The sequence below is a fragment of the Impatiens glandulifera genome, chromosome 6 (assembly GCF_907164915.1).
Source record: "Impatiens glandulifera chromosome 6, dImpGla2.1, whole genome shotgun sequence".
Taxonomy (NCBI): domain Eukaryota; kingdom Viridiplantae; phylum Streptophyta; class Magnoliopsida; order Ericales; family Balsaminaceae; genus Impatiens; species Impatiens glandulifera.
The window spans coordinates 50,025,412-50,097,500 of record NC_061867.1 but is presented as its reverse complement, the minus strand read 5'-3'; the positions used below and the strand labels follow the sequence as shown (position 1 = coordinate 50,097,500).

At 29.6% G+C, this 72,089-nt stretch overlaps 4 protein-coding genes across 4 annotated transcripts; 1 reads left to right on the top strand and 3 right to left on the bottom strand.

The window, feature by feature from the left end:
* The first annotated feature begins 20,187 nt into the window (after nt 1-20,187).
* Nucleotides 20,188-20,586, top strand: LOC124943783 (secreted RxLR effector protein 161-like). Its single transcript, XM_047484254.1, has one exon. The coding sequence runs from the start codon at nt 20,188-20,190 to the stop codon at nt 20,584-20,586; it is 399 nt and encodes a 132-aa protein (XP_047340210.1).
* Nucleotides 20,587-32,267: 11,681 nt separating this feature from the next.
* On the bottom strand, nt 32,268-33,444 carry LOC124942029 (protein SRC2 homolog). Its single transcript, XM_047482434.1, has 2 exons — nt 33,021-33,444; nt 32,268-32,945 (listed from the first exon to the last, which is right to left on the bottom strand). The coding sequence occupies exons 1-2, from the start codon at nt 33,363-33,365 to the stop codon at nt 32,475-32,477; spliced, it is 816 nt and encodes a 271-aa protein (XP_047338390.1). The 5' UTR covers nt 33,366-33,444; the 3' UTR covers nt 32,268-32,474.
* An 8,399-nt stretch (nt 33,445-41,843) lies between these two features.
* Nucleotides 41,844-46,288, bottom strand: LOC124941669 (PWWP domain-containing protein 1-like). Its single transcript, XM_047482012.1, has 3 exons — nt 46,146-46,288; nt 44,961-46,051; nt 41,844-43,837 (listed from the first exon to the last, which is right to left on the bottom strand). Exons 2-3 carry the CDS (start codon nt 46,045-46,047, stop codon nt 42,162-42,164), a joined length of 2,763 nt encoding a protein of 920 aa, XP_047337968.1. The 5' UTR covers nt 46,048-46,051; nt 46,146-46,288; the 3' UTR covers nt 41,844-42,161.
* Nucleotides 46,289-58,824: 12,536 nt separating this feature from the next.
* Nucleotides 58,825-64,618, bottom strand: LOC124942334 (protein indeterminate-domain 12-like). The gene is made up of 4 exons (XM_047482815.1): nt 64,121-64,618; nt 61,513-61,915; nt 60,205-60,716; nt 58,825-59,448 (listed from the first exon to the last, which is right to left on the bottom strand). Exons 1-4 carry the CDS (start codon nt 64,326-64,328, stop codon nt 59,066-59,068), a joined length of 1,506 nt encoding a protein of 501 aa, XP_047338771.1. The 5' UTR covers nt 64,329-64,618; the 3' UTR covers nt 58,825-59,065.
* Between the last annotated feature and the right edge of the window lie 7,471 nt (nt 64,619-72,089).

Genomic DNA, 72,089 nt, shown 5'->3' with positions numbered 1-72,089 from the left:
CAAGAACTATATAATCTTAAAATAATTTAAAATAAAATAAAGTTCTAAGAAATTGAAATATTACTCTATTTGTTTTGTTTCCCGAGAAGACGAAGTCCCAACTCCGGCATCAATATTTAAATGACAATATTTCCTCCGTCGAGGTACCAACTGTGATTCCGAGGGTGGAATGTCATTCTGTGATTCAGAATGTGGAAGGCAGCCAAGGCGAAGAGATAGATCAATATTATTTTTCGACATTGAAATGAAGAGGAGAGAAAAACAATAGAAAATAGATCACTTGAGAAATAATTAAATAGTTAAGCAAAAAAGAAGATATTGTTGTTTACCTATTTATAAAAAAAAATATGAAATTATTTGAAAAGGTAAAACGTGTTTTACTCCTATAAACATGAAACTGTAAAAAATATACACGTCTTATAAATTTAAAATTTAAATTTTGAAAATATAAATGTTAGGATTGAATCCAAAATCAAGCAAAATAGTTTGAACAGGTATATTACATATTTTTTTATAATAAAGATAACACTTTAATAATAACTGAATCTACTAAAACTTTAATAATTTAATTTATTATTTTTAAATATTTCATTAATATTTAAACTTATAAAATAATTATCTGTAATGTATCTTTAATTATTTTTTATTGCGCCCAAAATACTCAAACGTCTTTTTATAGTGATCCGGGATATGATGAGAATTTTTTTAAATTAGTTATTTTTTTAATTTTCATATATAATAATGTAATTTATAATTGAAATGTTATATATAAAATAACATATATAGATAAATTTAAAACTCTGCTAAGGTGGGATATTTCAATTAGCAACAAATTATATTATTTCTGTAATAATTATTTAAATATATATTTTTAAATTATCATAAATTATTTATTTATAAATTTAAAAAGTTCAAAAAATATTATAAATATTTTATTTTATAAATTTAATAAATTAAAGAATTATTTAATAATAATAAATTATATTATAAAAAATATTAAATTTTTTTATTGGTATTAAAATTATGAGGAGATATACTAGGGAAAATGAGTTGTTAGAGATAATTTTTTTAACCAATTAAATTATGGGTAAAGTCTAATATATATTGCGGCCACGTCTAATATATATTTTAAATATTTATTATGTTAAAGAATTTGAATGGTTGTCGGAATTAAAGCATTGATATTTTATTTGAATATATAATTGCATTTAATTTAGAATTGTTAGTTTAAAATATTACTTTGCATTATTGATTCCGTAAAGAAAGGTTTTCAAGAATTGATGGAATGGGGTACCAACGTTTTAACTCATGTAAAATCAAATCCACTATTTTGAAAAAGGAATGTGAATATTAAATAATAACAAACAAATCTCCTATATACTTATAAAATTATCTAAAAGTACGTTTAAATGTACTATAAAAATTATTTCATTATCTGATTTTTAAATTTTTTTAATATATTTATTAATTAAATATTCATTTTATTTTTATTTTTTTTATTAATTAATTAATTAATTAATTTCTCTCTCTTATTATTTATTTATTAATTAATTAATTTATCTCTTTTAATTTTTATTTATTTTTTTTTAATATAAACAAAAATAAAATTAATAATTTTTAATTTTTTTTTATTCAAAATTATAATAATAGTAAACAAAATCATTGAGTTACTATTTTATATATATAATCTTGATTATTACTCTTTTAGGTGCGATTGAATTTAATTATTTTTGGTGTTAAAGAGTTTTTGTTGTCAAATAATTTAAATAATGATATAGGAAGAACCCAAAATATATAGTCGAAATAAATAAAATTAAAACAATCAAATACTAAAAATACTAATGTATGAGAATATTTGATATAGGAAGAACCCAAAATATATAGTCAAAATAAATAAAATTAAAACAATCAAATACTAAAAATACTAATGTATGAGAATATGTGATATAGGAAGAACCCAAAATATATAGTCGAAATAAATAAAATTAATACAATCAAATACTAAAAATACGAGAATATGAGATGGAAGGAAGAAAAATAGATAAATAAAGAAAAATTAATTAATAAATAAAAAGTTATAAAATTATTTTTTATAATAATATTTATTTTTAATATATTATAAGAAACATTATTTATATAATTTTATCACAGATTCCTCAAAATATTTTGATAAAGGATAAGGGGTCTTCCGATAGAAAAATCTGTGAAAAGGGAGATAGAAAAATCTGTGAAAAGGGAGAAGGAGACAAAGTAATGAGGAGAGAGACAAAAGGGGAAGAAGACAAAGTAGTGAGGAGAGAGACGCTAAGGACAAAATTGTAACGCAAAGGAGAAGATCGAATGACAAGATCGTCTCGCGACGGCACCATTGAAGTAATGGAATTATAGATTGACCGATCGACGACACCATTGAAGTAATGCAATTATAGATTAACCAGAATATTTTTTATCGCGTTACGATCCTGCCTTTCGCGTTAAGTGACGGGAGTAATTTCGTCAGAATATTTTGAAGTGACCACCAACCCAATTAATTTTATACCAGTACATTTAAGGACATTTTTATGGTTATTTCGTCAAATTTCCCCCTCAAAACCAATACTATGATAATGTCTTTTAAATAATTTTACATAAGAAAATATTCACAAAATCAGAAACTCATCAACATTTTTATTTAATTCAAACTTTCTTTCAAATCAACTTGATATAATAGTGAAAGGAAAAGAAGCTTATTTAGATGTATAAACTTATACAAATAGTTAATATCTTAGTTAATGAATTGAGTAATATGAATAAAAAATAGATATAATAATATTAGATAGTATATTTTTGAATTTCAAAATATGTTGGATCTCTTATCCTACCTTCGGAGTATATGTGTTATCGTGAATTCAAAGCTTCTTAACCATTAAAAAAGTGTATCCATATTGATTAATTGTCTCATCATTAAAAAAAAATTGAAAAAAAGTCTACACATATGGATTGGTTGTCTCATCTGTTATAAGATGATATTTTATTTGTTGCTTCAAATCTTACCATTAACTCATTGAGGATTAGAAGTGGGCCAAAGCTACAAACAATGGAGTTCCCTTTTTTTTAAACCATTTTTAAGGAAGCTTAATTTTTTGTTTTTGGTAAATTCTAGATTTTGAATTATATATTATTTAAATTATTGTGATTTTAGTTAGATACTTTCACTCCAAACTCAAGAAATACTCATTTTCTTACTTTGTTGTGAATGTGTCAAGTTAATATATTGAAAAGAAGAGTAGTAAAACAGCATTTCACCCTATACTCATTTAGAGAATTTGGTGCCAATGCAAATTAAAATTTTTGTGTTCTTAAAATAATAAATATTTTTTAAAAAAAATTTAATAATATAAAATGAGATATAAATGGTTAATATATTATAATACTGAAATAGAGATAAAAAAGGAGATAGAAAAAAGTTATATATATTATGTAATATATATTTAATATTAAAAGAAAAAAAATTAATAATATAATATATAATTAATAATACTATTAAATATTTAAAAAATGGGCAATATAAAGTGGGTCTTATGCAACTGCATAATAAATTACCGTCACTCAAGTTCCAATGAACAAAAACCAGTTCTATCAATATCAACAAACTAGAGAAGGAAACATTTTGTTATATATGAGAATCTAATCTTAGCCCAATTTATTGGCAGTGACAAAATCGTTGTCAATTTCTTTCTTGTGTTTCCTCTTGATTATCTCTCAAATCCTGTAAATTTGTGTAAATTTGTTGGATTTCCTCCGATATCTCTTCATATCTTCTTCTTCACATTTCTATGGTATGATGCTTCTCCCGTCCATCAATTTGTCTAAAATGAAATGAAAAAACAATGTGAACAACTATATACATAAGAGATCTCAAGATGGATATCACAATATTGCATTTAAATAAATAAAAAATGAAATTTATTTTGTTAAGAAGAACTATATCATCTTATCTATAAGATAATTGATTTACAATGAAAAAAACATAATAATAAAAAGCAAATATCTCAATAAAAACGAAATAAAAATTCTTATGATATGAATTAAGTTTCTTGATATATCTCAATAACTATATAATCTTAAAATAATTTTAAAAAAGAAAAATAAATATGCTCAAAAATAAAAAATTATTCAATTCTTCCCTTCGGCAAATGAAAATTCTGGCATTCATCAAACTGTAGTATGGGCATTGGCCATCAAACTGTAGTATGGGCGGCCATCAAAACAGACCAAAGACCTCTTCTAGCCATTTAACAGATCGTGCTTACCCACCTGTCATAAATGAGGTTTATTATTGTTGGAATTTTTAAATTAATTCTATAAATTCTATTAATGAATGGAAATTAGAATATGGGTAATAAAATTAAATCAATTTCATGTGAAATTCAAATGTGAATTATAGGATGAAATTTGATCCAAATGTTTGAATTAATTAATTTAAATTAATTAATCAAAATGCCTTGATGACCAATTAACAAAATGTTGTTAATTTGTAGTGTGACTTACATGAGTTTGTTATTATTATTAATTGTTATGATAATTTAATATTATTAATAACAGATTAAAAAACCATGTAACGTGAGTATTGCAAAATAAATGTCTTCATTAATTTTGGCAAACAATTATCCTTCATTAAGAAGAAATATTAAGGCAAATGAAGAGGCAAGCAATGTCAACCGTTGGATCAATTGATGATTTAATTAACAGTTTATTATTTCAACAATCTAAATAGACATTCTATCCCACACCATTCGATGAACAAAAAAAAAAAACCACATCACTTCTTCATTTTCATTCTTTCTCACTCTAGAATTCCAAAAGTTTTCTTCTTGTTTGTGAGTGTTCTTCGAGTTCTGTGTTCGATTTTTCCGTTGAAACCCGGTGATAGTTCAGGTACTTTATCAAGCTCGTTGTGTAGTGATTTCGGTGCTGAATCACTACTAGATTCGTTGTACCCTGGGAGACAGCCATCTGTGATAAGCTCTAGCACATGGGGAGACGGTGGAACTGTTTTAAGGGAAATGTGCTAAGCACATGCCTCGAATCAACAATTTATCTGGTGATTTCGTTCTTTGTAACATTGTATTTATTTCATCTATTTGTAACACAATTTATATATATATTTCTGTTATTTCAAGACAAGATTTCTAACAATCTTAAAACAAGTTCTTTGTGCTAAGCTATTTAAGAGCTTGCACCATCGAATATATTTTTTGTCTTTGATGTTTCAGAAATACGAGTCGCGGTGTTGCGGAAGAGATGATGTTCATTTCAAAAAAAATGAAAAAGATTCATCTTAAGGAATCAACAAATAAAGATAAGTCTTTATTACATATAAATATGTTTGATTATTAACACATATGTTCTTATGCTGTTAAAGCTTAGTTTTATAAGCTAATATATTTTGATAGGAAAATTTTCTCAAGAAACATTAATTTGTATATTCATTATACAAATGTTATATAGAAAATAAATTAGAACACAATAATTTAATTTGTTCTAGTCTTATTTAAAGATTTGTTTGGTTATTAAAATTATTAATAATAATGAATGAAAATAAGAAAGTAACTAATATGTTAACTTTCAATTTTTATAAAATTTATGGTGTTAAAATTAATTATAATTGAAACATATGGTTTCAGTTTTAAAATAATTAATTATAATATATACCTTCTTTTTAATTAAACAATATAATTAATAAGAATATGGTAGGATGATTTAATAAATAAAGAGAGATGATATCTTTATTTATACATTGTTTTATATATTACATTTTATTATGGTAATAAGTTATGGTTTTAAATGGGTATATATTTTTTGACAGAGTTTAAGTCAAAAAGAAGAGAAAATTAAGTTTCTCTAAAAAGAAGACAAAAGGTCATAAAAGCGGTACAACAATGAAATGGCGCATTGGTGCAGTGGTTCAAAGTTCAGACGCAATGGTGCGTGATGGAAGGGAGGTCTCCTGTATATATATCAACTGATAAGATGATTTCTTTTGTAGAAATCAGACGTGATAAAATGACATTAGTCATTTACGTTGATTTCTTTTATAGAAATCGGACGTGATAAAATGACACTAGTCATTTACGGTGGAACCATTCAAATTTCTTGTATAGAAATTATTAGATGAATGGAGCCAATGATTTCTTTCATAGAAATCTGATGTGTTATAAAATGACACTAGTCATTTATGTTGAAACCATTCCAATTTCTTTTGTAGAAATTATGAGTTGAATGGGGGTAGTCAATGATTTTTTTTTTTATAGAAATCAGATTTGTTAAAATGACTTTAGTCATTGATATTAAAACCATTTCAATTTCTTGTGTATAAATTATGAGTTGAATGTGTAGTCAATGATTTCTTGGTAGAAATCAGACTCGTTAAAATGACTCTATCCATTAATGTTGGAGATGAATGAGGTAGTTAATGATTTCTTTATAGAAATCAGACTTGAGTCATTGATGTGAAAATCATTATAATTTCTTGTGTAAAAATTATTAAATGAAATGAAATGGGGCACTATAGAAATTATGTGATTCATAATGACAGAAAATGAAGGTCATATGTATAATGAGATTAAATAAGTTATTTGTTTTAGAACTTATTCTAATCATGCATTTAAAGAGACATGACTATGTTAGTCGAAATTTTCTTCGCAAAAATTGTCTCGGTGAGAACAATCTACTAAGATTTATTTTGAGCATGCATAGTCGCTTCACGCCGATTATTGTTCAAAACATGGCAATGTAAGTGCTTCGATTAATATATGAAATATATTTGATTATGTGCTAATTGATTATTTATATATATCATGCATATTAGCTAATAATATGATGATTCATGTTCTTTCATAATAAGTATGATTATCTAGAAATTTATATATATATAAATTAAGATTTATTTTCTATCTATTTTTATTTTAATAGATAATTTTGAAATTTGTCACATGTGTTCTTTGATTGACAAAGATTTGTTATAGAATATTAAAGGTCACCTAATTAATTAAGAAATGAATAATTGATGACATGAATATTTATTTATATAATTAGTTAGTTTTATATTTGATTAAAGATAAATGATCAACATTCTAATTAAGTGTAATAATTAATATTTTTATTTATCATGTATTTTTAATGATAAATGAAGTTGTATATATATTTATTTAATAATATATATGACATATTATTTATCTGATTACGTTTCTATGTTATTGACTATATATATTATAGTTGTTTTGTCATTGTGGTGACTAAAATAAAAGAAGCAATAATATATAATATCATATATATATGGATATATTAATTTTGGTTTAATATAATATATTTGATATACATTGTTCAATTGCATCATTAAGACTTACTTAATTTGATAATCTTGAAATCAAACAATTACAAGGAGAGTCTTGTTTGATTTGAGAATAATGTGGCAAACGTGCCGATATTCCGGGATGCAAACGTGCAACCGGAAATAAATGTTTAAGCGACTTCGGTCAAAGATGCTTGAAATATTATGATTTATTTTGTATAAATCATGTGATATGGTGAATATTTATTTGATTAAACATTCTAATTTCTTTTATAGAAATTAAGTGTTGAAATAAATATTTTAATTGATTAAATATTTTAATTTCTTATGTAGAGATTATGTGAAGAATGATTTATATATGAATAAACATTTTAATCTCTTGTATAGAAATTATATTTTATTCAATTAAATATTTATGATATAGTTATCTTATTATGATAAGTATAACAAAAGAAATTTGTAAAAGAATTGTGTGACAATTTCTTGATTAGAAAATCATTGATTTAAATCATATAAGTGTGTGATTTAAAAAATGGTACCAACACGAATGTGGGGGCAAATATTTCTATTGATTATAACACAAAAATAATTGTGTATATTATGATAAATAAAAAGATAATTTATTGTTAGAGAAATATGTTCTCTATAAAAGATAAAGTTGCGCAACTTTACAAAAAAGAAAGAAAATAACAAGAAAATGTCTTGTTTATATTTGCTGAGTTGGTGTTCAAATCGATATTTTAGATTTGAGGATTTTGAAATCAAGAAACGTGTCATATTTTGACATTATTTTCATAAAACTTTGAAGAACCAATGTCTTCAAAAGGATTTTATGAAATAAATGAAAAGGAAAGTTTATAAAGTCTTGATATGACTTATAACAAATTTTATAATAATGATATGAAAATTTGATCATATTTTTATTAAAAAGTGGATGTGACAATTATATATATCATGAAGACAATGAAAATTACTTCATTACGTGTCTTTTGTATGATATTTTTATCGTTGAAAATTACGATAAAAATGATTAAATCCATAAAGGATATGAATTGCACTGAACGAAATATCATGTTGTTATCAAATGATATATTGATATTATTAAATGAAAGACTTTACGTCTTAAAGTGAATATGTTTACACTTAGAAGTGCAATCTACGTAGGGAAATCTTCTAAGTTATTTATGATGGATAGATTAAACGTTATAATCTATATTTTTGACTTATGTCGAAAAATAAAATATTTTTATGTAAAATATATAATCGTTTACACGAAGGCAGAATAGTTCAAAGACATTTTGTCTAGTAGTTAGCCAAGTAAACAATATTTTCATAAAATTTTAAATGATAAGCATGTACGAATGACTATGCTTCTTATTAGAAGATGTTCCAAGGTTAACTAAGAATGTACCAACATAAATTTCTAATTATTATGATAGTAATTAGAAATTGGACAAGCTTAGAGTCAGTGACAAGTCTAGACATACACGTCTTAGACATAATGTCATTATACTATACTCTCTAATGGAGTTATCAAATTTGACTATGTAAGTCAAAGATAACATTGTGGATCCACTAATCAGATTATTGAATAGAGAGATAGTTTGGAGTCTTTTGAGACATTAGCCTACTATAAGTTGGTATGAAGGAAAACCCAACCTATGCAGACTGGAGATCCCAAGAACTAGGTTCAATAGGACAACCTAATTGTACTAACTTGGAAAGTTATTGTTGATGATTAATCCTATAACAAAACAATATATATTTTGACAAGGATAAGTATATTGCTTTTAATGATTCTTTGTGAGCAAAGAGATCACCTATGTGAGGGAGAAGTGGGGCCGCTTCGAAAGAATTGCATGGCTCAATTCTAGACCCTCTCACAGAACCAGGCGCGTGTTCCATGGCCAAAACGGACACAACTATGAGAGCTTGACATGTATCAGGGAGAATTCTATGTGAAAGTGTGTAATCGTTTACACAAATGACAGAATAGTTCAAGGACATCGAGTCTACTAATCGGCTAGTAAAGTTATATACTTTCATAAGGGAAGGTTCAAAGGGTTACACCTACCTATCCTATGTAGAATTCAACTGTTGAACCTTTCACCGGGTTAATCTTTCAATTTCCATTAATGTGGGGGATTGTTGGAATTTTTAAACTAATTCTATAAATTCTATTAATGAATGAAAATTAGAATATGGGTAATAAAATTAAATCAATTTCATGTGAAATTCAAATGTGAATTATAGGATGAAATTTGATCCAAATGTTTGAATTAATTAATTTAAATTAATTAATCAAAATGCCTTGATGACCAATTAACAAAATGTTGTTAATTTGTAGTGTGACTTACATGAGTTTGTTATTATTATTAATTGTTATGATAATTTAATATTATTAATAACAGATTAAAAAACCATGTAACGTGAGTATTGCAAAATAAATGTCTTCATTAATTTTGGCAAACAATTATCCTTCATTAAGAAGAAATATTAAGGCAAATGAAGAGGCAAACAATGCCAACCGTTGGATCAATTGATGATTTAATTAACAGTTTATTATTTCAACAATCTAAATAGGCATTCTATCCCACACCATTCGATGAACAAAAAAAAAAAACCACATCACTTCTTCATTTTCATTCTTTCTCACTCTAGAATTCCAAAAGTTTTCTTCTTGTTTGTGAGTGTTCTTCGAGTTCTGTGTTCGATTTTTCCGTTGAAACCCGGTGATAGTTCAGGTACTTTATCAAGCTCGTTGTGTAGTGATTTCGGTGCTGAATCACTACTAGATTCGTTGTACCCTGGGAGACAGCCATCTGTGATAAGCTCTAGCACATGGGGAGACGGTGGAACTGTTTTAAGGGAAATGTGCTAAGCACATGCCTCGAATCAACAATTTATTCGGTGATATTGTTTTTCATATATTTTATTTATTTCATCTATTTGTAACACAATTTATATATATATTTCTGTTATTTCAAGACAAGATTTCTAACAATTATCATATATAGTAGAATAGCTAGATTATGCACGGCTATAACCATCAATGTTGCATCCAGGGGGAAAACAGAAAACCACCATTGGTTACTAAAAACCTCGGACAAAACCTTTGCTACGTACCTACCTGCCCGATAAATCTTTGTAAAAAGTAGCAATAGCGTCTAAACATGAAGGAAAATGATATAAATCCAATGTTCAAATGATCGATCACTCTGGTTCTTCCTCGTCTTCTTCGCTCTGATTATCTCTCTCATTCTGTAAAACTGCTTTCTATGATTTGAAATAAAAAATATATCAAGAATTATATCATGTTACATATAAAAAAAATGAAATAAAATTTCTTATATATATCTTAAAATAATTTAAAAAAGATAAATAAATGTGCTTAAGAATTTAAAATTTACCTGTGTTTCGTATCCCAAGGGAAAGAAATCCGAACTTATCTTCATCTTAGGCACCACAACCTGAAGATGATTTTTCTTTCATCAAAATATAATAGGCCATCAAAACGGCAATGTCCTGCATTAAACTATCATCAAATTTATAATCCGCATAATGACTACTCAAGGCATATAAGTGCCGAGTTGGTCATTAAGTGGGTTATAAATATGAGGATAGCTCAATTGAGAAAACTCTAACTAATTAGATGAAGCTATATTAAGAGTATATATATATACATTTTTTTTTAGATCTAGACACATTTGATTAAAATTTAAATTTTTGAAAATAGAACGGTTAGATTAACCCAAAAATCAAGCAAAAAAAAATAGCTAGTTTGAACGATTATACCGCATCTTATTTTTTTTTTAATAAAAATAATAAAATTTGAAATATAACTTTGATATTTTAATTTATTATCTTTAGAGTTAATATTTAAACTCAATTATAAAATAAATCTGCTCAAAATACTCAAGTTCTGGTTAATTTATATATATATATATAATTCTAATTTTATAATTTTAATGTTATAGATAAAATAAAATATATATATATATATAATATATATATATATATATCATTAAATTTAAAACTGACTGAGCAACAAATTATATTTTTAAATAACAATTATTTAATATATACTTTCAATATTATAATTTAAATGATTTATTTTATAGTGATTTAGTAAATTATATATATTAAACCTTTTAATTGTTATTAAAAATATATATTTTAAATAGTTATTATTTTAAAGAATAAGAATTATTTGAATTATATATATTTAAATTGCATTTAATTTAACATAATTACTTTAAAATAATACTTTTCTTTGACCCGGTAAAGGTTTCGAATTGGTTGGACACCAACCGTTCAACTCATTTAAAATCAAATCCACTATTTTTATTTATTTATTTATTTATTTATATATTTTAAAAGGAACGTGAATATTATATATAGCAGTATTTATATATTTTATTATTATTTTGCTAAAATTTCTCTGTTTAGTTTTAGTTGATTTTTGTGTAGATATTAATTTTAGCTTAAGTCTAGATTATTAATTTAACCGTTTTATTCAAACTTCTCTCTTACTTACTATACAATGTTTTTTACTTAAATATTTTTTTCTATTTCGTTTAGATTATTCTATTTTATTTAAATATGTTATTATTAGCTTGGTTTTATTTAAATATATTGTTACTAGTTCAATTAAGTTAAGGAGAGCTATAGAGAGAATGGGTAAATTAAATTTCGTTTTGTTTGTTTTTGTATAGTTGCATATTTGTTTATTGTTTTTGAGAAAAATAAATAAACAAATTTATTGTTGATGAGGTTGGTTGTTTTATTTGTTTCATTTCGAGATAGTGTGTTTTTTAGATAAAAATAATTAAAAGTGGGATTTCAATGATTATGTATAAAAAATTCTTCTATGATACACTAAAAAAAATAAAATTCTGGCGACGCTTAAAAAGTCTTCTACCAACTTTAAAAGCGTCTCCAAAAATATCTCTGACAATTATTCTTGTGTCCCTAAAAATAGGGGACGTAAGTGTCTCCAAAAATACTACTGACACTTGACACTTATTTTTGTGTTCCTAAAAATAGGGGACGCAAGTTATAACCAAGGTTTTGAAAACCGTTTCGGTTATCGACTCGGTTTTCTGGGCGAACTCCGGTTTAACCGGTTCTACCGGTTCAACCACTGGTTGGACCGAATTTTAAATTCATTAAATTTAAGTTATTTTTGTCGGTGGGTCCACCAGAATTCCAAAGGTGCAGCGATTTCATCAAGAAGAAGAGGTAGATCTAGTTAAGAGAAGACGAGCTTCAGTTCATCTCTTCACCGTTCTTCACGATTCAGGTACATTCTCCTCCAACTGTAACTTCATATCGTATTGGAGACGTCGGTTCTGAACACCGGCGTCGATCAATGGATTATACAAATCTGAAGGTTACGGTCTGATTCATAGCTTGTTCTTGATGTTCTAAGTTTAGTTAGGATTGAAATAGGTTTAGGCAATCGATTAGTTTTCAGTTTGAAGTCTGTATCTGTTGAGATCTTCGAATCTAGTCACTGTCGACGGAGTCGCTGAACAGATTCTTGGTTGATTGCTGAAGAACTCGTCCTCAGTTGCGTAAGTTGAAACACAACTCCAATAGATGAAGAACGTCTGGTGTTAGCGATCCGATCATTTTCTTTGAAACAAATCGATAGTTACAGTCTGTAACTATTGTTAGTTTTCATTCAAATCTTCTTTCGATCCCCTTTGGGTTCCATTATAGCAGCTGAGAGATAAAGAAGAAATGTCAGAGTTTTACTATTGACCTTTCGGACTGGATATCTCCGGTTCGTTTTTTCGGTTGAACCGTCCGGTTGGACCGGATTTTGACCGGTTCGAAAGGTGACCGCAATTAAGTCAAAAACCGGACCGTCCCCTCAACCGTTTCACGGTCGGACCGGTTGAACCGGCGGTCCGACCGCGTATTTTAAAACCTTGGTTATAACAACGCTTTAAGCGAGGCTAAAAGTCTATTTAATTTTAATAATTCTTTATATTATAATATTGATTTTTTTTTTACAATTTTATCTGAATATTTTTTTTAAAATATTAAATAATTATTAAAAAAAATTATTTTATATTAATTATTGACATTTTTAAGTATAATAAAATTAACATAAATTCAGTCAACACAATTATCTCATAAAACCATATCATAGTCAAAAGATTCAAAAAAATCTCAAATGAACAAAATAATTTTGAACAAAGCTGAAATAAAAAACTATAAATGGATGATTTTCATCTACTTAATCTTTTTATTAGGCCTCACTGCAATGCAATTATGTAAAAGAATATTCTTTTTAAGATACGAAATAAAAAAAGGTACATTGATATGAATTAAATATAGACAAAATTTGGAAAAAAAACTTGGTTGCTATTTTCACATTTCTTCTTCTTGACAAAACTCGAGAATGAATACTTCAATCAGCCATCAATACCATTCAAAGGAAAAATCAAATACAAATGATTAATTTTCATTTTATAGTACTATAACTCAAATAAAAAAGTATAAAACTTTCATATAAACAGATCAACCATATAATACAAAATATCTAATACAAGAAGATAAGAAAAAGAATTAGAAGATCCGCACATTTAATATTATACTTAGAGTTCTAAATGATTAATTTTCCTTTTACAGTACTATTACTCAAACAAAAAAGTATAAAACTTTCATATAAACAGATAAACCATATAAGAATAAACACTTAATACAAGAAAATGAGAAGAAAAATCACAAAATCCATGCTTAAGTACTGCCAATGATAAATATTGTAATAAACAAAACAAAAAGACATAAAAAGGTAAAAAAAAAAAAAATACCTTAAGTAGATTCATTTTCACATAAACTGGAAGATGACAACTTGATGATAAATACTTCAGTCAACCATCAATACCATCAAAAGAGAAAACCAAATACAAATGATTTATTTTCTTTTTACAGTACTATAACTCAAACAAAAAAAATATAGAACTGTCATATAAGTAGATTAACCATATAAGAAGAAACATCTAATACAAGAAGATAAGAAGAATAATCACAAGATCCGCACATTTAATATTATACTTAGAGTTCTAACAATGTACTACCAATGATGGATATTGCAATAATCAAAACAAAAAGTCATAAAAAAAGGGTAGAAAAATACCTTAAGTAGATTCATTCTCGCATAAAGTGGAAGATGTCTCAACAACTCCCTTGTCAACCAACAAAGATTCCAACTTGTTTATTTGTGCTTGCATCTTCTTTTGGTTAGCAACCATCCTCTTCAATTCTTGTTTTATATCATTAATCTCATCAACCTTTGTTTTACCATCCAAAGAAAAGTCAATGGTCTTTAAAGATTTTGGATACGCTTGAAGACCCAATCCTCTGACACGTCTATATGTATCGGGACCAATCACTTGTGAGTATATATCACTATGAAAAGTTCTTATGTCTTGTCCCTCAGAAGGTGTTTGAGTTAAATTGTTTTTAATTGATTCTTAAATGTATTAAATTTAACGTTAATAAATTTAAGGTGTGATCTTTTGATTGTAGTATGATGGTCTCTATAAATCAATATTTATGATATTAGTAGTTATAAAATATGTTATCTTTAGAAAAAGATATACTTAGGCCTTGTTCGGATTGGGGTTTTTTTAAAAATCTAGAGGGAGAAAAAAATAATGATTGATGATGATTTTGAGGAAGTGATGATTATTTTAGGTAAAAAGACTTAAAGGGTATTGATATATGTGAATAAATTAAAAAATAATAATTTAAAATAGAGGGTATTTTAGTATTTTGGTTAATGAAATGAGTGATGTGATTGTTGAGAAGTGATTGATTGGAAAATTGGTTTTGGTTGGGTTTTTTTAAGAACCCAAAGAGAACAAGGCCTTACCTTCGAAATTCTTCAATTATACCACAATTGAATAGAACATATCAATGAGCTTGTATATACGTCAATTCATCCAATGTAATCACTTGTATCGCTCCAAGAATTAGGGCACAGTTATTTCCTTACTACAAAAAAGAAATCAAAATTGTTTTACAGTTTTAACAAAATGACCAATTTCAGGTAGATAAACTTTCAAGAGAAAATTCATCTGCACCACTTCACATTTAGCCTTCTTAAAAGACAACTTAGCACAATAACAGGATCTAAAGTTATACATTAGAAGTATGTGGTTTAACAAGAAGGATGCAACTAAAGGTAAAATTTACATCTTACTTGGTCCACCTGAATCAAAAACGAAAGATAATTCTGCACAAATCATACACAACTATTGGATCATTCTATATGATATTCCTTTTACGCATATTGATACGTAAATGATCTCAAATCGTAATATCAGTATAGCATTCATGTAGATCGACAAATTCATACAAAAAACACATGTCTATGGAAAAAAAGAGAAGTGAGAAAACCTGGATAACAAGAGCAAAGAGAGCGCAATACAATATAGATTCATAGAGAGGCATTTAACTCTTCTTAGAAGCAATCCAGTCAGTCTCTTCTCTTTGAGTCCACTGAGATTCCTATCAACAATGGCGAGATTCACATATAATAGCAGTAGAAAGCATAGCAAAAAGAATTCACTTGAAAGGAACATGCGCCTATTCACACATTTTCTAATAAAAATAAGTGGTGATAGTCATTTAGATTTTAGACAATCTCAGAGAAATGAACTTGACTTGAGCCATTTTCCTATAGTGCTAGAGAAAAGAATATGCTTGAATGATTGACAGGGAAACAAAAATAAAAAGAAGGATTGATTTGAGTTTCTTATCATGCTAGTGTTCAATAAGATTTTTTTCGTTTTCAAATATGGTAGTTTCTGATAGTAAGGTTGGAGCTTGATTTGTCAACTTCAAAATGTGGGTTTTAAGGCCGAAGAATATTAGTATACATATTTCTCTCAGGTACTGATTGCATATAGTATCTTCTTGAAATACCAGAACACTATATATATTTTTTTCATGGTTAAGTTAAAATGTAGGGAAGACTGTAGCCATTGTTCCAACTTAGTGTAGGTGTCTGTTCATCATCCGTTTGCTTTAGGAAAGAGTAATAAAAAAATACGAGCTCACGATTTGCATAATTTCTTTGTGTCCAATTTACTAATTTTAGATATAAAGTAAAAGAATCATCATAAAAATACGCAATTCTTAAAGTGTATAAACAACTTGTTATGCATATATTTATTTTTTAACAAACGTGAGACAAGATATGACGAATATGAGAAACTGTTAGAAATTAAAGTAATAATAATAATAATAATTAATGAGTCTTTTTATTGTTCAAGAGCCTCTTGGATTGTCCAAGTCTCTTGGTCTTATCTAGTAAATGAGACACTCATGTCTCTTAGTTTAATGTCTAAGTTATAGTTTAATTTATATAAGTTTTGTAATTGTGTTCTTAGTTTAACAAGTTCAGTAGACAAATTTTCATTCAAAGTTGTTTTCATTCTCTAATGTTTTATTCACTTTCTAATAAATTTCTTCATGGTTCGATCATCGAAGTCCTGATTGTGACTTCGTTACTTGGTATCAGAGCTTTGGTAACATTGGTGAAGAAAGTATCAGTGTTATTCGATATGGAAAGTGGTGGTCGTGTAGCTGGACTCGGTTTGAAGTTTTTAAACAAGTCAAACTATCGGGTATGGAAAACATGTATGGAATCGTACTTGGTCGGGGAAGATTTATGGGACATCGTTGTAGACGATGATGATGTAGCTCCTGAGGATGCTGCTAAAAATGCGGAAGCATCAAAGAAGCGGAAGAGACTCAACGCGGAGGCAGAATTTGTGTTGAAGAGGTCAATCTCCTTCAATCTGTTTGAGCACATCATTGGTTGTGGATCTGCTCGTGAGATCTGGGAAACGCTTGATCTTTTTTTCAACAAGAAGAACGAGGCTCGTCTAGATGCTTGAAAACGAGTTGGCAGCCCAAAGAAAATCAGATCTGTCTCGGAGTTCTTTCTTAAGGTAAAGAACATATGCTTAGAAATTTCTTTATTGAACCTAGATGAGAAAATCTCAGAGATTCGAACAAAGAGGCATATTGTTCGAGGACTTCGACTTAAATATACACCATTCATCACCTCAATTCAAGGTTGGGCTCAACAACCTTCACTTGAGAAGTTTGAAAATCTCTTGTCATCTCAAGAGTCGTTGGTCGCATAAATAGCTGGAATGAGTATAAAGAAGGAGTCGAACAATGTGTTGTTCGTGAAGAAATCGAGCTGGAAAAATGAAAAGTCAAAGAAGGAAGAAACAGGTCAGGATTCTTCAAATATTCCTAAAAAGTCACTTAAGTGTTTTAGGTGCGGCATGACTGGACACTTCAAGAGAGATTGTCGAGTAAATTTGAATGGAAATTTCGCCAGTTCAAATATCAGAGAAAATTCTAATCAATGTATTGAGGAGGACTGGAATAAGGCTTTACATGTCGATGTGACGACTTCGAAGGAAAAGAAAACAGAGGTTTCTCATGGTAAACATGATATCGATCAAAGGTGGATCGTCGACTCAGGGTGTAGACATCACGTTACTGGAAATGATTTTGTGTTCTTATCGAGTCGAGTTCATAATGGGGGCAGTGACATTGTCACGACAGATAACTCGATTCACGAAGTTAAAAAGGAAGGATCGGTTGTCATTGAAAGCAACAAAGGAGAATCTATTACTTTGAAGAATGTCTACCACGTTCCAGGAATTCGGAAGAACCTTTTCTCGATCGCAAATGTTGTAGACGCTGGAAATCTTATGTTGTTCGGTCCACACGATGTGAAATTCTTAAGAAATGTGAAAGAGATCAAGGCGGATGTGGTTCACACTAGAACTCGGGTAAATGATCTCTTTGTCCTTTCAGCTTCAAATTCGTACATAAAAAAAGTGAACGACAAAAGCACCTCCTTTTTATGGCATGCAAGACTTGGGCATGTCAATATGACTAAGCTTAGTGTTATGTCTCGAAAGAAACTTGTCGAAGGTCTACCTGAAGATCTGAGAATTGAGGAGGGAAATATATGTGAAGGATGTCAATATGGGATGGCTCATCGACTTCCATTCGACAACTCTGTTTCGAGAAGTAAGGGTTCTTTGGATCGAGTTCATAGTGACTTGATGGGACCAACTCGAACAACCTCATACTCGGGAAGTAAATATATATTGTTTTTTGTGGATGATTTTTCCTGGTTCACTTGGGTGTACTTTTTGAAAAAGAAGTCCGAAGTGTTCTCTAAATTTCTCGAGTTCAAGAAGATGATAGAAGGATAACAAGAAAGGAAAATTTGAGTATTGCGGACAGACAATGGTGGAGAATTTTTCTCAAAAGAGTTTAAATTGTTTTGTAGACAAAATGACATATAAAGAGAACTTTCATGTCCTGAGACCCCACAACAGAATGGGATAGCTGAAAGGAAGATTCGACACATTACAAAGACTTGTAAGTCTTGGCTGTATATGAAGAATATACTAAAGTAATTATGGGCGGAATGTATGAGTTGTGTTGCCTATGTCATCAATCGAGTTCCGTTGAGCCCAAATAAATTAAAATCTCCATTCGAGATGCTTTATGGTTTTAAGCAAAGTGTTAAACATTTTCGAGTTTTTGGATCTATTTGTTATGTCCATATTCCAGACTCAAAAAGGAACAAGTTGGATGCAAAGGTAGTTAAATGTGTGTTCGTCGGTTATGACGAGAGAATAAAATGGTGGCGGTGTATGGATCCTTAACCCACAAATGCATTATGTCGAGAGATGTTGTTTTCGACAAAATCTTTTCATACTACATGAAAGATGTTGAGGAAACTGTTCAGAATAATCTTTCCAAACCCACGTCTACGAGAAGCTCCTGTATTAGTGATAATAGTGACAAGGGGAGCCCTGACTTAGCTCAAGATACTTTAGTCGATGAAGGAGCAGAAAGTGAAAGGTTACTAAGAAGTCCACATCATGAAGAATCTAGTCAACAACAGAATGAAGAATCTCAACAAAAAAAGGAACATTGTAAGGCCATGTCGATTCAGAGTAGAGAATTTTGTAGCAACTTTCTCTTGTTTCTTAGCAAACGCAATAGACGATGAGGAACCTACTTCTTATATAGAAGAAAAGAATGTCAAGGAATGGGTGACAACAATGGAGGAGAAAATACATGCTCTCAAGAAGAATGAGACATGGGACGTCGTTCCAAAGCCTCTTGATACTCAAGCAGTCACATGTAAGTGGGTGTATCGAATCAAGCGAAAGACTGATGGAAGCATAGATTGATATAAAGCTAGATTAGTTGCTCGAGGATTCTCGCAAAAGTATGGAGAAGATTACGAAGAGACATTCAACCCAGTTGCGAAGATGACGTCAATTCGCACTATGTTGGTCTTAGTAACAAGTTCTCGATGGAAGTTGTGGCAATTGGATGTTAAGAATGCATTTCTCTACGGAGAACTTGACCGCCCAATATATATGAAACAACCACCTGGATTCGAGAAAACTGATGGTCCCTAGTTGGTCTGTAGACTTAATAAGGCACTATATGGATTAAAGCAAGCCACGCGTGCTTGGTATGGAAAGATTATAGAATATATTCAATTTTGTGGGTACAAGGCTTTAGAATCCGACTCAAGTCTATTTATAAAGAAGAGTTTAGGACAGATAGTTCTGGTGCTTCTTTATGTGGATGGTATAATCTTGACAGGTAGTAACTATGATGAGGTTGCTCGTCTAGAAGATAAGTTATCGCTTCGCTTTGAGATGAAGAAGCTTGGTGAACTTGGAACTTTCCTTGGTCTACAAATCGAAAATTTTGATAAAGGTTTATTTGTATCGTAGATCAACTATGCAAAGAAGTTGGTAGAAAATTTTGGTATGACTGATGGAAAAAAGAGTTATACTCCTCTCGACGTAAATCCTAAACTCAGTCGAGATGAAGGAACATGTCTACCAGATCCTCGTCCTTATCGTGCTCTTGTGAGAAGTCTGATTTATCTAACTATAACAAGGCCTGACATTGCTTATGCAGTTGGAGTGATGAGTCGATACATGCAGGAGCCAAGGAAACCACACCTCGAAGAAGCGGAGAAAATTTTGAAGGATATTAATACCTCACTAGATATTGGTCTACTATATGAGAAAGATGCAAAATTTATCTTGCAAGGATATGCAGATGCTGACTTTGCTGGAGATCGATACGCTCGAAGGTCCACATCTGGGTTTGTTTTTCTTTGTGGAAATACTAGCATATCTTGGAGTAGCAGGAAACAATGATCGATATTCTTGTCTACAATAGAAGCGGAATACAAAGCATCAGCTCATGCAGTACAAGAGTGCATATGTCTTCGTAGACTTTGGGAGGATTTTTATGCAAGTTTGATCAACCAGTTCCTATAGATGGAGATAATTTGAGTGCTATTAAATTGTCTTCAAATCCTGTGTTTCATGCGAGGACAAAACACATTGAGTTGGAGCATCACTTTATTCGTGAAAAAGTACTAGAGTGAATTATTGAGATGGTTGCAATAAAGAGTGAAGACAATGATGTTAATATCTTCAGAAAAGCACTTCTTAAAGGTCCTTTCGAAGATCTACGATCTAAGTTGGGACTAGTTAATTGGACATCACTTTAAGGGGGAGTGTTAGTAAAGTAATAATAATAATAATAATTAATGAGTCTTTTTATTGTTCAAGAGCCTATTGGATTGTTCAAGTCTCTTGGTCTTATCTAGTAAATGAGACTTTTCATGTCTCTTAGTTTAATGTCTAAGTTATAGTTTATTTTATATAAGTTTTGTAATTATGTTCTTAGTTTAACAAGTTCAATAGACAAATTTTCATTCAAGGTTATTTTCATTCTCTAAAGTTTTATTCACTTTCTAATAAATATCTTCACGGTTCGATAATCGAAGTCCTGATTGTGACTTCGTTACAGAAACAGCTAACCATAATCATTCAATTGTGACAATGAAAGCATTAAGACCTTGAATGTGGGCTTGGAATTTCCTGCAAACACCCGATTGGAGAGTTCAGAAGGTTACAATGTATGAAAGAAAAACCTATAAACCCCAATGCATCCTTAAAACAGATAAGTATAACCATTTATCACTCAAAAGACTTCCACGGCCTACAAATCAAGACAAGCCCTAATGGCCAGAGAAGAATGTAACCAACCTCGTGTGCGCGACAAACTGGATGCAGAGAATGAAGTGCTTTATTCCACATAGTTACAAGAGATTTAATTTTGAAATACATAAGAAATTTTTTTATCAGATCCATAATGCTTTGTTCCATAACAATGCATCATATTAACTATTGTTGAATATCTAGTGAGTATACTATTAGATGATGTGAATAAAACTCATAGTAGCTGAATTTTCCACAATTGAGATAAATAATTTGATGTTTTTGTTACTAATATTCAAAATCTGGAAAGTCTAACTAATATAGTGTGAGGAATTGACCACAAACAAGTAAAAGGATTCTAACTCTGATGGACTGATAATTGAAACAAAACCTATAGTCAAATTTGAGGAGATAAGTAATAAAGACAAGTTCTCCAAATTAAGCTTAATTTGAAGGAAGGAAGAAAGAAAAAGACAATGGAACTCAAAACACGGGTCCTACTTAAAAAATGAAACAATATAGCAAATCCACCGACATTATGACCACATAGAATAGTAACAGTAAATATAAAAGAATATGAACTGAATCAATCTAAGTAAATCGGCATACTCAATTAGATCAAATAATAAAAGTTAGTAACTCACAAGCGATTCGCGCAGATCTAAGCTGAGAAGAGACCAAGAAATTGACGAAATAGCACTGAAGTAGATATTGAGGGAGAAATCTAAACAATATATGATTCTATTCTATAAACAACAATGGAGGAAGAGAGCCAGAGATATTTTGCGATAGATTGTGGGATGTTGAAGAGTCGAATGATAATTGTCAGATTGGTTAGGCAATGAATTTTTTAGGTTAGAAAGAATTGGTCTGTGAAGAAAGAAAATGAATTAGGCTTGACTTTTCTAAATATCTAAAAATGATTCCTAGTTTTAAGAGTTGAATAATCATATTACATGTGTGTACGCGCCCAAAAGGTCAACAACACCTTTGTCCCTCGGGTCGGGACCGGGTCCCTATGTCTGGTTCCTCCTCGGGATTGGAGTTCTATTTTTAAAATGTCCGACCTAGACTAAGCTGGTCAAATGTATATATATATAGCCTCGGTTTACATGCCAATAATATCTTTTAAATAAAACATTATTTAAGAAAATTATTTGTAAAATATGTAGCATTGGTGCTTAATTTTAGGATTTAAACATAAATCGGGGTGTACGTGTAAAAGCGTAAAAACACCAAAGTTTCTATAATGGGGTTCAAGTTCTAGTTACACTCGGGAAAGAGCTTTCAGGATATATCCTACGTGCCCGTTAAAGAACGATTTTATTTTGTAAAAATCTGACTATTAAAGATTCATTTATAACATTTATTTCAAATTTATTAGGCTAGGGTCCTAAACAAGGGTAGGTTCGGAAAGCGTAAATAATTATAAATAATTATTGTACGAGCGTACCTGAGTGCGAAGAAGTACAAGTTGAAGTGGATACTTGAGAAATATCAGAAAATTATATTAAAACTTAGAAATAAATATCAAACGAGGCTTTATTCAAAATATTTGTTTGGGAGACATCCCAGAAATATTTGAAAATCATTTTCGTACCTCGGAATTATTTAAAAATGAGTAGAGGGTCCCAAAATTATAAAAATAATTTTGGAATTTGAAAAGTGGAACCAAACAAGCCCAAGACCGGGGTCCTAAGGTTTGAGTATGGTTTATCGGTCGGAGACCGGAAGGGTTAGGTCCGGGCTAAGTGGCTCTCGGTCAGATCAGGTGAGTGTCGGTCGAGGGACCGTGGATCATTGGTCCTTCGGTGTGAGGACCGATCCTAGGTTTTTAGATGACCAGTCCTAGGGTTAGGAAGTGTCGGTCTTAGGTCTAGGTGAACTCGGTCCTAGGGTTTTAGAAAACTCGATCCTATGTTAGAATAGGTTAAAAACATCGTTCATAGGGTTTTTGAGAAACTCGATCCTAAGTTTTAAATAAAACTAAGTCCTAGGCTGAAGAACACCAGTTCTAGATCTCGGTCCTAGCTAAAGAATACAGGTCCTTAGTTTCGGTCCTAGGAAAAATTCTACCGGTCCTTGGTCTCAGTCAAGACCGAAAGTGCTCAGTCATTGCTCAAGAACACCGGTCCTTGAGGATCGAGGTGTTCTTGAATTGGTCAAGGTTTTCAGAAAATCATAACTCTTTATTTAATCCATGGAATCATGATCTGTAAGTTACAGTTAGTTCATATGATCATCAAGAACAAAAGCCTTAACATATATCACGTTTTTGGGATCTATATAAAGATCAATTTTAGAAAACTATTTATAGGTCAAATTTTAGGATCTTTTAAATTAGGTCATTACAATGCCTGATTTTTGTTCCATTAGCTTTAAAATGATGAACATAGTTGAATACAAACAAAATAATAACATCATTACATCATTAAAATGAATTTTGAAGATGGAATCAAAATCCAAAATTTTCAAAATTCAGTTTGATCAAACATGATAAAAATGATGTTATAGTGATTGGAAAATTATTCTAACATGTTTACAAACATGTTTAACAGTTATTTGAATAAAAAATTCAAGATTAAAATATCAAGAACATAAATCTCAAAAAATTCAGATTTTTAACTTTAATTTTTGAAATTTTTTATTTAGGTTGATTTGATCAAATCTTTTTCAACAGAAAGTTCATATAACATCTAGGGAGTGATTGTAAACAAGAACAACACATAGTTGAGCCCTAGAGTGGATCAAACCGATAAAACTTAAATGTTTTGAAAAAATTCAAACTTTCAATCACAAATTGAATTATAAAGATTATGGATTCATACCAACAACTGGAGAACACTCTTTGGATGTGTATGAAGCTTTACAGAAGTCTAGATCGAAGCTTTGATCACCGTCCCCATGCGTCGAATGGACATGAGTTCATACTCGTAGCTATCGACTATTTCTCTAAATGGGTCGAACCAGCATATTATAAGATCCTCAAATCCACTCAAGTGGAAAAGTTAATTTGTATCAATATCATAGCTAGATACAGAGTGCCTCATGTCATTATTTTAGATAATGTTAATGGAAGACACTTCCAAGGAAAGGTTTTATCGCCTTATTCACCCCAAACCAACTACGCGGTCAAAATAGCTGACAAGAATGTGATTAGGATCATCAAGAAGATGACTAGCACATATAAGGACTAGCACAAAAAATTGTCATTTGCCTTATGGGGATATCGCACGACTACTCGGGCATTGATAGATGAAATTCCCTGTTCTCTAGTATACGGCATGGACGCCGTACAGCCTATCGAGATTAAAATTCCTACGTTGAGAGTCCTCTTGGAATCTCAAGTCATTGAAGAAGACTAGGTAAAATTTCGATACGACCAGTTGACGTTAATGGAAGACCATAGTTAGACGCATTGTGCAAAACCCAAGTTTACCAAAAACGAATGCTCGATACCTTTAACAGAAAGGTCAAGCCCAGAAGCCTAAAGGAATGTGACTTTGTACTTAAACGAACCCGAAAAATGTTAGACCTTAGGGGCAAGTTTCAACCATGATGGGAAGGACCCTTCCTAATCTAGAAAATCATCTCTAGAGGTTCAGTCCGTCCGCCTATCTACAGTTGAAGGCGAAGAGTTCATTGATCCAAGCAATCTACACGCACTGAAACAATATTATGTGTATTGTCAACAAGTGCAAAGGATGGCTCTTAATTAGGCCTTACCAGGATTAAGACGGTTCACAATCCAGCCTTATTAAGATGAAGACGCTCACAATTCAGCCTTACCAATATTCCAATCAAATTAGTCCCTAACTTTGGACAGACTAATTGACCGCTAGTTTGTATAACTACGTCATCCAAGGGAGAACTACATGAGACATGATTCTTCCAAAGGAATAAAATAATAAATGTCAATGACAAAAGGAAGATACGTAGGCAGTCTATATATAGGTCCGGTCTCAACAAAAACAAAATGGACAATTCATAATTCTGTCTCACTCAAAGTGTAAAAACACCGGGAACCTTGATTCTTCCTACCAACCGGTGATGAGGATTTTAGGAAATAACTAAGGGAAAAGGCCAAGAGCATCTATATGGTTTCTTTCACAAAAAATTCTCCACCCAGATCCTAGAGATCTAGAAAACTCTTATCAATATGATATTCTTAATAAGCTTATTTTCGTGCTATACGATTACCTAGACAATTAACCCTTAATGGAAGGCTTTTGAAAGAAAAAGAAACATAATAAACCCTCCAAAAGCCAAGACAAAGCCGCAATCTGAGAAAGAATGTCTCATTCCCTTTTATACAAGAGAACCAAGAGAGTTAGACTCAAGACTTCAAAAAACAAAACTCCCATGTAGGTTGAGGTGTTGAAATCGCCGTTTATGCTCACTCGGGCGACTATCCTGATGGCTATCTCAATAGAAAAATGTATTGATTCCTCCAGATATACCTCGGAAGTCAAAATTAGTATATATATATATATATAATACTCCCATGTAGGTTTAGGTGTTGAAATCGTCATTTATACTCACTCGTGCGACTGTCCTCATGACTATCTCAAGAACAAAATGTGTTGATTCCCCTAGATACACCCCATAAGTCAAAACTATTATATATAATAAAAACTCTCGTGTAGGGTTAGGTGTTAAAATTATCATTTATGCTCACTCAGGAAATTGTCCCGATTGCTATCTTAAGAGCAAAGCGTGTTGATTCCCCCAGATATACCCCAAAAGAAAAAAAAATCCCGAAGCTAGAAAGTTAAAGTTCTCTATAACTATATCAAGAATAATCGAACTTTCGAAAGATTGCAGTCCATTGCAGAAGCAACCAAAAATACAACCTAGTGAGACTTTACGTCTCAACCACCCTTCCTCACGATTTAAAGGTTTAAATAATCGTCTGCACGAGATAAAGTTTATCATTCATATCCTAACATCTAAAAAGTAGGAACTTGGGCTCTCTAAGCAAAATAATCTTTACCGATTATAGAAATGCTCTAGCTTAATCCCGAACACATTTTGAATCCAAGTCACCATGATTCCTTAAATAGGATTAAGGGTTCTTCTGTTCTTTAAACATCATTTGGGACAAGACTGAGAATGATTCTCTTTAACTTTTGTTAAAAGCTTCCACATGCCATATATAAACAAAGGCATCATAAACAAGGTAACATGTATCCCTTCCTTGTAACAGAAGACGATTGATTAATATTTCAACTAGTTGCGAATGTCACTTCGTAAAAATAGAAGGGAAAAAGATTATGTGGAAATATTCCCTAAACTATAAGGAGTTCCTGAACCTAGACGGCTTTAGTCCAGTTGTGAAGGCCATTTTCCCACCATAAGACCAATAGTCCCTTCACCACAATCGAATGATTTTCATCTAGTTGTGAAGGACACTTTGTCTAACCAAAAGATACAAGTTGTTAATCATAATAGCTCTTCTTAAAATCCCCAATTGAATAATGTTGTTTCAATTAGTTTTGAATGTCATTTTGTACAAGACCTCTCCAAACTCTTATCCTGAAATAGGCATTTAAGTCTCATTCCTGTCAGAACGATTGTCGTCGCCAACCAAAGCAATTGTCATCACCAAATAGAACGGTTATCGTCGCCATCTAGAGCGATTGTCATCGCCATCCCGAGTGATTATTATCACCCCCAAAGTAAGCCATATCTATTGATAAGCACAACAGATCATTGTTATGATTCTCAAAAGCCATATTCTAATAGGCATCTAAGATAGGTCATTATCATAACCTATCCTTCCAAAAGGATTATCGTCCTCAAAAAAGACACAAATTCCCGCCAAGTGATTGTCATCCCTTCAGAATAATTTGGATCGCCAGAGTCATGGTTGTTGCCATCCCTTTAAAGAGAGGATTGTTATCCCCAATGGAAAAATTATGATTACCATATTCCCAAAAGTGATTGTTATCACTCAAGTAAATCTTATTCAAAAACACCCATGGAAGTATTATCATGACCATTCTCCAACGAATTCTATCTTTTGATATACAAGTGATTATTATCACTATCACCTAAGAGTAACCTATTTATTAATAGACACCCAAAAAGAAGTCTTACCTACCATTGGTAAGACAACTCTCCAACATATGGCAAGACTGTGTTAGTCTGCTAGTCTTTTCCCAGCACGATTTAAGCTGTGAATCATGATCACAACGGTGACCTTCCCCTAGCAGTAGTTTCTATCTAGGTTCCATCTTTCCATCTTACTATAAGCTATCTTATTATAAATTAGGGTATGAATTTAAAAATACCCCCACAATCTCGAACTCACGTTTTCTAAAATGAAGTTTGTTTATCCAAACTCGTTTCGAAAGAGACATTCTGTAGACATGAAAATTTAACATACCCTAATTTATAATAATATTTATAATTTTAGAATAATATCTTTAATTTTTTAATTCAAAATAATCCATAAGAGGAATTAAAACCAAATTAAACCCTAATTATTAAATTATTCGAAAATCCAAAAATAATTTGAGGTTAAAATATTGTATTTATTTTACCCAAATTAAACCTAAAAAGAAGTTAAAATTATTTAATTGTGAATTAAACATGAATTATGTATAATTTATAGCTTAAAACAAGTAAATAAAATACACCCAAAATATCAAAAATACCAAAGAAATTAAAAAATATGAACATAATTTTTATTATGTTTCTAGAAATAAATTTTGTGGAATTTTTGGTGAAAAAAAGCGCAATAAAGAGTTAAAAATTCAATTTCAAATAACTCATTTATAAAAAAAATTAGTTGTTGATCTAATATGGCCGAAATCAAAAGAATTGGCTGCAGCAGGAACCTGGGCCATCGGATCAGCACTAGATTTTCATTCAGCGCTTAGGAATCATCCATATCGGGCCACTAACAGATCACCAAACGCGGACAAAACGCCAACATAAAGCCTAACAATGCGACAATTAAACGAAACGACGTTGTTTTAACCCGTCTTCTTTGCTGGGACGCGAGGCTCACCGGAAATGCGGCCGAGGTCGGCGTTTTTTCTAGAAGATCTAGCGCTTTCGATACTCAACCTTATCCTTTGATTTTTTCACCATCGTGCACGACTCTTCCTCATGATCATTATTCTCGACGAACCCCCTTTATAGAAACTCTGGTATTTTTACCTTAACGTACACCAAATGATTTATTTTTAAATCTCAAAAACAAGCGTCATTGCTACATTTTTATACAATTCCTTTTCTTAAATATTATTTTATTTAAAAGAGATTTTTGGCATGTGAATCGAGGGTATATTTCTATACTTTTGATCACCTCATTCCGATCTAACTTTGTTAAATTAGAACATCAAAACTCGAGAGGAACTGGACGTCGAAATACGGTTCACCACCCCGAGGATGGAAGGGTAGTTTTGGGCGCGTACATTTATATAATTATATATTAATATATGTATATATAACAACTATTTAAAAATTAATTTGTGATATATTAAAATAAAAATAAATTAATTTGTTTAATCATTTGTCTCCCTTTTATATTAATTTTTTACTTCATTTATTTTTATTAGATTAACATATTTTTTACATCTTTTTTCATATTTATTTGATATGTCACTGTATTATATTTTTATTTTTATTTTTAATTTTTAATCTTATATTTTTTATTTACTTGAACTTTTTTAATAAATAATTATATATATATCAATAATTATATTTTTATTAATTATTTTATACTTTATAATTAAATTTTAAATTTTAAAAATATTTTTACATATTTAATTAAAATTTTCAAATAATTTATTAAAAACAATATTTTTTATATATTCGAGTTTATATACCAAATATATACATACACAAATTTATAAATTGAATTCAATAAACACAAATGATGAATTGATTAAAGTGTTCAAATTTCAAACTTGAGATTATGTTTTGTGTCATAGTTGATGCGCATTTTAAATGGTGTATTATAAAGATTAAAATGATTATGATGATAATATATGTGAGTGTAAATTTGAGAGATTAAAAAAAATCAAATTTTTATATGGGATGTGTGCGAATTTCAGGGATTAAGAGAACGTTGGTTCGAATTGAATCAAATGCACAAAATGATAGTATAATGTGATCGATAATGACGACATAGTTTTAGAAAAAATGTTCATAATGAAGGTAGATGTTGGTCGATAATGAGACAAAACAAAATGTATAATGTGTGGGTAGAAGGTAGTAGCAGATGTAGCAAAATGTTAGTTTTTTGTGTTCAAAATTTTTATTATTTGCTCACTTTTATACATGGTTTATGGTTTATGGTTGCAATTGCACAATATTTAAATGTCTATTTAATAGTTTCTCTTGTGACTTTATTTGATAATCTCACTTTGAACAACAGTTTTATTTTATTTTTTTTGTTAAAAATATTATTAATTTTTAAATATTTTATTTCAATTTAATTGAAATGACGGTGTAGAATATAATTTAATTATACATATTAACAAATTTAATAACATTTTTTTTCGTTTAAGCATAATTTTAATTCTATCTATATAGATTTATATAAAATTAATTAATTTAATTAAAAATTTGTCTGTACTTTTAATTTGAATTTGTTTGAAATTTATTAAATAATTCTGAAACATATGATATTAATTATTAATTTAAAATGTCTTATTTTTTTAATTAAAGGAGAACTAACATCACACCCACAATCATGGTCCCCGCTTAAACTTAAAGCGTCCAAATAGAATCGTGTCATTTTAATCTAAAAATAAATCAAATTCAACATCCTCATAATTTATTGCTTGACCACCTCGAACTTAGGAGCTCTTAAGGAGGTTAAGGATATCAACATCTTGTTGTCGCTAGGCTAGAAGATGGGATAAAAATGGAACAACATATTAAATATGTAGCCCGCAAACACACTTAATCATTTAATTAAGCGCAGAACTTGACGCTGGACGGATTCGAACTCAAAACCTTAGGGTGAGTATCCAGGAGAAAAGAAAAATAGAGGAGGAGAAGGATGCTACTGCTAAACAGAGGAGAAAATTCCAGATATGCAATTGAGGATGAGGAAGATCCTAAGACCGATAATGAGAATGCAAGAACTGACTGAGGATGTGAGGACAATATGGAAGACTATACCGAAGAAATTAATAATGACAATAAATGATTCACTGACCAATATAACGGAGAAAACGTATACAAAGAAGACAGAGAAAGCATTTACTATTACAAACGCAGAAACGAAGACAGAGACAGAGACGACGAAGACTCAAACGAAACGACCAAGAAGACGAAGACTAATTAAGACGAAAACGAAGCAGAGGCGGTGTCGACTAAAGAGGAGGAGGTTTTAATTTTCATTTATTTAAGAATTTCAAAATATTTTATTACTTATTATTTTAAAATAAAATTATGAAATTAAAATATATTATGTTATATGTAATATAAATTATGGAATGAACTAAACTATTAAGGAATCAGTTGTGTAATTTTTTATTCATTCTAATGATACATTTAATTAATTTGTTTGATTTGGTGAATTTATTTTTCAATCAATCACAAGTAAAAAATGTTTTATAATTATTTGATAATATATTTTTATTATTATTACTATTAATATTGATATAAGTAATAATATATCTTTATAATAATAAAATGAAAAGAAAATTCATTTTTTTTATTATTTAGATTATTTTCATATAAATATTATTAATTTTGTTAATAGTTCTCATTTAAGTTCATAATTTTTCAATTTTATTTATCTAGTTTAATAAATATTCAACAATTCATGATTATTTTCAATGAGTAGATATACATTATTTTTTTTATTTGTAAATTAGTGAACTCTTATAAATAATAAAATTTGAAAAAAAAATTCTCTTTTACGGGATTGATGGGCTTTAGTACTTTGTTTTGGATGGGCGGGCCGGCTTTAGTAATTTTTTTTTATGGGCCGTTTATTTGAGTTTGTATGTCCCAGCTTAAGAGTTTTTAATTCAGATTTCTGATTTAATTGTCTGAATATATATTTTTGAATTTGTTAACCTTGAAAAAAATATGTTTTTAGTTTTTTTATTAGCCATTTGGAAAATAAGAATTAGTAATTTGAAAGAAAGTTGTGGATTCGAACCTTTTTAATCAATAACTAAAAAAGTATATATCTACCTACATAAGGAAATTTAGAAATAAAATATTCATAATCTTTAGTGTCATTTGGGTATTTGATAATGCTATTATAATATGTTTATCTTCTATTTACTTTAATAGCTTCATCTCCAAAGAATAGATGCAAAGTCCTCTCTTTTTAACATGTTTTGGGAATCAATATAATTAACTTGTGAATATGTTTAAAAAGAATTTTTCATAAAGCTCCCATCACATATTAAGACATATGTTCTTTAGAAAATGATAAATATTTACATAACAAAAAATTGCTTTCTTGTGGCCATGTTATCCTCAATTATAGCCCATCATATATAATGATCACATCTTACTCTTATTAATAAAGAAAAGTTAGAAAAAAAAAAATAAGAAAAAAAATGAAGAAACAAAATGTATGCATAAACTAGGAATGGAACGAGGAATGCGATCTACCAAATTGAGTTTATAGTATTTGGGATAGAATCGAGTTTATTGTATTTGGGACAGAATCGAGTTTATTGTATTTGGGACAGAATCGAGATGATACACAAATATCCTCCCGACAGTTTGGGTCAAAACTGCGAAAATGTTTATAATTATCATCCCTTTTTAAGCATGTGTTACTGAAAATCATAACTCATTTCAACAAACAATGTAAAACAATGTAGTATGATCTAAATGTGTAAGTCAAATTCAATTGCAATTGAAACACCAAATAATTTATTAACAATCAAAATCATATCATTAGAACCAAAGTAAACCTCATATCTACATAAAAGTAAGTTCTTTTTTTTTCATTTGCTGAATATAAAACCTAAGTTCATACCATAATAAAGAACCAAGAAAGTGCCCCTTCAATAATCATCCCCATCATCACAATCTTCATCAAAACTTCAAAAATCAAACCCACCATCAAACCCACCAGAAGAATCACCCATATCTGAAATCATATCTCCAACCAACAATCCTCCCAATAAACCAGCTCCCAATCCTAACCCTAACCCCATATTATTTTTCTTCTTCTGTGGTTGTTGATATCCACCATATCCCTGTTGTGGTGGATACCCACCATATCCCTGTTGTGGTGGATAGCCACCATAACCCTGTTGTTGAGGAGGATAACCATAAGCTGCCTGTTGTGGATAACCATATCCTTGCGGTGGAGGAGGTCCTGCTTGATATGCATGTGCAGTTCCATAAACAGGCGGCGGACCACCATAACCTGCACTAGGACCACCTGTATAAGCTGGATAAGCAGCCATTGGTTCAGCAGTCTTGAATTCCGGCACCGATTGTGTTGATTTCTCACCGAATTTGTAAGCAAATTTCAATGTTCCTTTCGGTTTTCCCTTAGATGTATGAACCTGTCATTTGAAAAATTGAAAATTTCAGATCTCAACTCAGCAATTGCAAATCAAATCAAGATTTAGTATACTCACCGCATATTCAACGACGCGTTCTGACGAATCGGAGGTAGAAGATTCGAGAAGTTCCTTGATAGGAACAACGACTTCGCCAATATCCTTATCGGAAATGATCCGATCGGCGCGAATATTGAAGATGAGTGATGGATTGTGCGATAGAGAATGTTCGTATACATAGAGATTCAATTTGTGATTCCATTTTGGAGATTTTCCACCGTCTTTATCGACCGGAGTACGGCACTTGCTACGAGGATCGTCGGAGAGAAAGACGGTGACATAAACGTCCATCTTGGAGAGAAGACCTACGTCTTTCAGACCGTCGGCGGAGATCACCGTGATATCTAGTTTACGATATTCCATGGATCTGATCGGAATTCTGATCGGAGTTTTGTGTGTGTTTTAGTGTGTGTGAGAGAGAAAGTAGAGAGAGAAATGTAACTGCTGTGAAAGTTTGGATACAGGACCGACTTTATATAGTCAGAGAAATGGAAAGTCAGAGGAATCTTCTTAATTATTTCTAAATTTATAATAATAAAAAAATTTAATTAAATTTATTTTTATTAATAATAATGCTTATGTTCAATAAAAATGAGACTATTTAAATTATATATTTTTTATATATAAAATTAGTGTATAGATAGATATTTTACTATATTTATTATAAAATGATTTTTTACCTTATTGAAAAAAGTGCATGTAGATTAAATTAATGTATGATTTTTTACTTTAATGGGATATATTCAAATTATTGGTTTATAGATAAGTATTATATTTTATAGATCATATAATTTGAATGGGATTATGATAATAACAAAAGGAAAAATATCTATATTAATAGAATTGGTAGTTGTATTATTATTCTTGAAAATCAAAATTATTTATTCAAATTTTAACATTAGTAAATTGAATTTTTGATTATAATATAATAATTGTCATGTTAATAATAAAATAATTATATTTTAAATATTATTACTCATAAATTCTTGATATAGATATGATCATTTTTTTCTAGTTTTATTTTTGTAAATTTGATTATTTAAAAATAAATCATTTTATTAGAAGACATATTATTTTGTAACAAATTTATTTAGAATTGAAAACTCATACCTTAATGTAAAAATTAAAATGTGACATTAAATTTTAAAAAAAATAAAATTATACATATTTTATATTTTAAAATTTTAATAGATAATGATGAAAACTATTTTTATGATATTCCATTAAGTATGAAGTTTGACCATTATTTTAGCAGAAAATGGGGAATTTATTATTAGATTCTTCTAGTAGTGCATTTTTGGTCGTACCATTTTAAATTCTTATCCATTATAGAATTATTTTTCCTTTTACTTATGCGCGTTACATACGCGTATGAAAATTAATTTGTAATTTTCTAATGCCCTTTGTCTTTTTCTAACTCAAGAATATTAATTTTATATTTCAGAAATAGATAAATAATTGTTTTTTTTAATAGCATATAGATTGCTTTTGTTGGATTTATATAAATCAATTGATCTTAAGCGTTCTTCTTCATCTTTTTACTTCAATGATATGAATTCATAGTGATGCAATACACTATCTAAAATATTTAGGACTTTTCAACTTATTTAATATGACTAAATTTTATATTAAGTTTTTCTTATAAATGGTGGTAAGGCTCAATTTAAACAATTTTATATTATTTTAAAGGGTATATTAAATATATACAAAAATAATATTTTATTTTCGTATAAGACATTCTTTCGGATAATTTGGATCAGAGAGTAGGTTCGTTTATATATTGGAATGCGCAACTAAATCATTTACGTAGGTTTATGTCCCAATTTATTAATCGGTTCGATTTTATTCTTTAGTCAAGAATCCCGGTTAAATTATCCTCAAATAAAAAAAATTATTAAAAATGGATTCAACTTTTTTTTTCTTCTAAGAAAAAATAAAAAGTTTCTACTATTATTATTTAATTTACAAATATACATTATAACTTAAAAGTAAAATAACTTAACTCTTAATAAAATTTTAAATATCTACTCTTTGTTGTTATCAAATTAAGTATATCATTCAAATTTTAAATATAATTGGTCGGGTTTAGTAGCTAACCAATAAAAAGGTTGGTCATTCGATTTGATCGACTATGATTGGATTAGTTCGATTCAATTTTAACGATTTAGTTTATTTCTTTTGCTGCAATAATTTGGACTGATATTTTTTTTTAAGAATTATATATACTAAAACAATTTATTTAGTTGTTTGTGCATAATGATATAAACATGAAAAAATAATTAAATTCAGCACACATTTTATGTTACCCTGATTCTGTGCGTCTATCGAACCCATGGTCTCCCATCCGATCTGCGTTGACTGAGGCCCTTCTCTGCGTTGACTGGCCCGCTTGCCAATTGACCCGGGATTAAACTCGTGCCCAAACCCGTGATTCGTGAATTGCCCTGTATCTTCGTGCCATTTAATATATTTAGCATTTTAAAACTTTATTATATTTAAAAAGAGAATAAAAAAATATAAAATGTTTTAAAATAATTTTGAAAACAAAAACACAAAATAAACTTTACTTATGACTGGAGTTTAGTTTTTTTTTTTATCTGTTTTCAATTAACATTTTTACATACAAATTAAAAATTAAAATTGTTATGCTTTAAAAAATCCCAAAAATTAAAAATTAAAATTTGTATGCTTTAAAATAAAAAAATCTTTGATTTATTTGAAAACTAAATAACTTTTAGTATATTTTTCATGTTCAAGTTTGATCCGATCATATCCTATGGTAATTATCAAAATTCAACAACTTTAATGATTTATGATGTGGATAAAATTAATAAATTAAAAAAAAATGTAAAAGCAATCATTTCAAATTTGACCAAGATTTTAAAAATAGAGGTGATCAATCAGGCAAATAGGACAAAGAGTTAAACACCACCTTTGAGTGTAATAAGCCCAACCCATACAACAAAATTTAAAAAATGCTTTTAAATATGTAAAATAATTTTCCTAATTTTTAAGAGAAAAAAAACTCATTAAACCCAAAGCATAATAAAAGTCAAATATCCCAATTTAAATACATATTTAAATTTTACAAAAGTTTTTGTCTACTTTAACAACTATTCACCTACATCATATATATTATTTCAAGGTATTCAAAACTTATTAGGTAGTTCAAAATGTATATATCTTGATTTTTTTTTAATTTACAACACAAATACGGTCTAAATTGATAAACTATGCACAAAATTATGTTGTTCCAAAATTTTGTGAAAATAAATACCAGATTGACCTGAATTATCTCAAATCTTTTCTCAAATCACACATTTATTTAGTCATTTAAATCACCTCTGACAAATTAAAATGCGTAAAACTTGAAATACTCAATTTAAAAAACATTATGTTTAACATGTGGATAAATATTATGTTATTTATAAATGTGACAAATTAATTAGAAAAACAAAAATATGCGTTAAAATAAAAAAAAAACGGATGTTTTATGCATTTGAAAAAACTTCAAATCTTTAAAATTGTGATATCCGACTCCAATATAGCAAAATTCATAGTTTGAGTTGAGGACATTGATTCAAATCATTCATCAACTTACCAACAGAGCCGGTCCCAGAAAGAAATAAAAGTTTATTATTTTATTGATCTTGGTCTAGTATTAAAAATTGATAAAAAAAAATTTGTGTTTATTGAAGGTTTGAACTCATAACGAAATAAAAATTCTAAGTTTCTATGTTAAACCACTATCTCTATAAGCCAATCCCAAGGCTGACCCTGCTTACCAAACTTTACTTTGAGATTTTTTTTAAATCAACAAGTTGTTAATAAGTAGGATAAGTAATGTTTTACTACAAGTAAATATTCAAATTCCATTCATCACATTATTAAATTTTTCTTGAGAATTCTTTATATCAACAAGTTGTTAAAAAGTATGATAAGTTGATTTTTATATTATATTATTTTATCACAATTCACTATAATACTTAAAATAGAAAATGTTAAATATTTAAAAAAACAATTAAAATTTAGGAAGCTAACATAATCATTTACTACATGATATTTATTTATTTATAAGGTACTACTCATGTTATTTGAATTACCTAAATGAGTAAGGTTATTTATTCGATTTTCACTTAAAAAAATTAAGTTAAATGAGTATTATGGTTGTAAAAATGGTATGATATTAGTTCCTAAGTTAAAAAAAAATCGACTACGATCTTCGTTTACTCTCTTAGATAAGGGCATATAATATTTTTTAAATTTAAATTATTGAATATTTAAAAAAAACAATATTTGATAAAAAAAATTAATTAAAAATTAAAAAATTAGTTACAAATAATAGAAAATTATAATTATTTGGTGTTACAATGTATAGAAGAGAAAATGCAAGAATAAGAGTTTGTTATAATTAATAAAATAAATTTAATTTATAACAAGTTATGACTAAATAAAGATTGCTTTAATGACTAACAAGATCTTCATTAAGTTTACAACTAACGTGTATAACACAATTTTCCGATACAAAAATAATTAAGTAAAAATCATGGTAATCAAATATCAATCTATAAATTAAATAACATTATAATATTAAAATTATGACTAAAACAATATTCTTATATTAAATAATAAATTTTATTTTGAGAATTAAAACTTTATAAATTATAATAATATTGAAATAAATTAGAACTAATTAGATAAGGAAAAATATAAAATATTTAAAATAAACTCTAAATCAAACACAGCCTAATAATAATTAAGAAAATGAGTTTGTGACAAAGAAAATGAGATATTGAAGTAAATTCTACTCTAATAATAACTAGCATTTTTCCCGTGCATTTGCACGAGTATTAATATAAAAATCGTAAAAAAAAATTACGGATAACATTTTTTATTTTATTTTAAACCGTTTTAAGTTTATGGGTGGGTCAACCCACAATCCGACCCAAGTATCCATTTACTCAACACCTATATAGATTAGTTAGTTAAAAAGTTGAACTTATATTAATATTAAAACGTCCCGCGTTTATCAAATTTGGTGTTGAATTTAAAATATAAAGTCTTTGTAGCCTAGTTGGTTAAAGAGTTGTACTTGTTTTGTTAGGTTGCAAGTTCGAAACATACCTGTAGCATTTTTAATTTTATTTTTAACCGTTTTAAATTTAAAAACGGGTCAACCCACAATCCGACCCAAGTATCCAAATTAACCACAGCTCTCGACCCGCCAATCCGGACACTTTAAAAATTAAGCATCATTATATATATATAGATTAGTTAGTTAAAAAGTTGAACTTATATTAATATTAAAACGTCCCGCGTTTATCAAATTTGGTGTTGAATTTAAAATATAAAGTCTTTGTAGCCTAGTTGGTTAAAGAGTTGTACTTGTTTTGTTAGGTTGCAAGTTCGAAACATACCTCTAGCATTTTTAATTTTATTTTTAACCGTTTTAAATTTAAAAACGGGTCAACCCACAATCCGACCCAAGTATCCAAATTAACCACAGCTCTCGACCCGCCAATCCGGACACTTTAAAAATTAAGCATCATTATATATATAGATTAGTTAGTTAAAAAGTTGAACTTATATTAATATTAAAACGTCCCGCGTTTATCAAATTTGGTGTTGAATTTAAAATATAAAGTCTTTGTAGCCTAGTTGGTTAAAGAGTTGTACTTGTTTTGTTAGGTTGCAAGTTCAAAACATACCTCTAGCATTTTTAATTTTATTTTTAACCGTTTTAAATTTAAAAACGGGTCAACCCACAATCCGACCCAAGTATCCAAATTAACCACAGCTCTCGACCCGCCAATCCGGACACTTTAAAAATTAAGCATCATTATATATATATAGATTAGTTAGTTAAAAAGTTGAACTTATATTAATATTAAAACGTCCCGCGTTTATCAAATTTGGTGTTGAATTTAAAATATAAAGTCTTTGTTGCCTAGTTGGTTAAAGAGTTGTACTTGTTTTCTTAGGTTGCAAGTTCGAAACATACCTCTAGCATTTTTAATTTTATTTTTAACCGTTTTAAATTTAAAAACGGGTCAACCCACAATCCGACCCAAGTATCCAAATTAACCACAGCTCTCGACCCGCCAATCCGGACACTTTAAAAATTAAGCATCATTATATATATATAGATTAGTTAGTTAAAAAGTTGAACTTATATTAATATTAAAACGTCCCGCGTTTATCAAATTTGGTGTTGAATTTAAAATATAAAGTCTTTGTAGCCTAGTTGGTTAAAGAGTTGTACTTGTTTTGTTAGGTTGCAAGTTCGAAACATACATCTAGCATTTTTAATTTTATTTTTAACCGTTTTAAATTTAAAAACGGGTCAACCCACAATCCGACCCAAGTATCCAAATTAACCACAGCTCTCGACCCGCCAATCCGGACACTTTAAAAATTAAGCATCATTATATATATATAGATAAGTGAATATGAATGTTAAAAATAGTTTTATGAGACTTGGGATTTATCAACCCATATAATAAATCCAAGTTAAAAAAATATTAAAAAAAAAACAAAAACAAATTGCAAGAAGGAATCCTATGATTGATTTGTGACTAGTGATTACAAATTTCTTCAGCACAATAAAATAAAATAAAAAATAAATAAATAAAAAGTATAACCGCTTTCTTTTTTCCTTTTTATTGTGCTCTGATACCGTGTTTGCGTTTGCGCCAACCAGTTTTATGGGTTTCAAACAAATCCATTAATTAATATAATGAATACATTTTTTTAGCATTATATAAAAAAGATTATAATTAATTATCTTAACCAAAAATTTAATTTAATTTTCATTAAAAACGATTCTTCATCCTAACTATTTAAGTTGAAATAGAGTATCAGGTCAGTTTAACAAATTAAAATAATAATAAATAAAAATTATATAATAATAAAAAAGAAGTAAAAATAAATTAGAAAATTCAGTGTTAAATATATTATTTTTTGATGGGTAGTTAATGAAATTTTATTTTTGTTAAATATTATTAATTTATGTGTAGTTAATGAAATTTTATGATCAGTTTTCAAATCATTGATAACAAAATATTAAGTAATAATAGAACAAAATTATAAACTTAATAAATGATAAAATTAAAGAGTTATAATAAAATATATTTTAAATAATATAAAGATTTAAATATTAAAAAAAAATAGAACAAAATTATAAACTTAATAAATGATAAAATATATTTTAAATAATCTAAAGATTTAAATATTAAAAAAATACGCACAACACTATTAAAAATCTAATGTAAAATTGAAAAAATTGGAAATTATTCATTAATTAAGTGTGATATGAAATGCCTGTCATATATTTTTAAATTAAAAGAATAATAATAAATTAAATATAAAAAGAAGAGTTTATAAAATAAAAAAAAAATATTATACGGTAAAAGAGAAAAAAAGATTAAATAAATTAAGCAAGATAAATATATTAAAATATAATATATTTATATTAAACATAATCTATTATTTGTATTTATAGGACAAACAAATAATTTTTGTTAATTTTTTTAAAAATTTATTTAAATATTATTAGTATGTGCTATAAATATATACACCAATACTTTTAAATATATTATTTTTTTTACAATATAAAAATAAATACTATTATTAATACTATTATTGATTGTTGGAAGAAGAAAAATGAGCGACAATTAAATAATTAGAAAGTAAAACTAAAAAATATTAATAAAATTTGAGTTGGGAAAAGTAATAAAATCACAAATGTAATAGAGCAGTTCAAATACAAATGACGGAGCAAAATACGAAACACGTACTTACAAAGCGCCACTACATATAGCCACTTTTAATCATGTGTTACCTAATGAAATTTCAAGATTTATTTTTCTGTTGACGCTTTCAAATAATTCGACACCAAAACTATGACAAAAGAATAAAAGTCAATTTTCTTATTTTAATATATTATTTTGTTTTTCTTCAGTTTATCACATTCATAAAAAATAAATATATATTTTTTTCAATTATTCTCGCACGTCATTATTTATTTAAGACATTCAAAACTGTCGAAAAACAACTTTTAAATTGGTGACTGTACACAAAATTATATCGTTATTAAATTTAAAAAAAAATACAAAATCTATTTATATTCAAATTTTTTCAATTTTTCCTCATATTAGACATTATTTAGTCAATAAAATCAACTTTAACAAATTAGAACATATAAATCTCAAAACAATACTCAATTTAAAAATACATCACAAAATATCATTTCATTTAAAAACGTGTCAAATTAATTAGCAAAACGAAAATGATAAGTTAAAATTAGATACAAACGTTTTGTCTATTTGAAAAAACTTCAAATAACTAAAAGTTTGAACAACCCAAGTTTAAATCTCAAATAGCCATGGAAAACTGTATATAAACATAAGAATTAAAATTAAACCACTTAAATTCAATTTTCACTAGAAAAACAATTAAAATTAAATTTGAATGTCTTCAAATTTTTACTAGAATTAAAAAACTAAAAAAAAAAACAAAAAACACAACCAAAATCAAAATCAAGTTCAAATACAAATGATGGATGCAAAATACGAAACGCCAACTTACACAAAGCGCCACTACATTTACATATAGGCACTTTTAATCATGTGTCATCTAATGACTTAATCATGTGTCAGCTAATGAAATTTCACGTTTTTCAAATCATTAACGTCAAATCAAAAAAATGACTTTTCATGAAAAATATAATTCATCTGAAACAGTATGATACCAGAACATATATAATAAAATATAAACCAAGAAGTTCTATTCTAAAATATATTGTAAATAGGAGAAAGTTTCAAATATAAAAAAGAAAAAAAATCCATACAACACTACTAAAAGCGTCATGTAAGATGGGCAGAATTTGTACATTATCCATGAATAACATGAAATTAAGCAATCTAGTTCCATCTGAAGAAGACTAAAAAGAAAGTATTATTTCAATATTGTCTTGAGTATAATCTTTCTGGATCGATCCTCCTCCACTATCCCGATTTGTTTTTCTTTCTTTTAATTCGCTTCATATTCCTTCATTTACGTCTTTGCACCCATAAATCCCAGTTCCCGTTTGTTTGATTGACACTAATCGAAACTCCAAACAATCCACTTTAAAATCCCAGATGATAATTACTCTCTTTATCAAAGCGGGTGATGCGGAATGTAACCAAAATGGTTGCGAAGCGTGGCCACCACGTCGCTGCATTGAGCCAAAAGCCCGAGCATCTGCGGCGCAATGTCCACTTTCTTCGACGAACCCGGGACATCAACAACATTAACTTGCATATTTTGGGATAAAGGTGCGTTTGGAATTGGTGAAATAGTCGGGAGAGGGGGAGGGGGCGGTAAAGTATAACTCACAGCAGGCGGTAACAATGAAGAAACAGGTTTGTTAATAAAAGTAGTAGTAGTATTACCATCGAAATCACCAGAAAATGAAATAGCAGTAGACGATGAAATAGTACCGGTTCTGGGAAAATTAGCATTACGACTCGTTTCTTCCCCACCCAATATGAATTTTACACGAGACCTCCCTTTTGCCATGTCGCCCGCCTCGTCCGAGGGAGGCTTCTTCAGGCAAGACTTGAGAGGCTCATTCGATGTCGTGTCTTCAGTTAAGGTCTTGTTTGGTTCCGGTTCGGCCATTTGCGTCGCCATGTCACGAAGATGGCACATTACTTGTACGTTTCCAAACAGGCGACTAGTTCCAGACAGATGATTATTCGCCGCCATGGCATCGGATTTAAATAGGAAAACGACTCTGCATGTCTGCGTAGTGTAGTAGACGCGGGTCCCAAGATGATCCAACGGTCCGAATCGCGATAGCCTTGCCTTGAGTTCGGATGATGATGGGAGGGAGAAATGGGGAGGGAATTTGATCACCAGTGCTGTGGGTTCACGAACCCTCGGTGGACGCTCGGCTGGCTTTGTGCGCTCAGCTGGCTTTGCGTGTGGTGGTCTTGTGATCGCGGTTTTTAAATCGTTGATTTTCTTTACCCTCTTTGATGATGATTCCTCCAGGCGATCCGACGGTTCACGTTTCTTTCCACCTTTTGTTGGGTCGTCTGGTCTACTGATAAGTGGTTTTGGGTGTTCCGATTCCGATTTAACACTTAGAGGAGATTCACTTTTCTGGTAAACATGGGATCGGAATCGCAAGAAAGCATCTTTAACTGTTTTAGGAGAATATGTGTCTGAATTGTAAAATGGGTCATTGGCTAGACCTTCCAAGCTTCTAAGCAATTCCGGAAGCTTCAGATTTTGATTACCTGACTGTGTCGAGTCTTGCATTACTATTTCGGGAACAGGCTTTTCATTATGAACTGTTGCTGCTTCCTTATTGGGTTCTGGAACAGGCTTTTCTTTATGAACCGTTGCTGCTTCCTTAGTGAGTTCGGGAACAGGTTTTTCTTTTTGAACCGTTGCTGCTTCCTTATTGGGTTCGGAGCTCATCTCCATCTTCTTCCGTTTCTTCTTCATTTCTCCCAATTGAACAGATTTCTTCTCAACTTTGATCTCTGTAACGGGTCTTTTGAAAACCTTGGTTTTCTTAGTCTTCAATTTGGAATCAGTGTTCTCTCTTTCACTTGAAGACGGTTTTTCTACTGGTGTCTGGACAGAAGACACTCTTTCTGTGTTAGGTGGGGGCGAATTTGAATTTTCCATCTGCTGATTCGGTTTTGTATTCTGTTCATTTGGCTCATCTCTTCGTTTGAATAGGAATTTGTCTTTGATTGTTTCCTTTGCTTTGTTAAGCTTGGGGGAGCTCTTTTTCTTTCCCATGGCTTCTGGAATGACCAGGGGACCACTCAATGGAGCTGAAAATAATGGTTATAATCTAGGTTAGCTTGAATGATATCTAGAAACCAAAATTGGAACATTGACAAAAACTTATTCATCCAACCTAATAATAAAAAATAAAATAAAATCCAACAAAATTAGAAATTTGCGATTTCTCATTGGGATTGGGATTCATATCAACATTATGTTTATCCATTGCAAGAACATGTAAATTCAAATAACCTGGAGCTGTACAACTGAATTTGGAATACAGAGCTTCTAGGAATGAAGGTTATTCATCTTATAAAATCCATCAATTAACCTTTCTATACTTCTAGCACCATAGATTAAACATAAACTATAAATCTTACTATATTTGTCTTATATCATATATTAAGTAACAGATATCTAACCCACTCGGGATTTTTTTTTTTCAACCAGTGGTTTTTTCCTGGAGAAAGCTAGCACAACCCCTTCACTGCCATGGCATCCCACCACTAGGCTATAAGCACATTTTCCCATTTGGTAACACTTGTAGTTTATGTTTCTGTAACCGGATCCATATGAGAAACAACCAATAAATTCACTTGTTGAATGTGTATCTAACTAAGTTTAATTTTCAAACATAATCTAATCCAAATATGTTTCTGGATCTAGGTGTTTCCAAATGGGAAAACCAAATCCAATTAGTATTCACAACCAGCTGAGAAATTCGGTTGGCACAGTTTTTTGTTTTTTTTTCAAATGAGCCATAGTATATAAGTATTAACTAAAGAATAAAAGTTCAGGACTAACAAATGAATTTCTGCCAGATACTCTTAAAAGGAGCAGCATGTCTGTGAGAATGGTATGCGACTAATTACAACACCTAAAGATGGAAATAGGATTATATATTTAAAAAAATGTTGTGTTACTAGACAATAAAAAGTATCAACAAATTTCCTAGCTTACAATTACAGGAGAAGAAGGCACATAATTCACATGAGAATATAATAAGTCTATAGAACTTCTATCAGATGATTGTGCAAGAAATGAACATTGGAATTCAAATGATACAAAAATCAATGTTTCTCAACAGCAGCTCAATGAATTCTCAACTATCAGATACTCAGATCAACAATTGCAAGAAATAGAAGAAAGGTTTAAAGCAACTGATAATACCTCTGATTTCCCTGTCTGTCTGAGCAATGGTGTCGGACGATATGGGAGGACGATGAATTGGCTTCTGACCAAATGCTAGAGCATATGTCTCGTCAAACTCTTCATATACAGATCTCCGATAAGCAAATGTAGCAGCATTATTATGTATCACTCTAATGTCATGATAATCAACATCTAAAGGCATTTGTGCTGCGATTTTAATGTTGTCAAGTGTTTTTTTAGGCTGTAACAAGTCCCTTGCCTTCTCAATCTGATTCATAGAATAAATTCCACCCAATTCATGCCCATTGATATCAACAGAAAAATATCCTTCAAATTTAGTAGGGCGGAAATTATATGTGTTTCTACATCTGCATGACAAGCCCATACCACTTCTGCGTCTAATCTCATCAACAGCTTCTTCAACAGCTTTAACAAAATTTCTTGAGTTTGTCTGCTGCGATTTCTCATCAAAATTAGGTTCAAAGGGGACAAGCTCCTCTGTAGGAAACCATCCATAACTACTATCACCAAAGAAAGCAACTAAGTAATGACCGGGTCTTTTTGTTCTTCGAACTGCAGGGGAAGCAAATGTGTCGCTGTATATATGTCCAGGCCACCATGGATGTGATTTCACCTTTCCCCAAACTAGATCTCCAACTTCATAATGATGGCCCATAGAAAATTGAGGTGTTCTTACCAAGGCTTTACTTGGTCCTGAAGCGGAAAACTCATCATAGATGGAAATCTTTGAATCAAAGTGAGATCCATCAGATTCAACCATCTTTGCATTCAATTCACCGACACTTAATCTCTGTGGTAAGTTTTCACTTCTCATAGAAGATTTCATTTCTAGATTTCCCTGTTCCAAAACAACATCTGGAAGCCTAGAATCATCATCAAGAACTTGAATCGGTACATCATGCTTCAGAGAAACCTTAATTTCTTTACTCTTTTCTGGGTTTATATCAACACCAACTACATTTCCCCTACCTATAGATACATTGACGTTATCCACAACATTCTCAGAACTTACAATCTTTGATAACATACCTTCCTCTCTGTCATCGTCAGCTTTCGGTAGATGTTCACCTTCCAATAAAGCCATCTCACTGTAGAAAACAAAACCCTGGTTAGTCATAACGAAAACCATGGAAGGAGAGACAGAATCGAGTTTCTGAAAGGTCCAAGATAGACAAAACGTACCTTTTCTAGCTAGTGAGAGACTCACGAATCATGAATTCTTGCTTACAAGCTTAAAATTTTTGAGAAATGACAGAAATCCTAACAATCGATTGAGAACGAAAGTGAACCCTAGCGGGTGGCGAGTGAGAATGAACAAAACACAGGCAATGTGAGCTGAAAAATCTATTTATATTTCCACTAACTTGATAATAAAAAAAATAAAAAACAATTTATTATTTAGCGCAGCAATATAACTAGGGTTGTAAGCGGTTCGGTAAAACTCTCGGAGGATTAGGGTTATAACTAGGTATGCGGGTCGGGTTGGAGCGGGGTCTAGACTTACTAGACCCGTCTCGTTCTATTTCGGAGACATTTTTTTAGTACCGCAAATCACTGTGGGCACCATTTATATCATCCAATTAAAAGTAGGGACGTGGATCGGGTTAGAGCCGGGGTAAACTTATCATCTCGTCCGGTCTATTTCGGAGACTTTTTTAATACCATTTTTGCCCTGCACAGTTTTGGCAAATCACCGTGGGACCATTCTTTAGACAATTTTCTTTTCTTTTATTTTTTTTATAAATAAAGACGAGGGTTAGAGTTGTGAGTATATTTATCGTCTTATCCTGTTCTATTTTAGAGATTTTTTTACTATTATTATTGTTCTGTTTCAAAAGACAATATATCATGTATCTTTTAAAAAAAAAAATTTAAGAGATAAAATTATATTTTTATTATATAAAGTGTAATATGTTTGAAAATTTTATAGTATATAAAGAAATAATCTTAATTACTTTCATAAAATATGAAAAATAGATATATTAATGATGTTTTATATTTATTTGTGTTTGTATTTAAGATAGAATTGGGTCAAGAGATATAAATATCAGCATCAATAGGTCAATTATCAGGTAAACCAGACGAAAAAAACTAGCACAAACGGAATAATTTGGATTGGAAATTAGATATAAAAGATTCAATTGAATTTTAATGATTTTAATAAATAATTCTTTGGTTGCAACAAAATGCAGGTCCAATAATTGAAATTACTACCTTTGTTGGATAAAATTATCTTAATTAGAGTAAAAACATTAAAATATAATATGGTTTAAAAAGAAGTTTTTTTTTTTTTTCATGTAATCCTTTTGGTGCTCAACAGATAAAAAAATGAAAGACATTGTTTTGATAAACTATCAATTAATTTAATATATTCCTGACTTATTTAATATAAATTTATGAGTGGAATTTGATAAAAAAAAAAATGAATCATTTAAAATTTGATTGAAATTAGGTATAAGAGAGTGTAGAGAAGCTTAATGTAGAAATGAAAAGTTATATCCATATCATTTCTTTTATTTGTCCATTTATAGTGTTACAAAGTAAATTAAGTCCATAATTTTTCAGGTTTTTAACTCCTAAATTCCTAATTAGATAAATGCTTTAATAACAATATAAGAGATTTACAATTAATCTACTAACTATCAATTAACTGCCTATTAATACTCCTAGATTAACAATTATTACTAACTAATTTACTATTAACAATATATTTAAAACTAAGAATTCAATTTCGATCTATTCGAAGTAATAGACTGACTCTCTGTTTAAAACCAATAATTTAATCTCTATTTCTTCGCTCCCCTCAAAATTGGAAATTTTGAAATGAATTTTAAGTGTTTTTTGTACAAATATATAAAAATAGTAAAATTATTTTCTGATAAATAGCAAATCTAAGAATATTGTTTCTTTCAAATAATTAAGTACCTGAATTGGAAAAAAGTTTGTTATTGACATAATTGTTTAATAAAACTTAAGTACAGTTTTATATATTGCTCAAAATCATAAATAACATCATTAGTTGGTTCTTTAGACAATTTAATTCCTTTTGTATAGGAGTTAAACATGATTTAACACTCATTAAACCAAAGTCTAAAAGCAGGTCAAAATTGCTTTTTCTCTAGTTAATGTAAATCCCTTTATCATTATACATTATTTCAAGACCTAATAATCTTTAATTTGGAATCTATTATGAACAGATTTTTTGATATCACTAATATGTTGTAATGAACTACAAGCAAGTAGGGGTGAGCAAATGGGTAAAACCAATTCGTTTTGTCCGATCCGTATTAAATCAAAACTAAGTTTATCCAATCCGTAATCCAAACCATTTTACTAATTAATACGGATCGGATACGGATTGAATTGAAAATGGTTTGGATAATCCAAACTAAAAAATATTTATATATATCTGCTTGAAATTAGTCAATAATTTTTTTAATTTTTTTTTTAATTTTTTTTTTTAAATTCGAATTTTTTATTATTATTAAATTTGATTCTGAAAAAAACAATAAAAAAATAATAATAATAAAAATAAATATCGTTGTCAAGTGATGATAAGTAAAATATATATTATATTGAGATTAAATTTAATTTAAAGAAAATTAATTAAAAAATATATTTTTATTTAGATAGTTTGAATAGTTTGGATAATCCTAATCCAATCCGATTTAATTCAATCCGATCTCAATCTGATCCGATCTCAGTCCAATCCGAAATATCCAATCCGAATTAGTATTTAGAATTCGAATTGGATTGAATTTCAGATTAAACCACCCAATGTTCACCCATACAAGCAAGTAGACTATAATCAACATACGATTAAAAGGAAAATGATACGATCAATCTTAATAAACAAACAACGATCATTTTCAGATAGAACAAAACCAATATCAATAATAATATTAAAGATAAATACCACTTTCCAGCTCTTCATTCATTGCCTTCACCCAATATGGACTTAAGACAATTTGTTTATAGCTGATTGGGTCATAAATTTGATCAATGTTACCAAGAAATTCTAGATATTCTAAATCAATACAGGTACATATAAATGAGAAAGACATATTTGTTTTTCCTTTGTTTCTACATAACTTACACCATAGTCTTTCATTCAAGTTGGTTGATAAGAACATCTAGAACTTCTTCTAAGTGAATAATTTGTTTCATTCTGAAAAGTAAAAAAGAACTTTATTTCTCATTTTGTTCTCGAACTTCAATGTTCTGGTGACCCAAAGTCATATAATCACAATCTAAGTTTATATTTTATCATAAAAGATAAGACATATCACATTTCATATATTCTTTTGATGTTTTACACGTTTCATTTGTGATGTATATACAGTTTAGGATCCTTTTTGTTTGAAGGATATCCTACAAATATGCATTTATTAGCTTGATCTGTTAACCAATTTTGATTTAAAAGATAAATTATTTGTTAAATAGAAAATGCATCTAAAAACTCTAAGGTTTTTATATTCTTGTTTTTGTCCACAAATATTTTAAGTGATGTCTTACCATTTAAGACATAGTAAGGAGTTCTATTCATCACATAAGTTCCAAGTAAATAATAAAAAAGACCAAAATTAATATTCTAATTTTGACTCAATCATTAAAGACCTTATAACTTGTATTAAATGTTTATGTTTCTTTCTACCACACTATTTTGCTGCAGTGAGTAAGCACAAGTAGTGTGATGTATGATTTCTAATTTTTTATTTAAAAATTCAATATAATTGTTGGTTATAATAATCTTAATATTAGTTTCATATTGATTTTTAACATAATATATGAAAATCTAAAGTTTATCATACATAAATCTTACTTGAAATTAAAAAAATACAAATACATCTACAAAATCATCAATAATTATTAACATGCATATTAATCTTAAAATCTACTATTCTCCGCAAGTCCCACAAGTCAACATTTATTAATTAAAAAATCTTTTTAATTTTAGAATTACTTTTAAGAAATTGTAATCTATGTATTTTTGCAAGTAGACATGTAAAAGCGTAACAAATTTTATTAACAAAATTTGAAAAACATATAATAGGTAAGACTCGACAACATTTAACATGTTGAGTGTAAACAAAACAACATGTTGAGTGTAAGAAAAATTACACAAATTCAAGATGATTAGATAATTCAACAGTACTCCCCCTCAAGTTGGGTAATAGATGTTGAGATTGCCCAACTTGCCACATACTTCCTCAAATCGACTTGGAAAGAGCTTTGATGGGAATGTTAGCAACCTAAGAGGAAGAGCTTTTGACAACTATGAGAGCAGAGAAGATGTTGCCGAGGGGATGAGATGTTGATGACAACGAGTAACGGTTTGAATCACCGGAGTGTCACTGGATGTTGATGACAACGAGTGACGTTTAATCGTCGGAGTGTTGCTGGATGTTGATGACAGCGTGTGACGTTTGAATCGCTGGAATGTTGCTGAATATTGATGACAACGAGATGACTTTGATTCATCGGAGTGTCGTTGGATGTTGATGACAGCGAGACGACTTTAATGTCGCTGGAGAAGACATATTTACTGTTGGAAGAAATAAGAGAAATCTTCATGTTGTAGACTTTTATAATTTCAATTAACAAAAGAAACTCATGCATCCATAAAAGAGTTTATTCATGTAATAGTTTGAATTCTGATGGAAATGATATTTTGAAAGGCATAAATATCTTGACTTTCTTTCTATTGATGTGTTGAATTATTTTTCATTCATTTGAAATTTTTAATTGAGTAGCAAGTTTAAAATGTTCAGATATGTGAAATCTTTCAAAGGCTAAACAACATAAGATCAAACTTTAGCTTCTCAAATGTCATATTCAGAAGTTTGATAGGAAAAGGTTCAACAATATTTCTACAAGAATTTCTAGGCTAGAATTGTTCTTGAAGACATTCGGAAGAAACAAGTACTTAGAGAATGGGCATTTGATGGCATGATTTTGGAAGAATATGAGGCAGTTACAAATTTCCAAACATTTAGTTCACAAGAGGAGTGCTTTGCAAAAGTAAAAGTCAAGACAAAACTGGTTGTCTCTTGGTGATAAAAAACCTCATTTTCTACAGGAAATGTTCTGTGATGAACTTAAGAAATTGTGTTCAAATAATCAAGAATGGTGAATTTGTACCAGGGCAACAATTATTTCATGAGTAGACCATTCGAGTTTTCAAAAAGCTTATAGGACTGGGAAGGAGATCACAAGTCAAGTTAACCTGTTTTCTCAAATTGTCATCAAGAAAGTCACTATTTAGGAGATTCCTAAGATGATTGAGATTGTTAGTAGAGAAAAAATCAGACAAACATTGTTCAATATGAATAGTGATAAGAGTTCACGTCCTAATGGGTTTAATTCTAGGTTCTTCAAGGATAATTGAGATGTTGTTGGACATGATGTTTGCGAAGGTGTTCTTGAGTTCTTTCAAAATCGAAGGATGCTTAAAAAATTGATCGTTACTGTTCTCAATCTGATCCTGAAATGCCTAATACTCGAGAGAATTCAAGACTTTAGACCTATTTCATGTTGCAATGTTATTTATAAAATATATAATTTCAAAAATCATTTCTAAACGTGTTAAAATAGTTATGTTAAATATTGTTATTCTAGGACAATATGCTTTTATTTCGGGTAAAACTATATTGCATAACATTCTACTTATGCAGAGGCTTCTAAAAGGTTATGGTAAGAAATCTATTTCACCTCGGTGACTTTTAAGATAGATATTCAGAAGGCTTTTGACTCAATTAAGTGGTCTGTTATTCATAATTTTTTGAATGTTTCAGGTTTCCCTATTATTCTTATTGATTGGATTTGGTAGTGTATTTTTACTCCTCATTTCATTGAATAAGAATAAGGAATTCAACCTGCGAAAAAGAGTATGAGGCCTTTTAGTGTTATCTAGGCTTCATACGACCCCTTCCCACCTAAGAGCATCCGAATAAATGAGTAGATCTGGCTTGAGGCAACGAAATCATCTCACTCCTGAAATGACAATCCCGAAACACCCTTGACTTTTTGATAAAAAGAGCTCAGACAGGCCTTGCGCCAGATGATGACCAAGCTACTTACATAGGAGAGTGATCCGCCCCAGATGAATAAGAAGAAGCAAAGCTTCCTTACGCTATGCCTTTACAAAAGCACCAAGAGTAGCTACTCCGACAAGTTAGTGTCAATGGAATTCATTAGGTTTTTTTCAAAGGTGAAAACAAGGTAAGATAAGGAGACCCCCTCTCTTCCTAACCTTTTGTCCTCATCATAGAGGTATTTGATTACATCATCAAAATGTTGTTGAAGAACAAATCATACACCCACCATCCACAATGAATGGAGGAGAATATTACTCATATTTGTTTTGTAAACAACCTTTTCGTAATGGCACACACTGATGTTGACTCCGTTAAAACATTAAAATAAGAATTAACTATTTTCTCTAGTGTAACATGTTTGTTCATTAATTAAGGAAATAGTTTGGCATTCTATAGTGGTGTGAAGGAGAAAACAAAGGCAAATATTTTCGGCATCATGAAGATCAATGAAGCACATTACTTGTTTGTTATCAAGGTATTCCGTTGTTAGCTAAGCATCTACGAATTTCACATTATAGACCGCTTATTGAAAAAGTTAATAACCCAATTGGTGGATGGACGACAAAAAGAATTTCGTACACGGGAATAATCTAGCTGGTTCAAAGGTTGCTTATGGACATAATTGGTTATTGGCGCAATAAATCATTCTCTCGAAGAAGGTGATGAAGGATCTTGATCAAATCATGTGAGATTTTATTTGAGGCAATTAAGGAAGGAGTGGAAAAAAAGTCAAGTGAAATGTTGTGTGCAAGCCAAATATGGAAGGGGCATTGAAATAAAAAAATGTATCGAATGAAATAATGCCCTTACATATAGACACTTCTGGGCGATTCAAAAGAAACAATATTCTGTTTGGGTTAAGTGGGCACATTCAAGGTTCATGAAAACATAAATTAGTATTTGGACTTGCAAGATCAAGAGTGACATGACTTTGTCGTTGAAAAAAATTCTCAAATTAAAACAAAACGTAAGAAAAATGATGGACATTCGGATTGGTGATGGTAAGTGCACTCTTTTTGGTATAATTCTTGGCTTGAAGGTAATCTTATATTTATTAAAGCTGAATTTGAAAGGGTTCAAATTAGAAGAGATTGTCAAGTGGCTAAAAGCATGATATTATTGATGGAGATTGGAACACAGTTATGAAGTGAATTCTAGAAGGTGTTAGAATTCTTGAAGTGGTGAATCAAATTTGTCTTAATGATCGTGTTGATTCAAATTTATGGAAAGTTGAGAACTATGATAAATTTAACTCTAGATTGGCTTGTCATACTATTCGTGGTAAGGGAAATGCGGTTGAGTGAGATCATTTGGTCTTCCATTGTCATCCCTCGACATCAAATTGTTTTTTGGCTTGTATTCCGTGAGAGGCTTTTGACAAGGGATATAATAAGTAAGTACATGACCATTTCTAGTACTTGTTGTGTGTTATGTTCGGATGAGGAGAAGACAATTGCTCATATTCTTGGAGAATTCCGTTATAATAGTGCAATTTGGGTGATTTTTTTTAAAACCATGAGATTGTAGAATTTTCCTATGGGTTGAAATAACATCAAAGAAGTGGTGTTTTGAAAGGCCTAAATCAACTGGTTTTATGCTAATGTTATGAAATATTACTTTGATGTGATTGTGTATCAAGTGTGGACGGAAAAATGTAAGGGTGTTCTCAAGAACAAGAAGAAATGAAGATTAAATGTAGCAGAAAATTGGCATTAATGGGCATTCCCTTATTTATATGTGGAGGAGAATACCCACAAATCCAGAAAATTGAGAATTATGTCAAAATTAGTTCATCAACTTTGAAGAAGTCACAAATGTTTCAATTTAAGGTGCACTAGTTTTTTTTTTATGTTTGTTTGTTTGGTTGTAAGCATATTGTGTGGTTTGATTCATTTTGTCTTGTATGTCGGTTTTCTTTTTAAAATTAGAGCAAAAGTTGTTTTGCTTTAATTCATGAACTCGTGTAGACTGTGGAACCAAGAGTTTAGTGGTAAACTTTTAGATTTTAGTTTTATCCAATCTCAAATCGATAACTATCTATTTATTAAGAAAAAAATTGATTCCTTTAATATATTATTGATATATGTGGATGATGTACTGATCGTTGGATCAAATATAAAGTACACTGAAAATTTATTTACATAATAAGTGGTTCACCATTATTAAAGACTTGAAATAAGCAAAATATTTCTATAGATTAGAAATTGTAATAATTTATGTTTATCAAAGGAAATATGCTCAAACTAAAGTGAAAGATGTTGATTGATTGAGAGCTTAACCTACTCAGACACTTGTAATTAAGGTTCTTAAACTTTGTACTACTTATTGAGTTGTTCTTGCTAATCTAGAAAAATAAAGAAGACTTTTTGGCCGTTTATTATATCTTGGTTTTACTCGACTAAATATTTCTTATTATGTTCAAAATCTTAGTAATGAAAGCAACTCACCAAGTAAATATGGTTCGTCTCGATGAAGCATGCGGCGAAATATGATTGTCCAACAGTTATTGACCTAAAAGTCGACGATCGAGGCATCGGGATCGCGTGCCACACAGAAGAGATTAGAAAAACAACTAGCAAGAGGAGCGTCACCCACCCATATATCATTCCAAAATGAAATCCACCAACCATTTCTGACAAGAAATTGGAAATCGTTGTGAAGTGTTTCCAAAAGGATCGAATCACACACCAACGGCTAAAACCCATCAGTTAGGCATTTGAGCAAGAGATTCAATGTGAGGATTCTCCGAATTTTGAGCCAATAATCTTCCAACATGATGTTGTATCCTCATTATACCTCCAAAGCCACTTAAAGAGAAGAGGCATGTTGAAATACCGAAGGTCACATATATTAAGACCCCTTTGTTCAAATGATTATTGATCTTGTCTCCTGCTACAAGAGAAGAATCATCATGATTATTCCAAAGAAACTCCCTCGACAACTTTTTATTTTTTTTAAATGATTCATTTAATAAAAAATCGTTTAAGCACACAACGCGACAACTTTTTAGTACGCTTAATAATTGAAATCAGAGCTTGAGTCAAAGACATCTAATGAAGACCAAATGTCATGCCTTTGAGAGTAAATTAACTTTTCAAATGGTTTAACCTCCTCTCCTTCGCCTTAATCACAAATGTCCAATTGTTAACACTTACTTTCAGAACTTAAGGGTAGACCCAAACAAGTAGATGGGCGTCAATAAATGATAGAAAGAAAACTCTTCATTAAAAGGTAAAACATTGTTCCTATATTGACCAATTAATCCACATTTAGTCTTTTCAATTTATTAAAAATTAAACCATTATTCATTACATGAATTGATTAATGAGATGTATTTTATCTTTATAGAAATTATTTACACGATCAAATGGTTATGGCAACTAAGGGTGAGCAAATGGGTAAAACCAATCCGTTTTGTTCGATCCGTATTAAATCCAAACTAAGTTTATCCAATCCGTAATCCAAACCATTTTACTAATTAATACGGATCGGATACGGATTGAATTGAAAATAGTTTGGATAATCCAAACTAAAAAATATTTATATATATCAGCTTGAAATTAGTCAACAATTTTTTTAAAAAAATTTTTAAATTTTTTTTTAAAAAAAATATTCTAATTTTTTATTATTATTAAATTTAAATCTGAAAAAAAAAATTAAAAAAAAAAATAATAATAAAATAAAAATAAAAATAAATAAAAATATAAATATAAATATAAATATAAATATCGTTGTTAAGTGATGATAAATAAAATATATATTATATTGAGATTAAATTTAATTTAAAGAAAATTAATTAAAAAATATATTTTTATTTAGATAGTTTGGATAATTTGAATAATCCTAATCCAATCCGATTTAATTCAATCCGATCTCAATCCGATCCGATCTCAGTCCAATCCGAAATATCCAATCCGAATTAGTATTTAGAATTCGGATTGGATTGAATTTCGGATTAAACCACCCAATGCTCACCCCTAATGGCAACTAATAAAATTATAATCTAGATTTAACTTTTCAAATCTTACAATTTATATTTTTTAATGTAAGAAGTTAGCATTATTCTAACCGTCGTGACATCACTTTAATTTAAGGCGCGTGACTTTTTTCTTAGTAATCAAAGTCTAACTATTATGATTATTTTAGATAAACTCTTAAATAATAATTTTTACGGCTTTAAATTTATGATTTAAGAATTTACGAGTTTATAAATTATTTTGATTTTACAATTTTACATAAAAAAAAAATATTTTTTTTTTAATGGTGCATGAAATATTATAAAATGATTTTACAGAAATAAAGTAAATTTGTATTTACAAATTCAATTTACTTTTTAAACATAATTAATTAAAATATTATAAAATAATAATTGTTTAATCCTAATAAAACAAATAATGACATAAATTGTTTTTTAATAAAAAACATCAAGAGAGAAAATAATATATAAATGTAGGTCATATACACCAAATTAAAGATTAACGTACACATAGTATTCAATAAAAACAATGAATTATAACACCGATTCCATTCCATGAACTTTTAGAACGAATCTCAATGACGTTATGAATGATACACGTAAAAAAAATATATTATTTATTCAAATGAACTAATGATTGATTTTATAATTATAATGTATTTATAGTGTTATTAGTTTATTATTATTTTTAAAATTAATTTTATATTTATAACTATAATATATAACTAATATTCTTTTAAGACGTAAACTTTTAATTTTACAAATTTATAAATATGAAACAAATGAAATTTGTAATCATTTACTACATCCCAATGATAGAAGTTTGATTTTTGTTAGCACTCAATCAATAACAAAGTGACAACTATAATTTGTTATCTTCTATGCCATCAAAGACATTCCACACTTGGTATAGCCCACCTCTATTTTGTTGTCTAGGGAGAGAAGTCGCCAACATATGAATGGAAGCGGGCACACTGAAAATATTGGAGTTATAATAGTAATTTGCAAATGTTAGCATGAATATCATGAAATGTATATGGTTTGTATCTCTTTGGTCTACCTCTCTTATTCATTCCGATTTATTATTTTTATCAACTTGTATCGGTGAATTGTGTCGTCACCGACACAAATTAATATTAGTAATAAATAAGGACATGAAAGAACGATATATCAAGGAGATACAGAACCCATGCATTACTTGAACATCCATACTCACATATGCAAACTACTCCACCGATTCCAATATGTTTAATATCACCAATTATCTCGCCCTAGACAATGGAAAGGACGAGGATAATTCACTTCAATTTCTATCGACATGATTTAAAAAAACTGAACTAGGTAAAAAAATGATAGAAAACTTTCGAATTTACCTAGGGAGAATTGAATATGAAATGAGAACTAGTGAAATACATTGGACTTGTGATTTGTTATAGGTAGAAGAAGATAGAGATATTTATAGATCCACTAGTTCTAGTTCTATTGGGAGAGAAATATTTGTTAATGATTAATAAGGTATAATAATCAATTATTTTAGTAATTTAAAATCACCCTTTATTTTAGATTTCAAATCACAACAAGGGAAAAAGTATTATCATTTTAAGTAAAATAAAATAATGATTCATAATAACAAAATCTTAATTTGATTTAGATAATCTCGAATTTATATTTGTACACAATCTTTCTTATAATTATAATTATGAATACTTTGAAAAATTATAAATATGAAATTAAAATGATTATTTTTTGGTTTATACATATAAGATTGTTTTCTTTTGAATTAAGTTTTAGATCATGATTCATTTATAGTGTTATATTTTTCCTTATAATTAGGTGTAAATATTACCATTTTGGATTATAGTCAAGATTATTTTTCTAATTAATTATAATCAAAATTATCATTATGATTTTTTTACAACATAATAATATAGAATTAATTTTCAAATTATGATCCAAACAATGAAAAATAGATACCAAAACAAACAATGTTTTTTAAAGAATTAATAACAGAATATATTTTGTATCCTTCCATTGGGGTGTTTGCTTTTAGTTTTCATCTCTATAAGTTTTTTTTTTCATGTTCTTTGTCATATTTTATTGTTCTATTTAAATGATTCATATTTTTATAAGCATCGACCTTCTTCAAAATATAAATATTATATATTCATGAATTTTAGAAAAAACAAAAACTTATCGAACCTACTTGTGCATCATTATTTCAACTTCTACCCAAAAGCCAACTAATTTGGAGCAAAACAACCTTACAAAAAATATTACATAATAATTATGATAATGATTGCCATAAACTATATTTTTATTATTATTGTCATAATCTAATAAATCCTATAATATATAAATGGAGGAACATTATCACCGACTTTATTAATAAAATAAAACAAAAATGACGGCTGACTCATTTCATACTATAGTTTGGCCTAGAAGTTTGTTGGTTTTTATCACTTTTTTTCTTTCTTTACTTTGTCTTTATATTTGTTATTTATTGTTGTTACACTTACTTTTGTTTTTGTACTTATCATAATAATTTATAATTATATCCAACCTTGTTAATAAAAAGAAGAATTAAAGAAACAAAATATTCACCTAACAAAACAAATAATAGGGTGATTAAAATAAAAAAAAAAATTATGTAAAATTGTTGAACATTTTGTAAAATTAAGAATTAATTGACAAAGTCTGATAAAAATACAATTAGTTAGCTCGAGAGTCCTTAAAATAGCAATAAGGTCCCAAACGAATCAGCATGTTTAAAAGTATCTATTATATAAAATTTCCGATAAAAAGTTTTTTATCTCATAATTACTTCAAAATTCACACCAAACAATGTCTTGCCCTTTAGCAAAGATATTTTTCATTGTTCATTGCCTAGCTTCCCCTAATATCACTAGAAAAAATAAGTAAAAACTGCCAAAAATCCTAAAGTTTTTGCTAAATATAAAGATATTTGGCTTATTTAGTATCGGATTCTTTCTCCAATCTTGATGCAAGATCGAATAATATGGAACAATTTATCATTGAAATGGACTCAATCCTTGCTTCTCATCGTTAATCACATCATCAAACTGATCCATTCCTTGTTGAAGTTGCTTGTCGTGGAGGTTTCTTGTCCTAACCCCTCCAACACCCATAAAATCAACTGTCATCATATCTCCAATATGCGGCGATGAGAGACTCGTAGGTGCGATATTGTCTATTCCATTATTCTCCAAGTTCTTCAAGAAAGATTGGCTTTGGCTATTGAACATTAATAACCCTTCTTCATTGAAGAGATCATTCTCCATTTGGTTCATCATCATATCATTGCTTCCTATTGTGTGGAAAACCTGTGGAGTTGCTTGCATGGGACCCTTTTGCATCAAATGACTCAGAATTAAGGATTCATTGTTTGTCATATCTGTATGATAGAAAGAATTAATTATATAAATTGAAGAACATAGGAAAAAAAATCAATTAGGATTTTATATATGTTTGTTTATTTCATTATTTTGATTAATTCATGTCAATAAATATTAGTCCAGTAGAAATTACATGGGTCACTTTGAAAAAATCATAACACAAACTTAACATAATAAAACTACATAATAAATAATTGACTCACTTTTAGAATCATAAAACAAAAAATTATTTAGACAACCATAAATTTTGTTTTGGAAAGGATGAAACTTAGTTTCATTAATCCCAATTTTAGTAGAATGCACAAAATAATTATGAAAAACCCATAAAAAATTACTAAATAACAAGTTATGATCACCCAAATAAATGACAATCCAAGCAATCTATGATCAAGAACAAAACATACATAAAAGAGCATCTAAATGGGAAAATCAAAAAAATAAAAGTGGAAAGGGAACTTCAAATTTACTGTTTGTATTTTTTTTTAAAATTTGTTTGTACAAGTCTAAGTACAATTATCAATGGGCATGGTTGGAAATATCGAAGTTCAATTTAACGGATAAATATTATTAAATTTGTTAATATATAATAATTAAAATATATTTAAAAATATTACTTTATTTAAATCAACATCTCAATAAAATATTTTAAAAAATAACTTTTTTAAGTAAATTTATTATAATTTTTTTGCTCAAACGATCACGTTTTCAAATTGAGTCATTATTTTTTAAGATCTAGAACAATGGATAATATATACCTGAAGGTTGTTGAGATGGAGCATAATTGGCAGTTTGAGACTGGATTTGATCATATGGAGGAGCAAATGATGAGCCAGCCATGGTTGTGACAGATAATCCAGTGGGCATTAATGAATTATGAGATAGAATGACTATATCCCTACTAGCAGCAGCTACTCCAATTTGGGCTGCCTTTTGCAACAAAGCTGTTGCAGACAAATGAGGTGATGTTGATGATGATGCAGCAGCTATTGAAGAAGAAGAAGAATTAGGAGAAATGACCATTCTAGGGCTGCCAAACAGATTCATGGATATGTGATGTTCTTGAGTCAGCTGGCTAGATCTTGAAGAGTTTATCTTGTCCATTGTGTACATTTCTGTTGCATTAATATCATTGTTGATGCGATCAGGGATGGTGATCATGTTGTTGTTAATCGTTGATGATGATGATGAGGCTGTCGGGATGAATGGTTTTTTGTTTTCTTCGGCTAGAGCGTCACAAAATGCTCTATGCGTTATGAAACTGTCTCTTCTGCAAAATGTGAAGATTGAGATGTGGATTGTGAATTTATGAGTTCATAATCTTGATTTTATTTCATCAAATGAGAATCTTGAATTGAGAAATAAGTTTGTGTATATTAACGATTGTTTATTATAAACTCACGTCATCTTTCTACATAATTGTATTAAATGGATTTGTTTGTTCGTTTTGCATGGTTATCGCGACATTCAAAATATGAAAAGATTTTATGAAAAAAAGAAAAAGAATGCATGTATGTATAATAAGGGGGTAGAATTAGAGATCTAGGGTTACTTAAATATAATGTACTTAAAAAAAGAATCTTGTAAAAAAGGTTATCTTAATTATTTGAATCAAATTATCAAAAATATATTTATTAGTTAATATTATAAAATATTAAAAGGAATAAAGTAATTTTGAAATGTGAAGCTCGAAGAATTCATGTATGGTAAGGGTTAAAGAATATAATTAAGACATTTAGGGTTATTTCAAAATAATTTGATATTTTTTATAAAAAATAAAAATTATTTCCAAAAATAATTTTGTTCATGAAAAAATTGTTTATTTGAATATTTTAATCAAATTACCATAATATCTTTAATAAATAACATATTAAAATATTATAAGAATATAAAATAAGAGTATTTTAATATTTACAATTTTTTTTTTTTTACAATCTAGATAATTGGTATTAAGTTCTTCAATTTTGTAAGTATTTTAATTTTGCTCCCAAACTAAAGTAAGTAAGCCATTGGACTATACTAGTTAGTTAGAAGGTTAAATCAAAATATTTATAAAATTTAATTACCTAGAAAAGATGGTGCCACAATCACATTTGTACTCCTTAGTTCCACATATCTTTGAGTGAGCCTTCCAATCGGATTGGACTGCATATTTTTTCGGACATTTGTCGCATTTCCATTTCTTTTCTCCATGTTTTCTAGAGAAATGTTTCTTAATCCCAGTAAGATCTCCGAGCGCTCTACTTGGGTGGTGGTGGACACACGAAGGTTCCGGGCACACATAAACTCTCCTCTTTGGAGCCTCTTCACCTACTAACCGTTGCTTTAATTTCCAAGGTAAGTTATGCCCTCGTCTATGCAATTGCAAATTTTGGTCTCTTTGGAAACCCTTGCTGCAAATTTCGCACACAAACCTGTTTGTCGCAACGAGAGTCTTCGGTGATAGGGTGATTACTTCAGAATTAGGATCTGTCAGTATCAAAATATTTTAGCATTAGAACATTAGAAAAGAAATGTTAGATAATGTAGATTGTTTGAATGCTCATTTATCTTAATGATAAAGTACAAGCCTAATAGTCACAATACCCTATATTCTAATCTTCGTGACTATTTTCAAAAAATTAAAATTTATCTAATTCGAAAAGTTTATCATCTTTGATCCTCAATTTGAACACAAATAAGTTGTAGGTACCAACTTGAACATCTCATCAAATTTTAGGTCCTAATTAATTGATATTTGATTTAATAATTATTTTTCTTGTTCAATTAGGCTGATGTCCTTACATTAACCCTACTGGTCTCGTGTTCTAAGTGAATATTTTTCTATTGACTTGTTGGTTAGATTATATATTAATTAAAATCTTTTTTATTTTTAAAAGAAAAATATCCTACCCTTCTCATAATCTATTTAAATAACTAATATCCGAACAAGTTTTTGACATTACAAGCATAGAAAGTTTTGTTCGACAATTTGTTCGCAAATCAAGCCTCTTAATTTAAGCATAGTTCTCATCGATTCACGGAATTAATAAAACATATAAGATCTCGGGATGAAACATCAAATTAAAATACTAAGTATCTACTTATAAAACACGATTAAAGTAAAATATCTTAGAAATATTTTCATAAAATATTATATATATATATATATATATATATATATATATATATGTCAATGTCAATTTCAAATAAATGAAAATGAAATGATGTCAAGTTGCTTATCTATAACCCACTAACATAACAAGCTAGCTAGTTAGGAAATAGAGATTCTATGAACACAAAAATTGATTCCCAATAGCTAGAAACAGTTAAAAACAAAAAGAAAGATGAAAAAGGGGTTGGCATGCCAAAAAGTTTGCTGCAATTATTGCAATCTCTTATACCAATAATTCAACATCTCAACAACCAAAAACCCTCCAATAATTGCACACACTCTCTCTCTTCCTAAGAAAATCCTGTGAAAAGGTAATTTGTATTGGATCAATGGGCTGGCTTTGTTTCTGCATGGTTTCTTTCTCAGCTACTCATGAATCTAATCTGAATCTGCTAGATATTTTAGGGTTTATATTTAATTTGTTCAATAATAACCTATTGAGCTTGTTTCATATTGGGTTATTTGGAGATTTTTAAATCTTGTTTGGCCAAGAATTAAAGTAATTGAGCTTTTAATTGTTTGAATTATTATAAAATAAATGTTTTTTTTATTACTATGGTAATTAGATGGTTGAAAAAAATAAGATGTGTTAAAAGGGTATTTTTAATAAATAAAAAGCTCAAACATGATTAGAGCTCTTTAAGCAATCTTGACAATCAATGGATTAATATTACAAAAAAAATAGTTAAAAAATTAGATTAATTATTATAAAGACTTTATTATTTTGTTTGAAAGTATGAAACAACTTCAATAATACATATATGTGCAAAGTCACAACTTTTTAAAAAAGGGATGATTTCTTTTTACATTGTTTAATTACCATAGTAAATATCATTGGTATATAGTTATATAATTAAGTAAGTTAAAATCTATTGAACTAATAAATTAATACCCATTAAAACATTAGTTAGGAACATCAATCAATGCTAAAAAATACAGAAATATCATTTTTTACTGATTTAGACAAATAATAACTAATTTGTTTAGAAATAAAATGGATTTGAAAGAAAAATAGAAATTAATATGTATTTAATTATAATTAAGTAAATTAGCACCCATTAACAAACAATTTAGAGACCATCAAGTCAATGGTTAAAAGATAAGGAAAAAACCAATTTGTTACCGCGGCCCTCAAGTGAAGAGATGATAGTATGAACCGATAATGAATCAAATCAAGAGAATTGGTAATCTAATCTTATCGATGCGACATCGATTAAAGAATCTCGAATATGTGCACTAAGAGAGTTAGATATTACCAAGACTTTGTTGTTCTTATCTATTATGAGTAGTTTAATTGTGTTAAATTTATGTGAATTCTTATTATAACTTGGGTCAATGTTTACCAATGATCTTAACCGGTCTTGACTATGTACAAAAGAGTCTCATTTTTTTAAAATAATAGACAAAAAAAACCAATATTGATTGTTGAGTGAGCTAAAGTAAAATTGATTAGACTAATAATGGTTAAATTGTTAGAAATGAAATGGATTTGAAAGAAAGGTTGATAAATTAATTATTACCTGGATTTCCTGGTAAATTTCTCTTCTTTCTTGCAGTTGATGGCTGTTGTTGTTGTTGCTGAAGAAGATGAAGAAGAGTGTTTGTATTTGTGAAAGATCCATTATTATTACTTGCACTTGAAGCTGGAGCTGTTGTTGTTGAATTTGAATCATCAAAATCTTCTTCTTCTTCGAGTGGTTTCTTTTGTTCTTCTTCTTGGGAGGACATTTAGAAAGAGAGATAGAGAGAAGTTTTGGCCTTCTCAATGGAGTTCCTTTTTCTTGTTTATTTTTATTTCTCTTTCATTTGTTTGTGTGTGTGTGTGTGTGATGACAGATGAGACTACTAACCTAGCTAGCTAGCTTCTATTGTATGTCTAATGTCTGTCAGTTTCTGTTTCTCTCTCCTAATGTATTTTTTTCTTGTTTGAATACACATGGGATCGATCTGCTGGTGTGGCAAGAGAAAGACAGAGACCAGAAAAAAAGATCCTCCATTTTTGTTTTCTAATTAATTAATTATGGACTTATAGTTTCAACTTTCACATAATAGAATAATATGTTAATCATTTCAATAATCTTGTTTGTTTGTAGGGAAGATTTAAAAACTATAATTAAAGAGAAAAACTAAATAAATATTTCATTGATTATGAATTATAATGAAAAAAAAAGGTAATGATAAGGTGTAAAAGGTTTGGTTTGGTCAGATTTTTCACTGAAAATTTCATTCTATTATATACGTTGGAGTCAGTTTTTCAAAAATTTTATCCGTCGGTTAACGGTTAAAGGTTAGTTCGGTTTGATCGGTAATAAAATTCGTTCGTTTTATCAGTTTAATTGTTTAAAAATTAAAAAAAATATATAATATATAATAAATTAAAGAATGAAAAAATTAGTTTGAATTATATAATAAAATAATTAATTAATTTTAAAGAAAATATATTAGAATATTAAATAAATCAAAATGAGTTTAAAAAAAAGAAAAAAACATATATACAAATATGTGTTAAAGGACATATAATTATAAATATATCAAAACATGTATATATACGGTCCTCGGTTAAATTATATAAACCACCGACCAAACCGTCCATAGTCGATACAGAAAATTATGAACCAGATTAGAACTCGGGTTCAGTCAGTTTATAATAATTTCAATCGGTTTTTCATAGATTCAGTTTGATTTTTCGATTTTGCTTACACCCTTAATTATATCAACTTATTACAATTAAAAAATAAAACAATTTTAAATGGTTTCAATCTAGAGGTCACTAGCCCAAAGGCAAAGGCCCAGCCTACGCATGAGCCGATCCCATGGCTCAGCTTTAGAGAAAGCTTCCGCCCAAGCCCGTGTGAAACCGCAGGCCAAACGCCAGCCGTCACCAGCCAACGCAGGTCCGCGTCTCTCAAAACACAAGGGCACAGTCAGGATTGCGGGCTTCTATAACGAATATAATTGCTCAAACCCTCGATGTACCTGTAACAGAAGAGTTGAAAGATGTACCTGTAACAGAAGAGTTGAAAGGGAGTAAACCTAGAAGAAGAGGCGAAGACTCAAAGGGAGAAACAGCTGTGTAACAAATTAAACCTAAACCTAATGTTAATATATTATATAAATATAAAATAGTTCCTGAAGTTATGATAAAATTAAATAAAGTTATTATTCTTTTAATTAAAAACAAAAGTTATCAGATTACAAAGCTATTTATATAACTTTGATCCATCAGTGTAATATTGACTAATTTTTTCTATGAAGTTACATTTTCCTCTCACATTGTGTCTTCTTGATTTCTTCCTTCTTCTTGCAACTCATCTTACTGTCTTCTCATCCCCTTCTTTCAATTCTCCAAATATTCCCTAGTATCGTCACATTGGTATCAGAGCTAAAAGACCCTCCGACCTCATTCAAATCTGTGCAATTTTTTTTTACTCATCAAGAAGCAACTTCAAGATCAGATCAAAATGGTGGGAACTAGATCAAGATCAGATCCTGAAGAATCAAATACAGAAACAGACGAGTTATATGTTCGTGTCAACGTGCTTAACGAAAAAGTAAATAAGCAAATCAAAATGCTTGAGCATACCGAGGATTTAGTATACAAATTTGAATCCAAATGGACAGAACAACAAACAAGAACCGAGGAAACGTTGAAACAAATATTATCAAGACTTGATGAACTTTCTAAAGACAATCAAGATCGAGATGCAAGACGTCATCACGATCCTCAAGAACAACCTGCAGACAATCCGGATCGAGATGGAAGACGTCATCACAATCCTCAAGAACAACGAGAATTCTATGATGTCAACAATTATGATCGTAACCCAAGAGATAGGAATAATAGACCTTACCATATACACAAAAGTTTCACCAGAATCGACTTTCCTAAATTCGACGGCAATGATGTTGATGGATGGATTTATGCAGCTGAAGAGTTTTTTGAAGTCGATAATACTCCTCTTGATATTCAACCAGGAATTGCTCGTCTACATTTCAAAGATAAGGCAAGATTATGATATACAAATTTTCGAAATCATTTAGATGCAAATTTTGTTATTACTTGGGATTTTCTTAAAACAGAAATTAAGAAAAAATTTGGACAAACAATTTTTGATGATCCTATGGGTGAACTAATGAATCTCAAACAAGTCGGTCCAATTAATGAGCATAACGATAAATTTATTGAGATTTCATATAGGCTTCCCCTAATGCCGAATGATTACATGCTAAATTGTTACTTATGTGGAATAAGAAAAGAAATTGCTAATTCTGTTAGACTTTTACATCCTAATTCATTGAATGATGCTATGGCAATGGCTAGAGTTCAAGAAGCAACATATAATTCTTTAAAAGTCTATCTACATAATAATGGACCTCCCTTATTACCTACTCCTAAGCCAACAAAATTTTAATGGAATAATAATAATCGTAGAAAGGATTATAAGAAATTGGATCCCAAGTTTATGGCAGAAAAAAGAGCAAAAAATAAGTGTTATTATTGTACTGAAAAATTTAATTCTACTCATAAATGTAAAGGAGAATTTTATATGTTGGAAAACTCTGAACTTATAGATGAATCACAACCTGAATTAGATGATCCACTAGCTGAAGATGTTGATGAATTATCGGGAATATCCTTGAATGCTATCAATGGTCCATCATCATATAGAACTCTTTGTCTTCCTGGAAAAATAGGAAAAATAAATGTTGAAATACTAATCGATTCAGGAAGTACACATAATTTCATAAATTCTAAATGGCTTCCTCATATTAAAGACAAATTGATTAAGACATCTACCTTTTCAGTATCTGTTGCTGATGGAAATCAATTACCTAGCTGTCTTATGTATCAACAGATATTATGCACTATACTGGATTATGAATTCATGACAGATCTTAGAGTACTAACAATGCCTAAATATGATGTTATATTAGGCATTGAATGGTTGGTGTCACTTTCAGACATACATTGTGATTTTTTACACCAAAAATTCTCATTCTTACATAAAAATGGTAGAGTCACTCTTAGAGGAAATTCTGATGCTTAAATTTGTAGTATTTTAGGAGCTCGTAATTTTAACAAATATAAGAGACCCACTACTATACTAATTGATGAACCTTTCAAACCTCATTTTTATTCCTTAGCCACAAATAATGAATATGACTTACCTATGGAAAAACTTGATTCAATGTTAGACGAATTCCAAGAACTATTTCAAGAGCCAAAAGGATTACCTCCACATAGACCACATGATCATTGTATCCACCTAAAAGAGGGATCAACTCCAATTAGTCTTAGTCCATACAGATACTCTGCAATACAAAAAACAGAAATAGAAAAATTGGTATCTGAAATGTTGGAACAAGGAATTATTAAACATAGTCATAGTGCTTTTGCAGTACCAATTATTCTGGTCAAGAAAAAAGATCACACTTGACGTTTATGTGTTGACTATCGTAAATTAAATCTTATGACAATTAAGAATAAATTTCCTATTCCAATTATAGAGGAGCTTTTAGATGAATTACATGATAGTCAAATATATTCTAAGCTTGATCTTACAGCAGGATTCCACCAAATTAGAATGAACCCTAATGACACTCACAAAACAGCTTTTAGGACACATGAAAGACTATATGAATTTCTTGTTATGCCATTTGGTCTTACTAATGCTCTTTCTACATTTCAGAGTTTAATGAACACTATATTTAAGCCTTATCTTTGAAAATTTATATTAGTGTTCATAACATGGCATGATCATCTAATGCACTTAAGAATAGTTTTTGATACCTTAAAACATCATAATCTGTTTTTAAAGAGATCTAAATGTACATTTGCATGTAAAAAGATAGACTATTTGGGACATATTATTTCTGCTCAAGGAGTTGAGGCTGATCCTAATAAGATAAGTGCTATGCAAAATTGGCCTATACCATCTACGCTCAAACTTTTAAGAGGCTTTTTAGGTCACAGGGTACTATAGAAGATTTATTTGTAATTATGGTCTTATAGCTAAACCTTTAGTGAATTTATTAAAGAAAGACAGTTTTAAATGGACCAACGAATCAGAAATAGCTTTTACAAATCTTAAAAATGCCATGTGTTCACCCCCAGTTCTAGGACTCCCAAATTTTAAAGAGACATTTATAGTAGAAACTAACGCAAGTAATGTAGGCATGGGTGCAGTTCTCATACAAAAAAATAGACCAATTGCTTACATTAACAAAGCTTTAGCTCATTCTAACAAACTATTATCTACATACGAAAAAGAGCTACTAGCTTTAATATTTGCAGTTAAAAAATGGAAGTCCTATCTACAATTTAAACCTTTCATCATAAAAACAGATCATGAGCCCCTTAAATACCTTTTAGAACAAAGAATTCATACAATTAGTCAAGAAAAGTGACTCTACAAATTATTAGGATTTGATTTTACAGTTATGTACAAGAAAGGAAAGGAAAACATAGTGGCAGATGCCCTCTCAAGAAGAGAAGGGCAATTGTGGGCTTTCTCTATATACCAATCTCCTATTATTGACCAAATTACAGAATCATGGACAACTGACATAAATATGCAAGGGATAATTTTAGACTTAAAAAACAATCCAAATTCTCATCCAGATTTTACCTACCTAGACAACCAACTTAGAAGAAATGGCAAATTGGTAGTTGGTTACAATAAAAGATTAAGACATGAATTAATTGAGTCTATGCATTCTTCCCCTGTGGGAGGACATTCTGGAGTGCTTGCAACTTCCAAAAGAATGCAATTGGCCTATTTTTGGAAAGGAATGTTAAAAGATATAAGAGAATTTATTCGAAATTGCAATATTTGTCAAATCAATAAAACTAGTAATACACTCCCTAATGGTCTTTTGCAACCTCTTCCTATTCCTAATCTTATTTGGACTGAAATATCTATGAATTTTATAGAAGGGTTACCTAAATCTTAAGGAAAAACTGTTATATTTGTAGTTGTTGATAGACTTTCAAAAATGGCACATTTTATGCCAATTAAACATCCTTATTCTGCCCAAACAATTGCTACTGTTTTTCTTGACTCGATTTTCAGGTTACATGGAATGCCTCAAGTCATTATAAGCGATAGAGATAAAGTGTTTTTAAGTTCATTTTGGAAAGCATTCTTAAAACTACAAGGAATTACTCAAGCTTTATCTACAGCCTATCATCCACAAACAGACAGACAAACGGAAATCATTAACAAATGTTTAGAGACATATCTTAGATGTATGGTGGGACAACAACCAAATTCGTGGGTTAAATGGTTACCTTTATCGGAATGGTGGTACAACACAAAATTTCATTCAGCAATTGGTGTATCTCCATTTGAACTGGTATATGGTCACCCTCCTCCCGTTCATGTACCATACTTAGCAGGGGACTCCACTAACGAAAATGTAGACAGAAGCCTGCAAGAACGAGAAAAAGCAATTAGTTTAGCCAAGTTCCACCTCTTAAGAGCACAAAATAGGATGAAACAAAACTATGATAAAAAACACAAATTTGCAGTACTGGAAGTAGGAGAAAAAGTATACCTGAAAGCTCACCCATATCGACAGCTTACAATGACTCAGGAACGACATCACAAACTTCGACCTAAATTTTATGGTCCATTCAAGATCATTGAGAAGGTTGGTCAGGTAGCGTATCGAATTGAACTTCCACCCAATGCCAAAATTCAAAACGTCTTTCATATCTCGCAATTGAAGAAACAAATCGGGAATAATCTCACGACTCCAGATCTATCAGACATAAACGATTCTACACATATATCGACAACAATATTAGATGAAAGATTTATTTTGAGAAACGGAGAGACAATTCACCAAATATTAGTTCAAAGAAGCGACAACGAACCTGATAAAGCTTGCTGGGAAGATGCTGACCAGATTGCGACAGATTATCCAGATCTTAGCTGGAAAACCAAAGGGAGACGAAGAAGGTGCCGTGGTCGTCCGCTTTCAAATGGAGGGAGTATTGTAACGAATATAATTGCTCAAACCCTCGATGTACCTGTAACAGAAGAGTTGAAAGATGTACCTGTAACAGAAGAGTTGAAAGGGAGTAAACCTAGAAGAAGCGGCGAAGACTCAAAGGGAGAAACAACTGTGTAACAAATGAAACCTAAACCTAATGTTATTATATTATATAAATATAAAATAGTCCCTGAAGTTATGATAAAATTAAATAAAGTTATTATTCTTTTAATTAAAAACAAAAGTTATCAGATTACAAAGCTATTTATATAACTTTGATCCCATGGCTCAGCTTTAGAGAAAGCTTCCGCCCAAGCCCGTGTGAAACCGCAGGCCAAACGCCAGCTGTCACCAGCCAACGCAGGTCCGCGTCTCTCAAAACACAAGGGTACAGTCAGGATTGCGGGCTTCCTTCTTGTCTCAGCATTCCCACAACTTTTACCCATTTTTGGAAAAAGCTAACTTCGTCGTTTGTGGATCATTTTCAAAACTTCAAAAAGGAGAAATGATCATCATTTCCCCTAAGTTCTCAGTGAATTTGGAAAATCTATTAACACGAATTTACTGTTGAACGGTTAGAAATTAGCTTTAGGGAGAAGTGTTTTAAAAAAGGATTAAGATTTAGAAAGAAACTCTTTTTTATATTGGAGATACATCCTTATTTATGCATAAACTTATAGTTTTTAAAACTCTAAAACTTTAGAGTTCCATATCTATTTATGATTCCTAAACTTTCAAGAACTATAGAATGTTCTACTTTAGATTTCTCTGGAATATTCAAGAGTGTTCTAAATAAAAAATTCTATAATCTTATAGAAACTATATATTGAGATATTTGGACTAATAATACTAAAAAGCCCAAATTTATACTAATCCAAAAATCAAAATTCAAATCATGTTTATATTTCAACACTCCCTCTTAAACTTTATTTGTAACTCATAGCATGCTTCTTATCTTAGCGAATGTTTTTTCTTCCATCATTGCGTAAAGATGTCGGCTATTTGATCTTAAGACTTCACGTATTTCAGTATGACTTCTTTTTTTCTGATGCACACCCGGATATAGTGGTAACAAGTGTCTATGTGTTTGATCCTCTCATGGAATACATTATTCATTTCTATGATCATTACTATTGTCAATGCAAATCTCCATAGGCTCTTAACATGATATATTCAATTCCTTTTATGAGATGCCTAAGCCATGTTGCGTGTATTTCACGGGATGTACGTGCGATATATTCAGCTTCACATTTAGATAATGTTATAATTCATTGCTTATTAGACATCCGTATAAAAGTTTTTCCTCCCATGTAGAATACAAACTCAATAGTACTCTTTCGATTATTCAAATTTCCACTTCAATTGCTATCACTTTGATGTATCGAAGGATTCTATTCACATATTTAAAGTGTGTGATTGTTGGAGCTTTCATATAATGACTAACGACTCCAACACTAAAGATAATATATGGTCTTGTACAAGTAAAATAGT

What these genes read in the sequence shown, in the direction of transcription:
- LOC124943783 (XM_047484254.1), top strand. Translation starts at nt 20,188, where the DNA reads ATGACTGATGGAAAAAAGAGTTATACTCCTCTCGACGTAAATCCTAAA.
- LOC124942029 (XM_047482434.1), bottom strand. Translation starts at nt 33,365, where the DNA reads ATGGAATATCGTAAACTAGATATCACGGTGATCTCCGCCGACGGTCTG. An exon ending in AACGCGTCGTTGAATATGCG is followed by an intron (nt 32,946 to 33,020) that starts GTGAGTATACTA and finishes TTCAAATGACAG; the next exon opens with GTTCATACATCTAAGGGAAA.
- LOC124941669 (XM_047482012.1), bottom strand. Translation starts at nt 46,047, where the DNA reads ATGGCTTTATTGGAAGGTGAACATCTACCGAAAGCTGACGATGACAGA. An exon ending in GACAGACAGGGAAATCAGAG is followed by an intron (nt 43,838 to 44,960) that starts GTATTATCAGTT and finishes CATTATTTTCAG; the next exon opens with CTCCATTGAGTGGTCCCCTG.
- LOC124942334 (XM_047482815.1), bottom strand. Translation starts at nt 64,328, where the DNA reads ATGTCCTCCCAAGAAGAAGAACAAAAGAAACCACTCGAAGAAGAAGAA. An exon ending in AAATTTACCAGGAAATCCAG is followed by an intron (nt 61,916 to 64,120) that starts GTAATAATTAAT and finishes TGATACTGACAG; the next exon opens with ATCCTAATTCTGAAGTAATC. An exon ending in TGTGGCACCATCTTTTCTAG is followed by an intron (nt 60,717 to 61,512) that starts GTAATTAAATTT and finishes CACATTTTGCAG; the next exon opens with AAGAGACAGTTTCATAACGC.